This window comes from Salvelinus alpinus, chromosome 21 (genome assembly GCF_045679555.1).
Source record: "Salvelinus alpinus chromosome 21, SLU_Salpinus.1, whole genome shotgun sequence".
In the NCBI taxonomy this organism is placed as follows: Eukaryota; Metazoa; Chordata; class Actinopteri; order Salmoniformes; family Salmonidae; genus Salvelinus; species Salvelinus alpinus.
This window is the reverse complement of record NC_092106.1, coordinates 45,485,815-45,557,417: the sequence shown is the minus strand read 5'-3', so window position 1 is coordinate 45,557,417 and position 71,603 is coordinate 45,485,815. Positions and strand designations below refer to the sequence as shown.

At 44.2% G+C, this 71,603-nt stretch overlaps 3 protein-coding genes and 1 pseudogene across 3 annotated transcripts; all 4 read left to right on the top strand.

Annotated features, from left to right (window-relative positions):
- Positions 1-26,557: 26,557 nt before the first annotated feature.
- LOC139548368 (extracellular calcium-sensing receptor-like) lies at positions 26,558-32,384 on the top strand. The gene is made up of 6 exons (XM_071358003.1): positions 26,558-26,727; positions 27,036-27,324; positions 27,407-28,231; positions 28,656-28,883; positions 29,108-29,231; positions 29,699-32,384. Exons 1-6 carry the CDS (start codon positions 26,615-26,617, stop codon positions 30,607-30,609), a joined length of 2,490 nt encoding a protein of 829 aa, XP_071214104.1. The 5' UTR covers positions 26,558-26,614; the 3' UTR covers positions 30,610-32,384.
- Positions 32,385-45,226: 12,842 nt separating this feature from the next.
- On the top strand, positions 45,227-49,630 carry LOC139548367 (extracellular calcium-sensing receptor-like). The gene is made up of 6 exons (XM_071358002.1): positions 45,227-45,515; positions 45,779-46,067; positions 46,150-46,974; positions 47,399-47,626; positions 47,851-47,974; positions 48,455-49,630. Exons 1-6 carry the CDS (start codon positions 45,304-45,306, stop codon positions 49,363-49,365), a joined length of 2,589 nt encoding a protein of 862 aa, XP_071214103.1. The 5' UTR covers positions 45,227-45,303; the 3' UTR covers positions 49,366-49,630.
- A 1,316-nt stretch (positions 49,631-50,946) lies between these two features.
- On the top strand, positions 50,947-68,037 carry LOC139548362 (extracellular calcium-sensing receptor-like). Its single transcript, XM_071357997.1, has 9 exons — positions 50,947-51,387; positions 51,549-51,711; positions 55,041-55,152; positions 62,713-62,956; positions 63,239-63,539; positions 63,637-64,425; positions 64,786-65,013; positions 65,246-65,369; positions 65,501-68,037. The coding sequence occupies exons 4-9, from the start codon at positions 62,739-62,741 to the stop codon at positions 66,415-66,417; spliced, it is 2,577 nt and encodes an 858-aa protein (XP_071214098.1). The 5' UTR covers positions 50,947-51,387; positions 51,549-51,711; positions 55,041-55,152; positions 62,713-62,738; the 3' UTR covers positions 66,418-68,037.
- On the top strand, positions 55,175-56,252 carry LOC139548365 (extracellular calcium-sensing receptor-like; annotated as a pseudogene).
- Positions 68,038-71,603: the final 3,566 nt, after the last annotated feature.

Below are 71,603 nucleotides of genomic sequence, written 5' to 3'. Positions count from 1 at the left end.
AGGACATTCAGAGACTTGTTCCAAAACCACTCCTGCATTGTCTTGGCTGTGTACTTAGGGTCGTTGTCCTGTTGGAAGGTGAACCTTTGCTCAAGTCTGAGGTCCTGAGCGCTCTGGAGCAGGTTTTCATCAAGGAACTCTCTGTACATTACTCCATTCATCTTTGCCTTGATCCTGACTAGTCTCCCAGTCCCTGCTGCTGAAAAACATACCCACAGCATGATGCTGCTACCACCATGCTTCACTGTAGGGATGGTTGCATGTTTCCTCCAGATGTGACGTTTGGCTTTCAGGCCAAAGAGTTCAATCTTGGTTTCATCAGACCAGAGAATCTTGTTTCTCATGGTCTGAGAGTCATTTCGGTGCCTTTTGGCAAACTCCAAGCGGGCTGTCATGTGCCTTTTACTGAGGCTTCCGTCTGGCCACTCTACCATAAAGGCCTGATTGGTGGAGTGCTGCAGAGATGGTTGTTCTTCTGGAAGGTTCACCCATCTCCACAGAAGAACTCTGGAGCTCTGTCAGCGTGACCATCGGGTTCTTGGTCACCTCCCTGACCAAGGTCCTTCTCCCTCAATTGCTGAGTTTGGCTGGGCGGCCAGCTCTAGGAAGAGTCTTGGTGGTTCCAACCTTCTTCCATTTAAGAATGATATAGGCCACTGTGTTCTCGGTGACCTTCATCGCTGCAGAATTTTTTGTGTACCATTCCACAGATCTGTGCCTCGACGCAACGCTGTCTCAGAGCTCTACGGACAATTCCTTCAACCTCATGGCTTGGTTTTTGCTCTGACATGCACTGTCAACTGTGGGACATTACATAGACAGGTGTGTGCCTTTCCAAATCATGCCCATTCAATTTAATTTACTACAGGTTGACTCGAATCAAGTTGTGGAAACATCTCAAGGATGATCAATGGAAACAGGATGCACCTGAACTCAATGTCGAGTCTCATAGCAAAGGTTCTAAATTCTTATGTAAATAAGGTATTCCTTATTTTATTTTTAATTAGCAAAAATGTCTAAAAACCTGTTTTCGCTTTTGTTAATGAGGGGTATTGTGTGTAGATTGATGCGGACATTTTTTTGTTCAAACCATTTTAGAATAAGGCTGTAACTTAACAAAATGTGGAAAAAGTCAAGGGATCTGAGTACTTTCCTAATGCACTGTACTGTACATGTGTAGCTGATTCATTCAGGACACCGTGTTGCTCTTTTCCCTTCATGCCTGCTCTGAGTCTCTTAGTGCAGTAAAGCATGCGTACATAGTATTTAGAGAGTTGGAACAACTTTTAGAATTTTAAATATTGTTCTAATTCTAGATATTCAGTTACATTGCATTGTTTAAATATTCCCTGTGTCATGTTAATAGGGCGCAAACATGTCTGCCATAGAATGTAGTAGTGTCATGTAAACGCATCATAACGTGAAAAACCTCAATGTCCCAACTCTCTAAATACAAATCTCTGCTGTAAACCTGTGGAGTAATGACTCATTAAGGCCCGCTTTGTGTAATAATGTGCTCTGGTGTTGGGGAACAGATCATTAAGACTAGTGCTGCAGGCTATGTGAGACAGAAAGGAGGGCAGAGAGAGAAAGATGTAAACAGATAGAATGAGTGTTATGTCGCCTCAGGCTATAGTTTGGCTCCTCTTAACTAATAGCCTCCCTTTGTGAGAAAGAGAGGGGAGGATGGAGAGAGAGGAAGGGAGGGAGGGGGAGTGATGGAGAGGTGTGTTGTGGCGCTCGAGGTAACAGTTTCCCCTCCTCTCCACTAATATCTCCCTGAGACTACCTCTGCTTAGTAAGTAGGGTCATAACAAGATGTCCCAGGTTGCACCTCTCTCAGAGGAGGACCTGTTCAGATGATAATGAAAACAACGTGGTGAGAGCGAGAGCAACACTGAGAAAGTTGCTGTATCACTGAGCTCCTCCGGGGAACAGGCAGGAGAAACAGAGCAATGAGATTTAATCAGGCGGTGTACAGATGCGGTCAAATACATGTATATTGGCACTCTTGCATGATTCACTATTTCTTCTGAAATAAGTTACATTTGGAGAAAAAAAAATCTGCTTACACATGCTTTTGTTTGATTTACAACTGTGCAGGACCCCCCCTAATTAAAATAAATAAACAAATAAATAAATACAATAATAATAACTAAACTGAATAAGATATGTTTAACTTCAAAGTAGAAAAAATGACTTGGACTAAATTATTCAACATTTCAATTCATTTGTTTGGAGGTAATGATTCTTGTTTACTGTGTAATTTATCTTACATAATGGTAAATTGCAGGTTCCTACAGGGTAAAAATAGCCATTCAACCAGTTTTGAAAAGAAAAAAACAGAACTTTATGGTCCATTGCACTCCATTGTAAAGTTAAAGGGTGACAATATATTAGCATCTGTAGGCTATGTCTAAATCCAGGACACTAATAAAAGGTTTGGTAGCTAACTCAGAACTTGACTTGATCAGCTGACATTACTGTTGATGACTTCTGTCATATCATCAATTTAACACTGATATGGACTAGGCATATAGAACACATAAAAAACACCTAGAAAAGATGTCTAACTGGTCTCTTGGAAAGAGGCCCTTTATATCCGTATCAGACAGCACCAAATGTTCTGTAAACACCAGCCTGGGAGGCTTGTAGGAAGTCAAGGCAAATGTTCTGTAAACACCAGCCTGAGAGGCTTGTAGGAAGTCAAGGCAAATGTTCTGTAAACACCAGCCTGAGAGGCTTGTAGGAAGTCAAGGCAAATGTTCTGTAAACACCAGCCTGGGAGGCTTGTAGGAAGTCAAGGCAAATGTTCTGTAAACACCAGCCTGAGAGGCTTGTAGGAAGTCAAGGCAAATGTTCTGTAAACACCAGCCTGGGAGGCTTGTAGGAAGTCAAGGCAAATGTTCTGTAAACACCAGCCTGAGAGGCTTGTAGGAAGTCAAGGCAAATGTTCTGTAAACACCAGCCTGGGAGGCTTGTAGGAAGTCAAGGCAAATGTTCTGTAAACACCAGCCTGAGAGGCTTGTAGGAAGTCAAGGCAAATGTTCTGTAAACACCAGCCTGAGAGGCTTGTAGGAAGTCAAGGCAAATGTTCTGTAAACACCAGCCTGAGAGGCTGGTAGGAAGTGAAAACAAATGTTCTGTAAACACCAGCCTGAGTGGCTGGTAGGACGTGAAAACAAATATTATGTGAACACCAGCCTGAGAGGCTTGTAGGAAGTGAAAACAAATATTATGTAAACACCAGCCCGAGAGGCTTGTAGGAAGTCAAAACAAATGTTCTGTAAACACCAGCCCGAGAGGCTTGTAGAAGTCAAAACAAACGTTCTGTAAACACCAGCCTGAGAGGCTTGTAGAAGTCAAAACAAATGTTCTGTAAACACCAGCCCGAGAGGCTTGTAGAAGTCAAAACAAACGTTCTGTAAACACCAGCCCGAGAGGCTTGTAGGAATGTGAAAACAAAAAGAAAGTTACTTTTAGCTGCTACAGAATCCCACAGTATCTAGCGACAGTTTTCTATGGAAATATTCTCAAATCTGCATATACGTATATATATTTTAAATCCCTCCAGATTCATGTTTCCAGCAAACGTACCTGTTGTGGATAAAAGGCTGTGCTTGATGATGTAATGCACATACAAATCACTTTCGTGGTTAAGTTCCCACGTACTGAATAAAATACATAAGGTAAATGGTTTCCCATAGCATTTTCAACTCTGCCAATGGTTTTGTCAGAAAAACTGTTGCGATGGACAGCAAACTTGCCCAATCTGGTTTTGGCCCGTGCTCTCTAGACAAGAGTTCGCTGATAAAGTGTGATGAGATATGGATAAGAGCAAAAGCTCCGATCATCATGTCATCAGCTTTCAAATAATAGCCTACCCTCGATATTTAGCCTATTGGAGATCTGCATGATGTCACGTTCCTGACCTGTTTTCTGTTGTTTTGTATGTGTTTAGTCGGTCAGGGCGTGAGTTGGGGTGGGCATTCTATGTTATGTGTATCTATGTTGGTTAATGGGTTACCTGATATGGTTCTCAATTAGAGGCAGGTGGTTTACGTTTCCTCTGATTGAGAACCATATTAAGGTAGGTTGTTTCACATTGTTTGTTGTGGGTGGTTGTCTTCCGTGTCTGTGTCTGTTTGCACCACACGGGACTGTTTCGTTTGTTCGTTCGGTTTTTGTGTAGTCTATTTTCCTGTTCGTGCGTTCTTCGTGTTATGTAAGTTCGTTTGTTCAGGTCTGTTGACTCCGTTTATTATTTTGTAAATTCTCAAGTGGTTTTCGTGTTCGTCTTTATTCTTTAATAAACATCGTTATGTCAAATTACCACGCTGCATATTGGTCATCTGATCCTTCTCGCCTCTCCTCGTCTGAGGAGGAGGACGAAGTAGACGTTCGTTACAGAACCACCCACCAAACCCGGACAAAGCAGCGTGAGTACGAGCAGTGGCCCACTACACAGGAATCCTGGATATGGGAGGAAATAATGGAGGGAAAAGGACACTGGGCTCACATTGGGGAATATCGCCGCGCTCGTGAGGAGATGGAGGCAGGGAGAGCCCAAGATCGGTGGTATGAGGAGGCAGCACGGAGACGTGGCTGGAAGCCCGTGAAGAAACCCCAAAAATGTCTTGGGGGGGGGCTAAAGGGTAGTGTGGCGAGGGCAGGTAGGAGACCTGCGCCCACTTCCCAGGCTTACCGTGGAGAGCGGGAGTACGGGCAGACACCGTGTTACGCAGTAGAGCGCACGGTGTCTCCTGTACATGTTCTTAGCCCGGTGCGGGTTATTCCACCTCCCCGCACTGGCAGGGCTAGATTGGGCATTGAGCCGGATGTCATGAAGCCGGCCCAACGCATCTGGCCACCAGTGCGTCTCCTCGGGCCGGCTTACATGGCACCAGCCTTACGCATGGTGTCCCCGGTTCGCCTACATAGCCCGGGGACGGGGAGCATACAACCAGGTAAGGTTGGGCAGGCTCAGTGCTCAAGGGAGCCAGTACGCCTGCATGGTCCGGTATATCCGGCGCCACCTTCCCGCCCCAGTCCAGTACCACCAGTGCCTACACCACGCACCAGGCTTCCAGTGCGTCTCCAGAGCCCTGTTCCTCCTCCACGCACTAGCCCTGTGGTGCGTGTCCTCAGCCCGGTACCTCCAGTTCCGGTACCACGCACCAGGCCTCCTGTGCGTCTCCAGAGCCCTGTACGCACTGTTCCTTCTCCCCGCACTCGCCCTGAGGTGCGTGTCCTCAGCCCGGTACCACCAGTTCCGGCACCACACACCAGGCCTATAGTGCGCTTCGAGAGTTCAGTGTGCCCTGTTTCTGCTCCCCGCACTAGCCTGAAGGTGCGTGTCCTTAGCCCGATGCCTCCAGTTCCGGCACCACGCACCAGGCCTACAGTGCGCCTCATCCGGCCAGAGCTGCCCGTCTGCCAAACGCCATCTGAGCCATACGTCCGCCTAGCGCCATCTGAGCCATCCGTCCGCCCAGTGCCATCTGAGCCATCCGTCTGCCCAGTGCCATCTAAGCCATCCGTCTGCCCAGTGCCATCTGAGCCATCCGTCTACCCAGCGCCATCTGAGCCATCCGTCTGCCCAGCACCGTCTGAGCCATCCGTCTGTCCCGAGCCATTAGAGCCGCCCGTCTGTCCCGAGCCGTCAGAGCCGTTCGTCAGTCAGGAGCCGCTAGAGCCATTCGTCAGTCAGGATCTGCCAGAGCCGCCAACCAGACAGGATCTGCCAGAGCCGCCAACCAGACAGGATCTGCCAGAGCCGCCAGTCAGCCAGGATCTGCCAGAGCCGCCAGTCAGCCAGGATCTGCCAGAGCCGCCAGTCAGCCAGGATCTGCCAGAGCCGCCAGTCAGCCAGGATCTGCCAGAGCCGCCAGTCTGCCAGGATCTGCCAGAGCCGCCAGTCAGCCAGGATCTGCCAGAGCCGCCAGTCAGCCAGGATCTGCCAGAGCCGCCAGTCAGCCATGAGCTGCCAGAGCCGTCAGCGAGCCATGAGCAGCCAGAGCCGTCAGCGAGCCATGAGCAGCCAGAGCCGTCAGCGAGCCATGAGCAGCCAGAGCCGTCAGCCAGTCCGGAGCTGCCCCTCAGTCCGGAGCTGCCCCTCAGTCCGGAGCTGCCGTCCTTCAGTCCGGAGCTGCCGTCCTTCAGTCCGGAGCTGCCCCTCAGTCCGGAGCTGCCGTCCTTCAGTCCGGAGCTGCCGTCCTTCAGTCCGGAGCTGCCGTCCTTCAGTCCGGAGCTGCCCCTCAGTCCGGAGCTGCCGTCCTTCAGTCCGGAGCTGCCGTCCTTCAGTCCGGCGCTGCAGTCCTTCAGTCCGGAGCTGCCCCTCAGTCCGGAGCTGCCGTCCCTCAGTCCGGAGCTGCCCCTTATCCCGGTGCTGCCCCTTATCCCGATGCTGCCCCTTATCCCGGTGCTGCCCCTTATCCCGGTGCTGGCCCTTATCCCGATGTTGCCCCTTAAATTAGGTGGGTTTAATTGGAGGGTGGTCATTGGGAGGGGGCTACAAAAGTGGGAATTGACTATGGTGGGGTGGGGACCACGCCCAGAGCCTGAGCCGCCACCGCGGACAGATGCCCACCCAGACCCTCCCCTAGACTTTATGCTGGTGCGTCCGGAGTTCGCACCTTGAGGGGGGGGGTTATGTCACGTTCCTGACCTGTTTTCTGTTGTTTTGTATGTGTTTAGTTGGTCAGGGCGTGAGTTGGGGTGGGCATTCTATGTTATGTGTATCTATGTTGGTTAATGGGTTACCTGATATGGTTCTCAATTAGAGGCAGGTGGTTTACGTTTCCTCTGATTGAGAACCATATTAAGGTAGGTTGTTTCACATTGTTTGTTGTGGGTGGTTGTCTTCCGTGTCTGTGTCTGTTTGCACCACACGGGACTGTTTCGTTTGTTCGTTCGGTTTTTGTGTAGTCTATTTTCCTGTTCGTGCGTTCTTCGTGTTATGTAAGTTCGTTTGTTCAGGTCTGTTGACTCCGTTTATTATTTTGTAAATTCTCAAGTGGTTTTCGTGTTCGTCTTTATTCTTTAATAAACATCGTTATGTCAAATTACCACGCTGCATATTGGTCATCTGATCCTTCTCGCCTCTCCTCGTCTGAGGAGGAGGACGAAGTAGACGTTCGTTACACATGATCACTATGCGCTAACCACCATGTGTTGTTCATCGTAACTTACTTCATCTGCCTATAAACTTTTCATGCTATTCCGAGTCGTGGTGGTAGGCCTACAACGTAACATATCATCGCGTGACTACAACTTCTTTGATCTGATGGCTATTATATCAATACTTGCGCATAAAGGTGTTTCCACCGACATCTCTCGCATACTTAATTTTACTGTCAAAAACAAATCCCACCACGTCGAATGAACAAATTGTCTGTCGACATTTATGAAATTGTAACTGGGAATTCCTGTTTCTTTCAGACATCTCTCGCATACTTAATTTTACTGTCAAAAACAAATCCCACCACGTCGAATGAACAAATTGTCTGTCGACATTTATGAAATTGTAACTGGGAATTCCTGTTTCTTTCAGCCCTGTCATTGCTTTTTTAATGCGTAAGTAAAGTTATTCGCATGAAATGGTTGGATGGAAACCTGGTTACTGTTCACAGAATGTCATCAGTACAATATAACAGTGAATAATCGTTGTGTTGATCTATCACGCCCTGACCTTAGAGATCCTTATTATTCCCTATGTTTGGTTTGGTCAGGGTGTAACTCGGGTGGGATATTCTATGTTGTCTGTTTCTTTGTTTTTGGCCGAGTGTGGTTCCCAATCAGAGGCAGCTGTCTATCGTTGTCTCTGATTGGGGATCATACTTAGGCAGCCCTTTTTCCCACCATTAGGTTGTGGGATCTTGTTTTCTGTTTAGTTACTGTTGCCTGACAGAGCTGTGCGTTTTCATTTTTGATTTTGTTATTTTGTTTGAGTGTTTTTTAAATTAAAATCATGAACACTTTCCAAGCTGCTCCTTGGTCTACTCTTTCTACCACCAACGAGAGCCGTTACAGAAGATCCCACCAAAAACGGACCAAGCAGCGTGGCCAGGAGGAGTAGACATGGGAGTATATCCTGGATGGAGAAGGACCCTGGACGCAGGCCGGAGAGTATCGCCGTCCAAGGGAGCAGATGGAGGCAGTGAGAGAGGAACGGCGATGATACGAGGAGTTAAGTCAACGACGGAAGCCCAAAAGGCAGCTCCCAATTTTTGGGGGGGAGGGGGGTACACGGGGAGATTGGCGGAGTCAGGGTTTAGACCTGAGCCAACTCCCCGTGCTTGGGGGGGGGGGGGTACTGTCACGCCCTGACCTTAGAGATCCTTATTATTCTCTATGTTTGGTTAGGTCAGGGTGTGACTCGGGTGGGAAATTGTATGTTTTCTGTTTCTTTGTTTTTGGCCGAGTGTGGTTCCCAATCAGAGGCAGCTGTCTATTGTTGTCTCTGATTGGGGATTATACTTAGGCAGCCCTTTTTCCCACCATTAGGTTGTGGGATCTTGTTTTCTGTTTAGTTACTGTTGCCTGAAAAAACTGAGTTTTTAAAATTAAAATCACGAACACTTTCCACACTGCGCCTTGGTCTACTCTTTTTACCACCAACGAGAGCCGTTACATGATCACTCTAAAATAAATTAAACAGGGATCTTACATTTCCCTATTACAAATGGAAACATTTTACATTTCTTCTACTCAGTTATTGCAATTGCACTGGGTCCACTGAGAGCGATAGTTGCCCTGTGACATGGATAGGGTTCTGAGAGATATTCATATATTATATGAAAGGTGAGGCCTGGCAGAAACAGAGAGCAAGACCGAGGGGGGAGAATGTTGTAAAACTGTACATTCACTTGGTTTAAAGTATATAGTATATATACAGCTGTATACCACACGTTGGCTCTAGAGTACAGGTAAACAAACAGCCCCCAACTTATTTTAAGGATAAGCTGTTATTCTTTTTGACATTCAAAATCCCCCCTACCCTTTAATGAAAAGCATGTGGGTGGAGACGCCAACCATAAGATTTTCTCTCCCTGAGCTGCCACGGTTTCAGCTGAGGTCCTCTAAGTGGAAAACACTAACTAGCAGACTGGCGAAGAAAAACAATTACAGAGAGGCTTCCCTGGAGAGAGACAGGGAGGGTTGTTGTGAACTTAGAGAACCGGAAAATCACCTGTGTGCCTCTGCAACACCCCAGCCTTGCCTGGAGCGCTGTTTTAACAAGCCGCGTTAGGCCAGATGTAACGAAGCATGACAAAGACTCGATGAAGCGGTTAAACGTGGCGCTTAAGGATGGGCACCGGTGAGAACACCTTGCCCCAGACCTGCCAATTTACGATAAACCCAGGGGGTGCAGGAGGAACGGAGAGGCCGGGCGGGCAGGCGAGGGCAGGTAGGTGTTTCATACACAGGTGATGACATCAGGGCCGGGGGCGATGAAGCGAGGGTTCACCAGGTGTGGCGCAGAACCATAATCAGTCTCCAGGTCTGGCAGAGTAATGGGGGAAGTGATTAGGAGATGCATTAGGAGATGCAACAAGCTGGCAAGAGACATTCAGAGGGGTAACTGTTGCTCTATTCAATGATCAACACACTCATTAGCTATGGGCTGGAGCAGACTTGTTTTATTTATAAAATAAACAATGTTCTATGTGCTATAGAAATGGAGAGATGAAGTAACATTTTCTGAAGACATTGAAATATTCATATCCTTACATGGTGCATGTTAATAGAACAATACTGTGAGGATGACAGTCAGGTGTGTAATGATAGGTCGCAATGACTGTGCTAGGCTGATGTACAGATGGGCCTGTGTAACAGATAGGGTCTTTCCAGGAACCAGGTCATCAATATGGGCTGAGGTAGCCTGCTGTATGAGCACGTATCTCAAAGTTAAGAATACATCTACCATTGACATCACTACACGATTTACTCACTAATTTTTCTAGTTAGGAATTGACCCTCTCTATCTTAAAGGGCCAATCTGCAGGTGACACAATAGCAAAGTGCTTACACCGCCACTGTTTTGGTAAAAAGCTGAGGGATAGGCCTGGAGAAATGTAACCACTCTCAGATTAATAGACAGAGAGATGTAGGCAAAGACTGACCATCCAGGATATTAAAATGATAGTTTTAACCATGTTGTTTCTTTACATTTACATAGTTTACAAATATTGGAAAAAAAATAAGTTTATATTTTTTCTGATGTGGTAAAACTATATTCTTCAAGAATCAATTGGAATATATCAGTACTTTATGACTCCAAAAATGGATGTAGCAATTGCAGATTTCCCCTAACCTTTTACTGCCGTGGGCTAAATCAGGGTCACAAAAGTATACGCCTCACACACATGGTTATGGGCTTAAAGAAAATTAGACACCTGTACCATATCAGATATAGAGTTGAAATGTATTACATTTTGAGTTTGCATCCCAATATTACACTTTATATACATCAAAGAAGACTGAAATATAACAAAACTGTTTGACATAGAAAAACCACATTTCTGCAGTTTCTGTTTAATAATAATGTTTATTAATGATGAAATGATGAAAAATATTAATACTTTTCCACCCATGAGGCCACTAGAGGGAGATTTGGTCAGTTGACTGCAGGAAAGGGTTTTAACCGAGACTTGGCAAATAATGTTGAGAATGTTAATGCACCAAAGATAGTCCATCCAGAGTAGACTTAGATACAATACTGGGAGAACATCATCATTTGTTGTAATAATCAAGTTAATAATAGTGATTAAAAAAACATTTATTTCCCACCCGATTAGGAAACTACAAGCCCTGCTAAATTACATGCCAGATAGTATAACCTGCAGTCAACGTCAGATTGATGGAGAGGATGCTTCTGCATGTTGTCATTGACTAATAGTGATCTATAGAGGCTGCTCCCAGTCAACACAGTCAGTGGAGGGAGACAGAGTCCATGATAAGGCCCTCTATGCCTCTCTGTCACACTGAGATAGTAGTCCACACCTGTGTCTAGGCAGAGAGGCTCATACATACTCTGAAACCAACACCTAACCCCTAGTCCATGCCAGAATGGACATATGAAAGGATTGGATGGGTTCGGTTTAAGTAATATGGTGGAAACTCCATCTGGCCTGCTGAGGTGTATTTCATGTTGCTTACATTTAATCTATTTTCCTTTTATAGAGTCTAGGGATGGTGGTAAGAAGTATGACTGTCCCATTGTCTTCCAGCAATCCAATACTGCCCCATTGTCTTCCAGCAATCCAAGACTGTCCCATTGTCTTACAACAGTCCAATACTGTCCCATTGTAATACAACAGTTCAAGACTGTCCCATTGTCTTAAAACAGTCCAAGACTGTCCCATTGTCTTACAACAGTCCAAGACTGTCCCATTGTCTTACAACAGTCCAAGACTGTCCCATTGTATTAGAACAGTCCAAGACTGTCCCATTGTCTTACAACAGTCCAAGACTGTCCCATTGTATTACAACAGTCCAAGACTGTCCATTGTCTTCCAACAGTCCAATACTGTCCCATTGTCTTACAACAGTCCAAGACTGTCCCATTGTATTAGAACAGTCCAAGACTGTCCCATTGTCTTACAAGAGTCCAAGACTGTCCCATTGTATTAGAACAGTCCAATACTGTCCCATTGTCTTACAACAGTCCAATACTGTCCCATTGTATTAGAACAGTCCAAGACTGTCCCATTGTCTTACAAGAGTCCAAGACTGTCCCATTGTCTTACAACAGTCCAAGACTGTCCCATTGTATTAGAACAGTCCAAGACTGTCCCATTGTCTTACAAGAGTCCAAGACTGTCCCATTGTATTAGAACAGTCCAAGACTGTCCCATTGTCTTACAACAGTCCAAGACTGTCCCAATGTCTTACAACAGTCCAAGACTGTCCCATTGTATTAGAACAGTCCAAGACTGTCCAAATGTCTTACAACGGTCCAAGACTGTGTCATTGGCATATCTGTTCACTATCCCACGTGAACCATAATGTAATCAATCACATAGCTACAGCACCTGATGTCACAGGAAGGCCAAAAAAATCATCAAGAACATCAACCACCTGAGCCACTGACTCCACTATCATCCAGAAGGGGAGGTCAGTACAGGTGCACCAAAGCTGGGACCGAGAGACTGAAAAACAGCTTCTATCTCAAGGCTATCAGACTGTTAAATAGCCATCACTAGCCGGCTACCACCCGGTTACTCAACCCTGCACCTTAGAGGCTGCTGCCCTATATACATAGACATGGAATCACTGGCCACTGTAATAATGGAACACTGGACACTTTAATAATGTTTACCACTGCTTTACTCATTTCATAATACAGTATATGCTGTATTCTATTCTACTGTATTTTAGTCAATGCCACTCCGACATTGCTCATCCTAATATTTATATATTTCTTAATTCCATTATTTTACTTTTAGATGTGTGTGTATTGTTGTAAATTGTTAGATACTACTGCACTGTTGGATCTAGGAACACAAGCATTTCGCTACACTCGCAATAACATCTGCTAAATATGTGTATGTGACCAATACAAATCGATTTGATTTGATTTGATTTAGCCACATTGTTGATGATAGCATTCTGGAAAATGTTCATTACTTGAATAGGTATTGCAACTCTTTGTATTGCAACTCTATGTGTTACAACTCTATGTATTGCAGCTCTATGTATTGCAACTCTATGTATTCCAACTTTATGTATTCCAACTCTATGTATTGCAAATCCATGTATTCCAACTCTATGTATTCCAACTCTATGTATTGCAACTCTATGTATTGCAACTCTATGTTTTGCAACTCTATGTATTGCAACTCTATGTATTCAAACTCTATGTATTCCAAATCTATGTATTGCATCTATGCATTGCATCTCTATGCATTGCAACTCTATGTATTCCAACTGTATGCATTGCAACTCTATGTATTCCAACTATATGTATCCAACTCTATGTATTCCAATTCTTTGTATTGCAACTCTATGTATTACAACTCTATGTATTGAAACTCTATGTATTGCAATTCTGTGTATTGCAACTCTATGTATTGCAACTCTATGTATTCCAACTCTATGTATTGAAACTCTATGTATTGCAATTCTGTGTATTGCAACTCTATGTATTGAAACTCTATGTGAGCCTTACAATGGGCTCAGTGTTATTTAGCAGAGATGCTGAAAGCTCCGTGTTATTTAGCAGGGAGGCTGAAAGCTCTGTGTTATTTAGTAGGGAGGCTGAAAGCTCTGTGTTATTTAGCAGGGAGGCTGAAAGCTCTGTGTTATTTAGTAGGGAGGCTGAAAGCGCTGTGTTATTTAGTAGGGAGGCTGAAAGCTCTGTGTTATTTAGTAGGGAGGCTGAAAGCTCTGTGTTATTTAGTAGGGAGGCTGAAAGCTCCGTGTTATTTAGCAGGGAGGCTGAAAGCTCTGTGTTATTTAGCAGGGAGGCTGAAAGCTCTGTGTTATTTAGCAGGGAGGCTGAAAGCTCTGTGTTATTTAGCAGGGAGGCTGAAAGCTCTGTGTTATTTAGCAGGGAGGCTGAAAGCTCTGTGTTATTTAGTAGGGAGGCTGAAAGCTCTGTGTTATTTAGTAGGGAGGCTGAAAGCTCTGTGTTATTTAGCAGGGAGGCTGAAAGCTCTGTGTTATTTAGTAGGGAGGCTGAAAGCTCTGTGTTATTTAGTAGGGAGGCTGAATGTTTGAAAGTTAGTATTGCGTTTGTGATTAGAAAGTGCTGTTTCTCTGTCCAGTCTGTATTGGCCACATAGTGTTGACCACTGTCAATGCCACAATGGTCCAGGAACAGGCCATGACTTCCTCTGATGGAGCCAGGTGGGAGGCAGTGAAGGGGAACTCAGAGTCAAGGGGGAGTTCTGTCAGTAAGTCAGGAGGCTTGTCAGAAGGCGACGCCTACCTGGGGTCTGAGGGGAACCAGAAGGAACTACGGAGGGGGTGGGGGGGGCATGGGGCAGGCCTCAGGCTTCTCCATCTCAACACATGTGTTCTTGAGCTCAGATCTAACTCCCCGACGGACGGCCCTCAGAAGAGCACTCGCCTGGAAAACGATCTGACAGGCATCTGCACAAGTACACAACACAAACAACCCAGGTTTTTAATTGAACCTGGCCTCAGAGCCATATCATAAGATCATTAAACAACCACAGGGCTGGAAAAAATCATTACAACAAATTGAACAGAGCACACTTCAATGCCTCGGTAAATCACGCTGAATTAACTGTTAATTTAGTGTGACTGTCAAAAGTATTATTTTAATATCCTTATCTAGATGATTATGATGGGCCTAAATTGCGAAGGAATGAGGTGATGTGAAGATTAATAATGGAAGTGAATACATCAAATAAAATTACTGCAATCTGCCAAAATTACACAAACATAAACAAATATGCTGTCTGCCAGACATGTGTACACACATGCAATGACTCACTCACGGATGCAGTGGCTCTGTTCGAGAGCATCAAAACTGTGATGTATCATGGGTAAATTGTGACTGCCTGACTGATCTACAAATAATATTCAATACATGTACTGTACTGTTTATAAGAATATGAAAATATACTGTACTGTATATAAGAATATGACATTGTACTGCACTGTATATGTGAATAGTGATGTGAATAGTATTTCTGTTGTCTCTTGCTGTCTTTCCTTTATATAACTCTTATTTTATATTTATGTCCATTTAATGTCATATCTTATGTTGTTCTTGTCTAGTACTATTGTGTACTTTGTCATGTATTTGTTTGTTTTATGTGAAACCCAGGAAGAGGATCTGCCGCATGTGCAGTAGCTAATGCAGAGGATACTTAACTGAACTCCTGAGCAGCACATTAGTACAGACAGCATTCTAATCAGGAATCTCATCAGGAATCGTTAACGAGGACACCATCTCAACAGTCACAGGTACAGACAAATGTTAATGAAATACTGCCCCTGAACTTCACATCAAATTTGACAGCAAAACAAAATGTATAGCCCAAAGCTATCTAACATCACAGTTACTCAACCATCAGCTCTGACAATCAGCTTTGAGACTCTGACCTGGCCCATCCCGAGCCTCGGGGCCTAAGGTCCCATGAGCCCTGACCCCACACTCTAGGCCTAAGGCAGACCACCCACTCAGCTCTACAACTGACCCCACAGACTCTAGGCTTAGGACAGACCACCCACTCAGCTCTACAGCTGACCCCACAGACTCTAGGCTTAGGACAGACCACCCACTCAGCTTCACAGCTGACCCCACCGACTCTAGGCTTAGGACAGACCACCCAATCAGCTCCACAGCTGACCCCACAGACTCTAGGCTTAGGGTAGACCACCAACTCAGCTCCACAGCTGACCCCACAGACTCTAGGCTTAGGGTAGACCACCAACTCAGCTCCACAGCTGACCCCGCAGATTCTAGGCTTAGGACAGACCACCCACTCAGCTCCACAGCTCCACCCACACAGCTCCACAACTGACCCTACCCTATAGTCACTAGATGCATCTCCTTGCCTTATCCGTTCCCTCTTCTGCACTGATATAAAAAAAAACAAGATAAATGAAAGCAAATTGCCTTCTTTCATTCATCAGCGCTGTGTTTTTTTAATCAGTGCAGATGAAAGAGGAGTAGACGAAGAGACACGGTCATGTCAGAGTATTGAGATGTATTAATTCCGTCCTGAAGCCCTGGAGCTCTAAAACACAGCTGAATCCCTGGAGCTCTACCACACAGCTAAAGCCTTGGAGCTCTAGCACACAGCTGAAGCCCTGGAGCTCTACCTCAGAGCTGAAGCCCTGGAGCTCTACAACACAGCTGAAGTCCTGGAGCTCTACAACACAGCTGAATCCCTGGAGCTCTACCACACAGCTAAAGCCTTGGAGCTCTAGCACACAGCTGAAGCCCTGGAGCTCTACCTCAGAGCTGAAGCCCTGGAGCTCTACAACACAGCTGAAGTCCTGGAGCTCTAGCACACAGCTGAGGCCCTGGAGCTCTACCACACAGCTGAAGCCCTGGAGCTCTACCACACAGCTGAGGCCCTGGAGCTCTACCACACAGCTGAATCCCTGGAGCTCTACCACACAGCTGAATCCCTGGAGCTCTACCACACAGCTGAATCCCTGGAGCTCTACCACACAGCTAAAGCCTTGGAGCTCTAGCACACAGCTGAGGCCCTGGAGCTCTACCACACAGCTGAAGCCCTGGAGCTCTACCACACAGCTAAAGCCTTGGAGCTCTACCACACAGCTGAATCCCTGGAGCTCTACCACACAGCTGAATCCCTGGAGCTCTACCACACAGCTGAAGCCCTGGAGCTCTACCACACAGCTGAAGCCCTGGAGCTCTACCACACAGCTGCATCCCTGGAGCTCTACCACACAGCTGAAGCCCTGGAGCTCTACCACACAGCTGAAGCCCTGGAGCTCTACCACACAGCTGAATCCCTGGAGCTCTACCACACAGCTAAAGCCTTGGAGCTCTACCACACAGCTGAAGCCCTGGAGCTCTACCACACAGCTGAATCCCTGGAGCTCTACCACACAGCTGAAGCCCTGGAGCTCTACCACACAGCTGAAGCCCTGGAGCTCTACCACACAGCTGAGGCCCTGGAGCTCTACCACACAGCTGAATCCCTGGAGCTCTACCACACAGCTAAAGCCCTGGAGCTCTACCACACAGCTGAATCCCTGGAGCTCTACCACACAGCTAAAGCCCTGGAGCTCTACCACACAGCTGAAGCCCTGGAGCTCTACCACACAGCTGAGGCCCTGGAGCTCTACCACACAGCTGAAGCCCTGGAGCTCTAGCACACAGCTAAAGCCTTGGAGCTCTAGCACACAGCTGAAGCCCTGGAGCTCTACCTCAGAGCTGAAGCCCTGGAGCTCTACAACACAGCTAAAGCCTTGGAGCTCTAGCACACAGCTGAAGCCCTGGAGCTCTACCTCAGAGCTGAAGCCCTGGAGCTCTACCACACAGCTAAAGCCTTGGAGCTCTAGCACACAGCTGAAGCCCTGGAGCTCTACCTCAGAGCTGAAGCCCTGGAGCTCTACCACACAGCTAAAGCCTTGGAGCTCTAGCACACAGCTGAAGCCCTGGAGCTCTACCTCAGAGCTGAAGCCCTGGAGCTCTACCACACAGCTAAAGCCTTGGAGCTCTAGCACACAGCTGAAGCCCTGGAGCTCTACCTCAGAGCTGAAGCCCTGGAGCTCTACCACACAGCTAAAGCCTTGGAGCTCTAGCACACAGCTGAAGCCCTGGAGCTCTACCTCAGAGCTATGGCCAAACTGTGAAAGAGGAAATTCCCCTTCAATATGCTATTGACCTACAGGATAGTGTAATAGAATATAGTGGATAGTACCCACCCCCCCACCCCCAGAATATTGATGATCACTGATGATGTCCCTCATGCACTAAAAAGCCATCCTGTTTTCAAAGCAGCACAGTGATGATACATTATTTCAATAGAAGCAATAATATCCACAGTCCCATCACGCCTGTCTCTGATTGGATAACTCTAGTCCACCAAACCCTGCTGCTTTACACCACTCCAGAACGTGTTTCCACTGCTCCAGTCCAATGGCGGTGAGCTTTACACCACTCCAGAACGTGTTTCCACTGCTCCAGTCATATGGCGGTGAGCTTTACACCACTCCAGAACGTGTTTCCACTGCTCCAGTCCAATGGCGGCGAGCTTTACACCACTCCAGAACACATTTCCACTGCTCCAGTCCAATGGCTGTGAGCTTTACACCACTCCAGAACGTGTTTCCACTGCTCCAGTCCAATGGCGGCGAGCTTTACACCACTCCAGAACACATTTCCACTGCTCCAGTCCAATGGCTGTGAGCTTTACACCACTCCAGAACGTGTTTCCACTGCTCCAGTCCAATGTCGGTGAGCTTTACACCACTCCAGAACGTGTTTCCACTGCTCCAGTCCAATGGTGGCGAGCTTTACACCACTCCAGAAAAAGTGTTGACGAACTGACTTGTTGGAAAGGTGGTATCCTGTGACGGTGCCACGTTGAAAGTCACTGAGCTCTTCAGTAAGGCCATTCTACTGCCATTGTTTGTCTATGGATATTGTATGTCTTTTATACACCTGTCAGCAACGGGTGTGGCTGAAATAGCCGAATCCAGTCATTTGAAGGGGTGTCCACATATTTCTTTATATATAGTGTACAACACAGAAAACTGAAGTATAACAAAACTGTTTGACATAGAAACACTGGATTTTTGTCCACCCCAAAAAACTAAAACATTATTATTTATGAAATTATGAAAAATATTTGTAACATTCCACCCATGAGGCCAAAGAGGGTGATTTGGCCATTGATTGCAGGAAAGGGCTACCCCTAATTTGCTCCATGGGCGCTGTACTACCATGGCTGGCCCTGTATAACAACACATTTCACCACACCTTTTTGTTTTTTGTTGTTTATTTATTTCACCTTTATTTAACTTCTTATGGCTGCAGGGCAGTATTAAGTAGCTTGGATGAAAGGTGCACAAAGGTGCCCAGAGTAAACGGCCTGCTCCTCAGTCATAGTTGCTAATATATGCATATTATTAGTATTGGATAGAAAACCCTCTGAAGTTTCTAAAACTGTTTGAATTACGTCTGTGAGTATAACAGAACTCATATGGCAGGCAAAAACCTGAGAAAAATGCCAAACAGGAAGTGGAAATTCTGAGGCTGATAGATTTTCAACCAAGCTCCCATTGAAATCACAGCGAGATATGGATGAGTTTTCACTTCCTACGGCTTCCACTAGATGTCAACAGTCTGTAGAACTTTGTCTGATGCCTCTACTGTGAAGGGGGGCCGGATGAGAGGAGAATTAGTGAGGTCTGCCATGAGGTGACCATTCTTTGACCATGCGCGTTCACATGAGAGGGTGCTCCGTTCCATCGCTCATCTGAAGTCAATGTAATTCTCCGGTTGGAACGTTATTCAAAATTTATGTTAAAAACATTCTAAAGATTGATTCAATACATCGTTTGACATGTTTCTACGGACAGTTACGGAATTTTTGGACATTTCGTCAGGTTTTAGTGAACGCGCTTCCCTGACGTTGGATTTGTATACCAAACACGCGACAAAAATAACTATTTGGACATACATGATGGACATTCCCGAAAAAAACAAAAATTTATTGTGGAAGTGGGAGTCCTGGGAGTGCATTCCGACGAAGATCAGCAAAGGTAAGTGAAGATTTATAATGCTTTTTATGAGTTTTGTTGACTGCACAATTTGGGCGGGTAACTGTATGGCTTGCTTTTGTGGCTGAACACTGTTTTCAGATTATTGAATATTGTGTTTTGCCGTAAAGCTTTTTGAAATCTGACACAGCGGTTGCATTAAGAACAAGTGTATCTTTAATTCTATGGAAAACATGTATCTTTCATCAAAGTTTATGATGAGTTTTTATTTTATTTGACGTGGCTCTGCAATTTCTCTGGATATTTTGGAGGCATTTCTGAACATGGCGCCAATATAAACTGAGTTTTTTGGATATATATATGAACTTAATCGAACAAGACATATATTTATTGTGTAATATGAAGTCCGATGAGTGTCATCTGATGAAGATCATCAAAGATTAGTGATTAATTTTATCTCTATTTCTGCATTTTGTGACTCCTCTCTTTGGCTGGAAAAATGGCTGAATTTTTCTTTGAGTTGGTGGTGACCTAACATAATTGTTCGTGGTGCTTTTGCTGAAAAGCCTATTTGAAATCGGACACTTTGGTGGGATTAATAACAAGATTACCTTTAAAATGGTATGAGATACATGTATGTTTGAGGAATTTTAATTATGAGATTTCTATTGTTTGAATTTGGCGCCCTGCACTTTCACTGGCTGTTGTCATATCGATCCCGTTAACGGGATTGCAGCCATAAGAAGTTTTAACCAGGTAGGCTAGTTGAGAACAAGTTCTCATTTGCAACTGCGACATGGCCAAGATAAAGCATAAAAATTCAACACATACAACAACACAGAGTTACACATGGAATAAACAAAACAGAACAAGTTCTCATTTGCAACTGCGACATGGCCAAGATAAAGCATAAAAATTCAACACATACAACAACACAGAGTTACACATGGAATAAACAAAACATACAGTCAATAATACAGTAGAAAAATAAGTCTATATACAATGTGAGCAAATGAGGTGAGATAAGGGAGGTAAAGGCAAAAAAAGGCCATGGTGGCGAGTTAAATACAATATAGCAAGTAAAACACTGGAATGGTAGATTTGCAGTGGAAGAATGTGCAAAGTAGAAATATAAATAATGGGGTGCAAAGGACCAAAATAAAAAATAAAAATACAGTAGGGGAAGAGGTAGTTGTTTGGGCTAAATTATAGATGGACTATGTCCAGGTGCAGTAATCTGTGAGCTGCTCTGACAGCTGGTGCTTAAAGCTAGTGAGGGAGATAAGTGTTTCCAGCTTCAGAGATTTTTGCAGTTCGTCCCAGTCATTGGCAGCAGAGAACTGGAAGGAAAGACGACCAAAGGAGGAATTGGCTTTGGGGGTGACCAGTGTGATATACTTGCTGGAGCGCGTGCTACGAGTGGGTGCTGCTATGGTGACCATTGAGCTGAGATAAGGCGGGGCTTTACCTAGCAGAGACTTGTAGATAACCTGTAGCCAGTGGGTTTGGCGATGAGTATGAAGCGATGGCCAACCAACGAGAGCGTACAGGTCACAATGGTGGGTAGTGTAATGGGCTTTGGTGACAAAATGGATGGCACTGTGATAGAGTGCATCCAGTTTGTTGAGTAGAGTGTTGGAGGCAATTTTATAGATGACATCACCGAAGTCGAGGATCGGTAGGATGGTCAGTTTTATAAGGGTATGTTTGGCAGCATGAGTGAAGGATGCTTTGTTGCGATATAGGAAGCCGATTCTAGATTTAATTTTGGTTTGGAGATGCTTAATGTGAGTCTGGAAGGAGAGTTTACAGTCTAACCACAAACCTAGGTATTTGTAGTTGTCCACGTATTCTAAGTCAGAGACGTCCAGAGTAGTGATGCTGGACGGGCAAGCCGGTGCGGGCAGTGATCGTTTGAATAGCATGCATTTAGTTTTACTTGCGTTTAAGAGCAGTTGGAGAACACAGAAGGAGAGTTGTATGGCATTGAAGCTCGTCTGGAGGTTAGTTAACACAGTGTCCAAAGAAGGGCCAGAAGTATACAGAATGGTGTCGTCTGCGTAGAGGTGTATCAGAGAATCACCAGCAGCAAGAGCAACATCATTGATGTACACAGAGAAGAGAGTCGGCCCGAGGATTGAACCCTGTGGCACCCCCATAGAGACTGCCAGAGGTCCGGACAACAGGCCCTCCGATTTGACACACTGAACTCTATCAGAGAAGTAGTTGGTAAACCGGGCGAGGCAATCATTTGAGAAACCAAGGCTGTCGAGTCTGCCAATAAGAATGTGGTGATTGACAGAGTCGAAAGCCTTGGCCAGGTCGATGAATACGGCTGTGCGGTAATATCTCTTATCGATGGTGGTTATGATGTCATTTAGGACTTTGAGCGTGGCTGAGGTGCACCCATGACCAGCTCTGAAACCAGATTGCATAGCGGAGAAGGTACGGTGGGATTCGAAATGGTCGGTAATCTGTTTGTTAAGTTGGCTTTCGAAGACCTTAGAAAGACAGAGTAGGATAGATTTAGGTATGTAGCAGTTTGGGTCTAGAGTGTCACCCCCTTTGAAGAGGGGGATAACCGCGGCAGCGTTCCAATCTTTAGGAATCTCAGACGACACAAAAGAGAGGTTGAACAGGCCAGTAATAGGGGTTGCAACAATTTCGGCAGATCATTTTAGAAAGAGAGGGTCCTGATTGTCTAGCCCGGCTGATTTGTAGGGGTCCAGATTTTGCAGCTCTTTCAGAACATCTGCTATCTGGATTTAGGTGAAGGAGAAATGGTAGAGGCTTTGGTGGGTTTCTGTGGAGGGTGCCGGGCAGTTGACCGGGGTAGGGGTAGCCAGGTGGAAAGCATGGCCAGCCGTAGAGAAATGCTTATTGAAATTCTCAATTATAGTGGATTTATCGGTGGTGACAGTGTTTCGTAGCCTCAATGCAGTGGGCAGCTGGGAGGAGGTGCTCTTATTCTCCATGGACTTTACAGTGTCCCAGAACTTTTTTGAGTTAGTACTACAGGATGCAAATTTCTGTTTGAAAAAGCTAGCCTTAGCTTTTCTAACTGCCTGTGTATATTTGTTCCTAACTTCCCTTAAAAGTTGCATATCACGGGGGCTATTCGATGCTAATGCAGAACGGCACAGGATGTTTTTGTGCTGGTCAAGGGCAGACAGGTCTGGAGTGAACCAAGGACTATATCTATTCCTAGTACTACATTTTTTGAATGGGGCATGCTTATTTAAGATGGTGTAGAAGGCACTTTTGAAGAATAGGCAGGCATCATCTACTGACGGGATGAAGTCAATGTCATTCCAGGATACCCCGGCCAGGTGGATTAGAAAGGCCTGCTGGCAGAAGTGTTTTAGGGAGCGTTTGACAGTGATGAGGGGTGATCGTTTGGTCGCAGACCCATTTCGGATGCAGGCAATGAGGCAGTGATCGCTGAGATCCCGATTGAAAACAGCAGATGTCTATTTGGAGGGCGAGTTAGTTAGGATGACATCTATGAGGGTGCCCGTCTTTACGGATTTGGAGTTGTACCTGGTAGGTTCATTGATAATTTGTCTGAGATTGAGGGCATCAACCTTAGATTGTAGGATGGCCGGGGTGTTAAGCATGTCCCAGTTTAGGTCACCAAGTAGCACGAGCTCAGAAACAGATGGGGGGCAATCAATTCACATATGGTATCGAGGGCACAGCTGGGGGCAGAGGGAGGTCTATAGCAAGTGGCAACGGTGAGAGACTTGTTTCTGGAAAGGTGCATTTTTAGAAGTAGAAGCTCGAATTGTTTGGGTACAGACTTGGATAGTAATACAGAACTCTGCAAGCTATTTTTGCAGTAGATTGCAACACCACCCCCTTTGGCAGTTCTATCTTGGCGGAAAATGTTATAGTTAGCGATGGAGATTTCAGTGTTTTTGGTGATATTCCTAAGCCAGGATTCAGACACGGCTAAGACATCCGGGTTGGCAGAGTGTGCTAAAGCAGTGAGTAAAACAAACTTAGGGAGGAGGCTTCTAATGTTAACATGCATGAAACCAAGGCTTTTACTGTTACAGAAGTCAACAAATGACAGCACCTGGGGAGTGGGAATGGAGTTAGGCACTGCAGGACCTGGATTCACCTCTACATCACCAGAGGAACAGAGGAGAAGTAGGATAAGGGTACGGCTAAATGCTATACGAACTGGCCGTCTAGCACGTTCGTAACAGAGATTAAAAGGAGCAGGTTTCTGGGCACGATAGCATAGATTCAAAGCATAGTGTACAGACAAAGGTAAGGTAGGATGTGAGTACTTTGGAGGTTAAACCTAGGCATTGAGTAATGATGAGAGAGATATAGTCTCTAGAGACGTTTAAACCAGGTGATGTCATCGCGTATGTAAGAGGTGGAACAACATGGTTGGTTAAGGCATATTGAGCAGGGCTAGAGGCTTTACAGTGAAATAAGACAGTAATCACTAACCAGGACAGTAATGGACGAGGCATATTGATATCAGAGAGAGGCATGCGTAGCCAAGTAAACATATGGGTCCAGTGAGTGGTTGGGCTGAGTGGGGACACGGCGATTCAGACAGTTAGCAAGCCGATGCTAACAAGCTAACAGTTAGTAGGCCGGGGCTAAACAAGCTAGCAGTTAGCAGACCGGTGCTGGCAAGCTAACAGTTAGCAGACCGGGTTAGCAAGCAAGCAGTTAGCAGGGGCTAGCAGTTAGCAGACCGGGGAAGGCAAGCTAGCAGTTAGCAAACCGTGGCAGGCAAGCTATCAGTTAGCAGACCGGGGCTAGCAAGTTAGCCTTTGGGGGACATCGCGATGGGGGTAAGTCTGTTTTTGTCTCTTCGTGCGGTGACGTCGATAGACCAGTCGTGAAATCAGTAGGGTTCCAGGTAGCTCTAGGTAGTTAGCAGGCCTAGCAGGTTAGCATAATGGGCCTTCAGCGGGCGTCGTGCCTGAGGGGCCAGTTGGAATCCTCGGGCAGATTATGTCGGTATTCCAGTCGTAGAGGATCGGCGGGGTTCCGTGCCCCATACCGTTAGTAGAAGGGGTCCGGATATTGTAGCCCAGGAGTGGGCTTCGGGGGTAGCACAGGAGCCCTGGCCGGGCTAGCTTCAGGCTAATTGGTGCTTGCTCTGGGATGGAAACTCTAGCCAGGAGTGGTCACCCGGGATTGCGGTTAGCTAGTTGCGAAGATCCAGATTAAAATGTTCAGATTTTGCGGTAGGAATCCGGGGATATGGAAAAAAATAGGTCCGTTATGCTCTGGTTTGAGTCACGTTGTTCGAACTGGCGAGAGCTTTCCGAGCTAAAGGTTAGCTGATGGCCGCTAGCAATGGTTTGCTAACTGATAGCTGGTAGGTAGTTAGCTGGATAGCTTCAGTTGAGGGATTCCAGATCCGAAGTAAATAGAAAAACATTGGGTGAGGCGGGTTGCAGGAGAGTATTTAGAAGTTGAGGTTTAGGAAAATATTTTAAAATGATATGCGAAGACAGGACAAAGACAAAGACGTCTGACTGCTACGCCATTTTGGATCAAACAGCATGTATGTGTCAATACAACTTCCTTTCCTTCCCTAATGTGTGGCTCAATATTGCAATTGAAAACATTTATGTAACAAACCCTGCTGAAGTAAAACATGTAACATTTAGGGTAAACCATGTCTACTCTCTGTCCCCTAAAGATAACTGTGTCAGTGTGCAGTGAGAGAGGCTGTACATAACGGAAAGCCTGTATGCTGTTATGACTATGTCCCATGTGCAGAGGGAAAGATTAGCAACGCTACAGGTACCACAAGCCCAACAACCAACAAACACAGAACTACAATTGCTCTCTGTGTGTCCTAATCCATTTTTTTTTAGGATTCAATTCCTGATTAATGTAATGTCTAGATTATGACATCATGTCTTCTACTACTAATCATAGTAATCATGATTTCCGATTGAGCTGACAAATAAAGTGTTTACCATGAATGCAGTCTCCGCAAACACAGGAATATTGCCCTTAAATTTCAATTGCTTTATAATGCAGATCTTCCACGATACTTCTGCGATACAGATTGAATCCAGCCCTAAGAATTCTAGCTTTATTTGCCAAAAAAAGTTACATGTTTGACCGTAAATGATGACTTCATCTTAAATCAGCCATGAGTCCCCTTCTGACAGGGCGAATGGAAGCTTATAGTGTACAACAGGGAGGGGCAATTGAATGCAAACTTCACAAAATAAATGCAGTTGTTAAAACATTTATAGCCTATCTATCTATGGGTAATAGGGTCGATGTGTAATGATTTACCCACTCAGTTTTTCACCACAAAACAGCAGAAAATTGCCAAAAAACTATAGTTTCCCCATATTTAAACGAGAGTCCAGTTCATGTAACAGGGTTGACCTTACAATGAGGAAGTTTTATTTTTCCTTAAAATAAAAATTCACTAATCACATGAAATAAATAATAATTATCAACAAAATAACAGGGGCTTGAAAATTATGGTGAACACTAGGAGACATTTGGTTAAGTTGGTTGAAATCTGCCGAGAAGCCACAGAGTGCACAGAGGGACATGTGAAAATGTTGAATTTTTACACTTTAACAAGTCTTACACATATAATAAAACATATTAATAAAAAAATATCATGTTCATTTAATACACCACGCTTTTAAAATGCAATATTGGTGCACAATTTCTACTTAAAATATTAAAGGGATGCAAAAGGGACTCATTTCGTGGAACGACCCTACTGCTCATCAGAGACACAGCCTAAATTAAACTAGTAAGTCAACATCAGACATATTTCAGTTTTAAGTTTGTTAGGAATGCACTCCCATATCCCATAAAAACTTGTGAGCAAGGTGTGTGATCATCTGTTTTCTAATAAGGTTTGGTGATTAGGGTGTACACTGAGAGATTACATCTGGAGGTCAAGGTGTAAGGGAAACATGCAGGGTTGAGAGGGAAGCACAACTATACACACAAAGGAGTTGAATCTGACACCTTCATCGAACCGGTATACTGTGTGCTGGCATTAGCAGTCCTAAAACACACACAACCTGTATTCATTATGACTCACTAGGAAAATGTGTATAACAACATTGGTCAAACTTAAATATGCAGGAGTTTAAATATGTAATACAGGGTATTTGTTATAAAACAGTTGTGTTGTGTATTTTGGCAGTAGCACAGCCAAAATACAGCCCTTATGACCTCATCCTTCTCTGATTTGCTTAGAAGAAAGCGTCACAGTCTCCAGCATGTATAAACCCAGACATTTTAGGGGGTGGGGGTCAGGTCTTCCCTGATTCAGTTAGGAGGCCTCTTACAGAGTGTGTGAGAGAGTGTGATGCAGCTGCTGTGGGTGGTAGTGATGGGGGTGTTAGGAGCCTTTTGGGCAGAGGGAGAGGAGGCTCTCTGTCGGATACTGGGGAGCCCAGAGTTCCCTATGCTGTCCAAGGAAGGAGACGTGACTATCGGAGGAGCCTTCTCTATCCACACCAAAATCTCAGAGCCCCGGCTCTCCTTCACAGACACACCACCTCCTCTCACCTGCTACAGGTAAGCTCTCCTTCACAGACACACCACCTCCTCTCACCTGCTCCAGGTAAATTCTCCTTCACAGGCACACCACCTCCTCTCACCTGCTCCAGGTAAGCTCTTTCACAGTCACCCAGTCTCTGTGATGGATTTGTGTGTCATTGACTTGACCATTTTCTTTTGACAAATAGAAAATAAGATTGGAATCTTAAGATTCAAAGAAGAACTAAACCTGACAATGAAATCAGACCATGGTCATTTCGGCAGTTTCACATCTTCAACCAGACGAACCTAATGCAATGCTATTTTTTCCCATTTTGTTTCCGCAGCATGAACCTCATAGATTTTCATTTGGCTCAGACCATGATCTTCGCCATCGAAGAGATCAATAACAGGAGTTCTCTGCTCCCCAACATCTCTATTGGCTACAGGATATATGATAGTTGTGGCTCGACTCTTTCCTCCATGCGTGCGGTTATGGCTCTGATGAACGGTCAGGAGAGGACGGTGGGAAAGACCTGCTCTGGCCAATCAGCAGTCCACGCCATCATCGGTGCCTCTGATTCTTCATCCACTATTGTGATGTCACGATCCACAGGAGCTTTTCAAATACCAGTGGTAATGAAGTCACACATAAAGTTGAACAATACTGGCTGAGGAAAAATGATTACTATTGTCTTATTCCTCCTGTTCTATCTAGATCAGTCACTTCGCCACCTGTGCGTGTCTGAGTAACAGAAAGGAGTTCCCCTCCTTCTTCAGAACCATCCCCAGTGACTTCTACCAGAGTAGAGCCCTGGCCCAACTGGTCAAATACTTTGGCTGGACCTGGGTGGGGGCTGTTAGAAGTGACAACGCCTACGGCAACAACGGCATGGCGACCTTCGTGGAGGCTGCCGGTCTGGAGGGTGTGTGTATAGAGTACTCTGAGGCTATCTTATGGAACAACCCCAGGGAGCAGATAGCCAGAGTGGTTGAGGTGATCAGCAGGGCCAGCTCCAAGGTTGTGGTGGCCTTTCTGTCCCAGTGGGAGATGGATGTTCTGCTGGAAGAGGCACTGGCCCAGAACCTGACCGGGCTGCAGTGGGTGGGCAGTGAGTCCTGGATAACTATTGATCGCCTGGCCACTAGGAGAAGCTCTGCTGTCCTCAGCGGCACTCTGGGATTCACCATCAGTAAGTCTAAGATCCCAGGCCTCAGAGAGTTCCTGCTCCGGGTCGGTCCAGCCCAGGATCCAAACAACACCCTGCTCAGAGAGTTCTGGGAGATCACGTTCAGTTGCAGGTTTTCCCCTCAGCAGGAGAAAGATGGTGGGCCTAGGCAGAGTCAGTGCTCTGGGTCTGAGAGACTGGAGGAAATCAGTAACCCCTTTACTGACACTTCCGAGCTGAGGTTCTCTAATAATGTGTATAAGGCAGTGTATGCTGTGGCCCACTCCATACATGACCTGCTGACCTGCAGGCACGGTGAAGGCCAAGGTGGGAATAGGAACTGTTTACACAGAGAAAGCATTGAGCCAGGACAGGTGAGCGGCTACCTCTATCGGCCACCAAAAGTTAATTTCGTTAAACTGATTTGATAATTGACTGACAGGTTTTATGAAAATGCCAAATAACTACAATCACACAATGTTATTTCTAAAGTACTTGAATTCTACAGTCTTCGAAAAAAGGTGCTATGTAGAACCTAAAGGGTTCTTCAGCTGTCCTCATAGGAGAACCCTTTGAGGAACCCTTTTTGTTTCCAAGTAGAACACTTTGGGTTCCAGGTAGAACCAGTTTGGGTTCCATATAAAACATTTTCCATAGAGGGTTCTACATGGAACACAAAGGGTTCTACCTGGAACCAAAAATGATTCTACCTTGAACCAAAAAGCGTTCTCCTATGGGGACAGTGTTGTGTATGTATTTTACTCTATAAGTACATGTTGATTATTTTAACTCATGCAGGTGCTGAGATACCTGCGAGACGTAAACTTCACCATGAAGTCTGGGGAGAGAGTTTATTTTGATGAGAACGGAGACCCCACAGCCATCTATGAGCTGGTGAACTGGCAGAGAGACCAGGCAGGAGAGACTGTGTTTGTCACCGTGGGGAATTACAATGCCTCTCTCCCTAAAGGAGACCAGTTTGCCATGAATGGGATACAGATAGTATGGGCTGGCAATCCCTTAAAGGTACACAGTTACACAGAAAACACATGGTAGCAGGTACAGGTACTTTAAAAAAAATACAGATAATTACATTAAATATATTTTAATTGATGGGAGAAATCTCTTGACACAAAATGTAAGAATGAATTGAATGATTGTGTAACCAATGGGTTTAATAATGTGAGTGAAGGATTAAAGAGAGAGAGAGACAGGGAGAGGGAGTGAGCAGGTGTTGTATTGTGTTTCAGAGGCCTCGGTCTGTGTGTAGTGACAGCTGCCTCCCAGGGTTCCGCCAAGCAGAGATCAAAGGAATGCCAGTCTGCTGTTTTTCCTGTATTCCCTGTGCTGCTGGAGAGATCAGCAACCTAACAGGTGAGACAACTGATACCACCGCCAGCCCTATACTCTTAGAAAAAAGGGTTCCAAAAGGGTTCTTCGGGTGTCCCTTTTTGGATCCAGGTAGAACCCTTTTTGGTTCCAGGTAGAACTATTTTGTGTTCCATGTAGAACCCTATATGGAAAAGGTTTTATATGGAACCCAAAATGGTTATACCTGGAACCAAAAAGGGTTCTTGAAAGGGTTCTCCTATGGGGACCGCCGATGAATCCCTTTAGGATCTAGGTAGCATGTTTTTTCTAAGAGTGTAGCCTTCTGGGAGCCCTAAGCAACATTTAATTTTGTTCTGGGGGCCACTAGCGGCCTCTGATGTTGCTCTGACTGATACTAACCAAATCCACTGACCAAAAAGATACATCAAATGTAGAATGTGTTAACTTCTAGAATATAATACACGACTTGACTATAGATCAGGGTTCTGACATTAGCGTTTTCCTTGTAGATTCAGCTAAATGCACACAGTGTTCCCTGGAATACTGGTCCAACGGAGACAAGAGTCGCTGTGTCCCAAAGGTGGTGGAATTTCTCTCATTTGACGAAACCATGGGAATCCTCCTGGCTGCAATCTCATTGGTCGGAGCGTGTTTAACCATAGTGGTGTCATTGATCTTCTTTTGCTTCCGAGAGACTCCGATCGTCAAGGCCAGCAACTCTGAGCTGAGCTTCCTGCTGCTCTTCTCCTTGACTCTGTGTTTTATGTGTTCTCTTACTTTCATTGGCCGGCCTTCTGAGTGGTCCTGTATGCTGCGCCACACAGCGTTTGGGATAACCTTTGCTCTGTGTATGTCCTGCGTCCTGGCGAAGACCATAGCGGTGGTGATAGCTTTCCAGGCCACAATGCCAGGTAATACAGTTCCCCAGTGCTCTATTCCTCTCCAGAGAATCAGTGTGTTCAGCTGTACCCTCCTACAGGTGGTTATATGTGTTCTCTGGTTAGCTCTCGCCCCTTCAGTCCCAGTCAAAAACACAGCCCACGCCACTGAAAAGGTCATTCTAGAGTGTGATGTGGGTTCAGCTATTGGTTTCTGGGCTGTGTTGGGGTATATAGGACTCCTGGCTCTCTTGTGCTTTGTGCTGGCTTTTCTGGCTCGAAAGCTGCCTGATAACTTCAGTGAGGCCAAATTCATCACCTTCAGCATGCTCATATTCTGTGCAGTCTGGATCACCTTTATCCCAGCTTATGTCAGCTCTCCTGGGAAGTTCACTGTAGCTGTGGAGATATTTGCCATTTTGGCCTCCAGTTTTGGGTTGCTTTTCTGTATATTTGGTCCAAAGTGTTATATCATATTACTTAAACCAGAGAAAAATACAAAAAAACACATATTGGGGAAAAGTCACGCAAAATCACAATAATGTAATTTACGGAACGGGGACTTGGAGGAAAAAGGTTTCAATTTAATTCAGGGGGAGGTTTTAGTATTATTTTTTATCTAGTCCAGAAGAGGGTCATGTAATTTGTAATTGTTGACATTTCAATATTTTTATTTGTTTTAGAATGAGTTGCTTTTTAGGCTATATCTCCATGTGTGCCCGATGCCTAATCCTCATCTCTGATTCTCCACACTGCGCGCAAAATCAAGTCCGTCTATAGGCTGTTTAGTGTGGTCTCAATCAAATGATCCACACCGTAGGCTATAGTCCTAGGCTATACAAAGTGCATGCTCGGAGAAGCACAGTTATTTATTTTTATATAGAAGCACCGTGGCTAGGAAAAACTCCCTAGAAAGGCCAGAACCAAGTCAACCTAGAGAGGAACCAGGCTCTGAGGGGTGGACAGTCCTCTTCTGGCTGTGCCGGATTGAGATTATAAGAGTACATGGCCATATAGGGCAGATGGTTCTTCAAGATGTTCAAATGTTCATAGATGACCAGCAGGGTCAAATAATAATCAGTGGTTGTAGAGGGTGAAACAGTCAGCACCTCAGGAGTAAATGTCAGATTGCTTTTCATAGCCGAGCTTTCAGAGGTTGAGACAGCAGGTGCGTTAGAGAAAGAGAGAGAGAAGAGAGAGAGAGAGAGAGAGTCCAAAACAGCAGGTCCGGGACAAGGTAGAACGTCCGGTGAACAGGTCAGGGTTCCATAGCCGCAGGCAGAACAGTTGAAACTGGAGCAGCAGCACGACCAGGTGGACTAGGAACAGCCAGGAGTCATCAGGTCATCAGGTAGTCCTGAGGCATGGTCCAAGGGCTCAGGTCTTCCGGGAGGGGAGGTGAGAGATAGAGAGATGGGAAAATTAGACACCAGATAAGACAGGAGAATTTCACCAGATAGGACAGACTGAACCTAGCCTCCCAGCACATAGATTATTGCAGCATAGATATTGGAAGCTGAGACAGGCCGGGTGAGGGAAACACTGTGGCCCTGTCCTACGATACCCCCGGACAGGGCCAACCAAGCAGAATTTAACCTGTGGACATTTTGTATGATGCCCCTGAATGTTTTAAAAGAGTTTTGGATATGAGTGATGGACATATGGCTTAAATATTACAACCTGACGAATCAACTGTGATTTTCAGGTCTACCACTGCCTGTTGACATCTAGTGGAAGGCGTATGAAGTGCATGTATACTAATAAATATCAAGCACATTTATAGGCAGGCCCTAGAACAGAGCATCGATTTCAGATTTTCCACTTCCTGTCAGGAAGTTTGCTGCAAAATGAGTTCTGTTTTACTCACAGATATAATTCAAACGGGTTTAGAAACTAGAGAGTGTTTTCTATCCAATAGTAATAATAATATGCATATTGTACGAGCAAGAATTGAGTACGAGGCCATTTGAAATGGGCACCTTTTATCCAGGCTGCTCAATACTGCCCCTGCAGCCCAAAGAGGTTAAAAGGGTATTAATGCTTTATCTCATCCCTTAACGAACGGGAATCTCTCGTTTTCTCTCTCGCCCCGGTCTGTCGCTGAGAAATGCAATGAGTTAAAAAAAAAAAATGTCTTATTTTATACGAATACAGACTGTCCTACAACAGCATGTTATAAACATTTAAAGGTTATTAAAAGTTTAGTACTGTGTCTGGTAATGATGTATAACTGTTGTACATCCAATGTTTATACATAAAACATACGTGCATGTTTCAATATTGCGCAGTAAAATTGTTTAACGAATTATAACATGTTTTAAAAAGGTCTGTACTAAATATTATGAATTAAATAAATGGTTTTAAAGCGGTATCTCACCTTTAACGAAGGGGCTCTGTGTAACGATCATCCTGGGAAGAGGGTGACCAAAACGCAGCTTGGTAAGTGTTCATATTATAATTTAATTCAAAACTGAACACTAAACAAAATACCAACGAGGAAGAACGAAAATGAAACAGTTCTGTTAGGTGAAGACACACAAAACAGAAAACAACTACCCACAAACACAGGTGGGAACAAGCTACCTAAGTATGGTTCTCAATCAGAGACAACGATAGACAGCTGCCTCTGATTGAGAACCACACCCGGCCAAACACATAGAAAAGGACAACATAGAACAAATCATAGAATGCCCACCCCAAATCACGCCCTGACCAAACCAAAATAGAGACATAAAAAGGAACTAAGGTCTGGGCGTGACAGTACCCCCCCCCCCAAAGGTGTTGACTCCGGCCGCAAAACCTGAACCTATAGGGGACGGTCTGGGTGGGCATTTCACCGCGGTGGCGGCTCTGGTGCGGGACGTAGACCCCGCTCCACCTCTGGTTTGGCCCACTTAGGTGGCGCCTCTAGAGCGGGGACCCTCGCCGCTGACCCCGGACTAGGGACCCTTGCAGTGGGCCCCGGACAGGAGGGCGACTCTGGCAGCTCCGGACAGGAGGGCGACTCTGGCAGCTCCGGACAGGATTTTTAATAAATCGAAACTCACTGATCAAAACAACAAACAACCAAACGAAACGTGAAGCTACTGATGTGCACTAAGGCAACAATACACAGACAAGATCCCACAACACAAATGAGGAAAATGGCTACCTTAATTTGATCCCCAATCAGAGACAACGATAAACAGCTGTCTCTGATTGGGGAACCATATCAAGCCAACATAGACATACAAAACCCCTAGACATACAAAACCCCTAGACATACAAAACCCCTAGACATACAAAAACCCTAGACATACAAAACACTAGACATACATAACTAGCGTACCCACCCTAGTCACACCCTGACCTAACCAAAATATATAGAAAAACAGAGATATCTAAGGTCAGGGCGTGACAACTCAGCTTTTGTAGGGTATCCATCCTTTAGTTGCTCCAGGGAATAAACGATTTGGAACAGTCTTCGTTAGAAGGGGATTCAGCGGGGCAAAACGCGTGCAGCCAATCCCCATCACAATATTGTCGACGTAAGTCCAATAATAAAATCCATAACAATATTTATAAATTAAAAACAAAAAGTGTGCACCCTATATTAAAAGCTATTTTTGTGTTTACAGCTGACAGACCGCAAAGAAGAATCCCGCCGGCAATATGGACTTCGAACGACTACAGCGGAGACGATGACATAGATGCTATTCTCCAGTTATGGACAAACTTGTTTTCAAACAAACTGAGAACCGAGGCTATAACCGTCACATCAACTCCCCCGGGAACCTCCACTCACACGCTCCATATTCCAGACCCAAACAAGCAACGCACAACTTATGCGCAAGTACATTGCGCAGATTCACCCAAGCCCGAAAAGTGTTACTGGGCCGGAAACTTACTGCTTAAGAAACGGCGCTACATGGACACGGTATGAAGCCATTATATATATATATATTATTAGTTATCTTCTTATGGCTGCAGGGGCAGTATTGAGTAACTTGGAAAAAGGTGCCCATTTCAAACGGCCTCGTACTCAATTCTTGCTCGTACAATATGCATATTATTATTACTATTGGATAGAAAACACTCTTTAGTTTCTAAAACCGTTTGAATTATTTCTCTGAGTGAAACAGAACTCATTCTGCAGCCCACTTCCTGACAGGAAGTGAGATTTCTGAAATCGAGGTCTCTGTTCTAGGGCTTGCCTATAAATGGGCATGATACGTATTAGTATACATGCACGTCATACACCTTCCCCTAGATGTCAAGAGGAAGTGAGAGAAGAAATTAAGTGATTATCTTGGTCTGAGGTGGAATAAATCCTCTTGGAATGACGTGTCCGCCATTTCCTGTTTTCTGAAGAGCGCGAAGTTGGACCTGGAATTGCCTTCTGGAAAGCTGTCGTTATAGGCGAATACTATCTCCGGCTTTGATTTTATTTGATACATGTTACAATATAAGTATGTTTTTTCAATATAGTTTTATTAGATTATTGAATTTTTTTCAGGACGTTAGGCGTGTTGCGTTGTCTGTGTTTGTTGACGATAGAGAGCTTCGCGCCACTTGGCCAGTGTGCTTGCTAATTAAAGAGGGAAAAACGATGTTCTAAATCCAAACAACGACTGTTCTGGACAAAGGACCCCTTGTACAACATTCTGATGGAAGATCACCAAAAGTAGGACCCATTTTATGATGCTATTTCATATATCTGTCGAACTGTGCTATCGCTACCGTTTGCCTTGAATCAATGCTGTTGTGTGTTAGCTATTGTAGTAAGCTAATATAACGCTATATTGTGTTTTCGCTGTAAAACACTTAAAAAACCGGAAATATTGCCTGTATTCACAAGATCTTTGTCTTTCATTTGCTATACAGCATATATTTTTCAGAAATGTTTTATGATGAATATTTAGTTATTTGACGTTGATGTCTGTAATTACTCTGGCCGCTTCGGTGCTATTTCTGACGGTAGCTGTGATGGTAGCAGCAATGTAAAACTGATTTATACCTCAAATATGCACATTTTTCGAACAAAACATAGATTTATTGTGTAACATGTTATAGGACTGTCATCTGATGAAGTTGTTTCTTGGTTAGTTTGGTTGGATCTTGGTTAGTTAGGTTGGCTTTGTGCATGCTACCTGTGCTGTGAAAAATGTCTGTCCTTTTTTGTATTTGGTGGTGAGCTAACATAAATATACGTGGTGTTTTCGCTATAAAACATTTAAAAAATCGGACATGTTGGCTGGATTCACAAGATGTTTATCTTTCAAATGCTGTATTGGACTTGTTAATGTGTGAAAGTTAAATATTTCAAAAAATATATTTTGAATTTCGCGCCCTGCACTTGAGCTGGCTGTTGTCATAAGTGTACCGGCGTCGGGCTTGCAGCCTGAAGAAGTTAATAACTTCTTGCAACTATAGGGGGTGCTGTTCTGCATTAGCATATTTGGGTCTCCAAATTAAACTGCCTCGTGCTAAATTCTTGATCGTACAATATGCATATTATTGTTATTATTGGATAGAAAACACCTTCTAGTTTCTATAGAAGTTGGAACTTTGTCTCTGAGTGGTACAGAACAATATCTACAGCACTTTTCATGACAGGTGTCAGATTTCAGAATTTTTTACCCCTGATCTGGAGTCTGTTTTTAAGGCGACAGTGAATGCTATGAAGAAACCGACACTGCCTACGTCTTCCTCTGGGTGTCTGTACGTCCTCACGTTTTGAATGGAGTCTATTGCACAATCCCAGCCCATATAAAACCACAAAACGTGGGACTACCTTTCTCTCTCTCCGCGCGCCACAAGCAAGATAGGCATCGGACCTGCCTCATTCCAAATCGTTGATTAACTAGTTAGATTTCTCCGGTCATGTTTTCAGTCGTTATAGTTGTTAAAAACATCATAATGTAGTTAATTTGAACCGTTTTATAGCAATTTATATCCGTTTAGTGCGATTTTGAGGAATTTCTTTGTCGTGCCCTTTTTAGCTTTGGAAACGTTTCGGGGTGTCGGTCGTTGGTGGTGGACATTTCGAAGGACAGAGGACATCTATCGACCAAAAGACGTTTATAACATAGAAAGGATACATTGCCCAAGAATATGATGGAAGAACAGCTCAAAGTAAGCAATATTTAATATGATAAATTGTTGTTCTGTCGAAATATTTTAAACGCATATTTCGCCATTTTGTTTGTTATCGCGTCACTTGGCGAACCCTGTATTGAAAAGTAAGGATAATTTTAAAAATGTAAGTCAGCGGTTGCATTAAGAACTAATTTGTCTTTCGATTCCTGTCAACCCTGTATTTTTTAGTCAAGTATATGATTAGCTTTCAATTAAACTAGATCACTCTGATAGATGACGTCAGACATATTGAGGCTTGATTTCCTAGTATTTTTATTGTGTAACCACGGTTTTGTATGGCTAAATATGCACCTTTTCGAACAAACTGTATATGTATGTTGTAAAATGATGTTACAGGAGTGTCATCTGAAGAATTCTGAGAAGGTTAGTGAAAAAATTTATATATTTTGGCGGTGATTACGTTATAGCGCTCTTTGGCTGGAATCGATGCTCTGGTAACGTTTGCACATGTGGTATGCTAACTTATCGATTTATTGTGTTTTCGCTGAAAAACGCTTAGAAAATCTGAAATATGGTCTGAAATCACAAGAACTGGGTCTTTCCATTGCTATGCTTTGTCTATTTTTATGAAATGTTTTATGATGAGTAAATTGGTCATACACGTTGCTCTATCTAGTAATTCTAGTCGATTTGTGATGGTCGGTGCAATTGTAAACTGTGATTTCTACCTGAAATATGCACTTTTTTCTAACAACACCTATCCTATACCATAAATATGTTATCAGACTGTCATCTGAAGAGGTTTTTTATAGGTTATTGGCTATCAATATCTTAGTTTAGCCGAATTGGTGATAGCACCTGAAGGAGTAAGAAACTGATGGAGTTAGAAAAGTGGTGTATTTTGCTAACGTGTTTAGCTAATAGATTTACATATTGTGTCTTCCCTGTAAAACATTTGAAAAATCTGAAATGGTGGCTTTATTCACAAGATCTGTATCTTTCATCTGGTGTCTTGGACTTGTGATTTAATGATATTTAGATGCTACTATCTACTTGTGAAGCTATGCTAGCTATGCTAATCAGTGTGTGGGGGGGGTGGGGGGTGATCCCGGACCCGGGGTAGAGGCTCGTGAAAGGTTAATCATGTATTGTTAATATATAGTATTATACCTGAAATGTATTTGACATTTTTTATCTAATATATTTATGTTTAAAAGGCTAACCCCCCTCCTTTTTTCAATTTCCGCCTGAAGACATACCCAAATCTAACTGCCTGTAGCTCAGGCCCAGAAGCAAGGATATGCATATTTTTGCTATCATTTGAAAGAAAACAATCTGAAGTTTGTGTAAATGTGTATTGAATGTAGGAGAATATAACACAATAGATCTGGTTTAGATAATACAATGAATAAACCATACGTTTTTTTATTTTTTAAATAAACCATACGTTTTTTTATTGTTGCATCATCATCTTTAAAATAAACAAGAAAAAACAAACATTCAGATAGGATGATGGGGACAATTTCAGTGAAAAACATAAGAGGGCAACAGTACTTGTGCAAAGTTTCAGAATGATCACTCCCGGAATGAGTGTGCTACATAACATTTATCATGAAGTCACCCATGTGTCCCACACAAGTAGCCCAAATGTACCCAAGTGGCCAAATTGGTGAAGTTATACATTTTGAAACAAATAACTATATACAAAATACCAAAATGGTATTCTAACACACCCCCCCACAAAAAATGGTTGAAAAAATTAAAAAAATATATATATAAATTTACAAAATAACAAGGGTAACTCTTCATACACTTTCAATATTTGGAAGACCCTCAGTCCTCTACACGATATTGTGCTGCTGATGCCAGGTGCCATAGCAGTCTCTTTCTGCTGTAAAGCAGAGGGTCACCAAGCATGTGGTGCAGGTGATGGGGGACTTCATTTTGCAAAGAACACAACGACGCCTCCATGCTGTGCCCTTTTAGCCCAGAGGCACATCCATGCCTGCAGAAATAAATTTGGGCAGATGAACACCACTTGTGGCAGGAGCAGAAGGGACAGAGGTAGAGGGGCCAGAACGTGGCGCAATGGTGCTATAGCCAGCAAGCTCCCTGATGAGCAGCTCTCTGAAGTTTAGCTGTGAGATGAAGGGCTTTCCACAGCTCTTAGCCATTTCCTTGTGTAGGATGAATGCATTCACCACAGCAATGTCGATGAAATGATAGAAGAATGTCTTGTACCATTTCATTGTCTTATGGAGAACATTGTAATAGCCTATCAGCGCATCTGACAGGTCCACACCTCCCATGCTCTTGTTGTAGTCCTTCACTGCAGCTGGAATGGGGACATTTTTTGTGGTCTATGCCCCAGTAGTGCCCTTCACACACCTGACAATGTGATCGCCACTGAAGCATTTGTGGATTGTTGTGCACATCACCACCTCTCTGGTATCCATCCACTTTACAAACAGCAGGCCATCTTCACGGATCCATCGCATGGTCCCCCGCTCAGCCCGCTCAGGCATGTCGCTCACCTTCGTCTTCGGAAAGCCCATCATGTTGGTACGAATGGTGCCACAAGCCCACACATCCCGCTTCCTAAGGTCTGCAAACAGGGTAGGGCGTGTGTAGAAGTTATCCACAAACAGTTTGTAGCCCTTCCCTAGCAGTTGAAAATCCAATAACTCCATTACAGAGTCATAGCTAAGTCCCTTACCGGTAGCAAGACTGTTCTTCCCCTCATAGACAAAAAAATTGCATGTTTAGGCACACACAGAATCAGCCAACACAAACAGCTTGTCACCCCACTTGGTTGGTTTGTTTCTCATGTATTGTTTAATAACCTCTACCGCTTCTCCCTCCCGGATCCGGGATCTTCCTCATCAAAAAAGCTGACTAGCATAGCCTAGCCTAGCGCCACAGGGATATCATATAATATAATTTCATGAAATCACAAGTCCAATACAGCAAATGAAAGATAAACATCTTGTGAATCCAGCCATCATTTCCGATTTTTTAATTGTTTTACAGCAAAAACACAATATATATTTATATTAGCTCACCACAATAGCCAAACACACAACGCCATGTTTTCACCATGTTTTCACCGCCAACATAGCTTTCACAAAACTCACAAATAGAGATAAAATTAATCACTAACCTTGAACAACTTCATCAGATGACAGTCTTATAACATCATGTTATACAATACATTTATGTTTTGTTCGAAAATTTGCATATTTAGAGGTATAAATCGTAGTTTTACATTGCAGCCACCGTCACAAATAGCACCAAAACAGCCAGAATAATTACAGAGAGCAACGTGAAATACATAAATACTCATCATAAAACATTTATGAAAAATACATGTTGTACAGCAAATGAAAGATAAACATCTTGTGAATACAGCCAATATTTCCGATTTTTTATGTGTTTTACAGCGAAAACACAATAAATATTTATATTAGCTCACCACAATAGCCAAACACACAAAGCCATTTATTCACCGCCAACATAGCTTTCACAAAAACCACAAATAGAGATAAAATTAATCACTAACCTTTGAACAACTTCATCAGATGACAGTCTTATAACATCATGTTATACAATACATTTATGTTTTGTTCGAACATTTGCATATTTAGAGCTACAAATCATGGTTTTACATTGTGAATACGTAGCCATAATGCACCAAATTGTCCGGAGAAATTTTGGACAGTCACGTAATCTAACCAAAAAACTCATCATAAACTTTATGGTATTCTAACACACCCCCCCCCAAAAAATGGTTGAAAAAATGAAAAAAATATATATATAAATTTACAAAATAACAAGGGTAACTCTTCATACACTTTCAATATTTGGAAGACCCTCAGTCCTCTACACGATATTGTGCTGCTGATGCCAGGTGCCATAGCAGTCTCTAAAAAAACTCATCATAAACTTTACTAAAAAATACATGTTGTACAGCAAATGAAAGATACACTGGTTCTTAACTTCTTGTCAAAATGGGGGCGCTGTTTCCACTTTGGAAAAAATCGTACCCAATTTAAACGGCCTCGTACTCTTTTCTAGATCGTACAATATGCATATTATTATTACTATTGGATAGAAAACACTCTCAAGTTTCTAAAACTGTTTGAATTATATCTGTGAGTAAAACAGAACTAATTTGGCAGCAAACTTCCAGATAGGAAGTGAAAAATCTGAAAACGATGCTCTGTTCCAGGGACTGCCTATTCAATTGCCTAATTTCTATGGATTTGCATGCACTGCATACGCATTTGCATGCACTGCATAGGCCACTAGATGTCAACAGGCAGTGGAAGGTGGAATGGGGTGTCTAGCTTGATCTGAGGTCGAACAAGAGCTCTTGGAATGACATGACCACAATTTCCTTTCTCTACCTAGGCGCGGGAAGGACATCAGCATTGGCTTCTGAAAAGCGTTCGGTATAGACGGTGGATGTCTCCGGCTCTGATTTTACTTGATAGATGTGATAAAGTCGTTTTTTTCAACCAAATTGTATCAGTTTATTCAACGTTTATTGCGAGTTTTGGAATTTTCCTTTCTTTGCTCAGGAGAATTTGGGCATGTTTGCGCCACATGGCTAGCTAATGTTGCTAATTCGACAGGAGAAGAGGACATTCTAAAACCAAACAACGATTTATTCTGGAAAAAGGACTCCTTGTACAAGATTCTGATGGAAGCTCAGCAAAAGTAAGAACCATTTATGATGTTATTTCGTATTTCTGTGGAAAATGTTAGTCCTATTTTCCTTCCTTTTTGCGGGCGCTGTCTCGCTATAACGTAAGCTGTTTGTTATGGTAAAGTTATTTTTAAAAATCTAACACGGCGATTGCATTAAGAACTTGTGTATCTTTATTTGCTGTCCAACATGTATTTTTTAGTAAAGTTTATGATGAGATCTTTGATTAGATTAGGTGACTGTCCAAAATATCTCCGGAGAATTTTGTGCATTTTGGCTACGTATTCACAATGTAAAACCACGATTTGTACCTCTAAATATGCACATTTTCGAACAAAACATATATGTATTGTGTAACATATAATGTTATAAGACTGTCATCTGATGAAGTTGGTCAAGGTTAGTGATTAATTTTATATCTTTTGCTGGTTTTTGCGAATGCTATCTATGCGGTGAATAAATGCGGTGGTGTGTTTGGCTATTGTGGTAAGCTAATATAATGCTATATTGTGTTTTCGCTGTAAAACACTTAAAAATCTGAAATATTGGCTGAATTCACAAGATGTTTATCTTTCATTTGCTGTACACCATCGTCGCATTTGTACTATCAAATTGTTCACGTGCTAAAATTGTCACTTTGGAGTCGGGGCTATATGCCATTGAAGAGATCCTTATGGGCCTTATTTATAATGCGTCTGCCGCCAACACAATCCCCCCCCGGACATTCCTGATTCATAGACAACAACCCTAAGGGCAATAAAATAGGGTGGGTGTGGGGCCATCCTCTTTGAAACGTTCAAACACATACCCCCCCAGTTCAACGAGGTCTCTACACATCAATCATCATGACAACTTCAAAGGAATAGATGCAATATAGCCATAAAATAACTCACACACTCTAACACGTGATAACAAGAACAGGATGCACTTATATTGGCATAACCACGTGACACCTTCCCGCCAGGATGTCCTGACCGGATGCCCATATTTGAGCATGTACGGGTCATCCGGACATAGGGTCATAAATCAGATGTTTGACGCGCGATGTCTACTTTATTCTCTCTCCCAGTCAGTGTGAATCCAACTCTGCAGGTCAACCCAGGAAACATCCAGTGTGAAGGGTAAGAAAGTGTTGAAAAACAATCATTGCTTTTATGTCTCTTTTTCACATATACAAACATGTATGATCACAGAGTAAGACTAATCATATTTTAAAAAGTGTTGAAAACCATCTGTATCTGCCTGGGATTTCATTGCCTAAAACTGAAGTGACAGTACTAGATCTCCTCTTTGCAGGCTGAACCCAGGTGAGCTCCAGTACAACCAGAGCATGATCTTTGCCATAGTGGAGATCAATAACAGCTCTGAGCTGCTGCCAGGGTTGTCTCTGGCCTACAGGATCATTTTAACTCGTGCCTCGCCCTCTATGCGGGCGTCCCTGGCTCTGATAAACGGATATGAGGAGGGGCCACAGAGCTGAACCAAGCCCGACCACCGTACACGCTGTCATAGGGGAGACCACCACCTCCACTATAGGCATGGCACGCACCGTGGAGCCCTTCCAAATACTAGTGGTGAGTCAGGGAGTGTCTGGCATGGCATGTACCATGGAGCCCTTTCACATACCAATGGCGGTGAGCTTTACACCACTCCAGAACGTGTTTCCACTGCTCCATTCCAATGGCTGTGAGCTTTACACCACTCCAGAACCTGTTTCCACTGCTCCAGTCCAATGGCTGTGAGCTTTACACCACTCCAAAACGTGTTTCCACTGCTCCAGTCCAATGGCTGTGAGCTTTACACCACTCCAAAACGTGTTTCCACTGCTCCAGTCCAATGGCTGTGAGCTTTACACCACTCCAGCTGACACTTGGCATTGCACATGGTGAACTTAGGCTTGTGTGACACTGCTCAGCCATAGCAGCATTTCATGAAGCTCCCGACGAACAGTTATTGTGCTGACGTTGCTTCCAGAGGCAGTTTGGAACTAGGTAGTGAGTGTTGTAACTAAGGACAGACAATTTTTACGTGCTACTCTCTTCAGCACTGGGCGGTACCGTTCTGTGAGCTTGTGTGGCCTACCACTTCGTGGCTGAGCTGTTATTACTACCAGATGTTTCCACCTCACAATAATAGCATTTACAGTTGACTGGGGTAGCTCTAGCAGGGCAGAAATTTGACAAACTGACTTGTTGGAAAGGTGGTATCCTGTGACGGTACCACATTGAAAGTCACTGAGCTCTTCAGTAAGGCCATTCTACAGCCAATGTTTGTCTATGGAGATTGTATGTCTTTTATACACCTCAGCAACGGGTGTGGTCAGCCACGGGTGTGGCTGAAATAGCCGAATCCAGTCATTTGAAGGGGTGTCCACATATTTTTTTATATATAGTGTACAACACAGAAAACTGAAGTATAACACAACTGTTTGACGTAGAAACACTGGATTTTTGTCCACCCCAAAACACAAAAACATTATTAATTATAAAATTATGAAAAAGATTTGTAACATTCCACCCATGAGGCCAAAGAGGGTGATTTGGCCATTGACTGCAGGAAAGGGCTACCCCTAATTTCCTCCATGGGCGCTGTACTACCATGGATGGCCCTGTATAACAACACATTTCACCACACCTATTTGGTGTGTGTGCCAATAAAACATCCTTTCCTTCCTTAATGTGTTGCTCAATATTGCAATTGAAAACATTTATGTAACAAACCCTGCTGAAGTAAAACATGTAACATTTAGGGTAAACCATGTCTACTCTCTGTCCCCTAAAGATAACTGTGTCAGTGTGCAGTGAGAGAGGCTGTACATAATGGAAAGCCTGTATGCTGTTATGACTATGTCCCATGTGCAGAGGGAAAGATTAGCAACGCTACAGGTACCACAAGCCCAACAACCAACAAACACAGAATTGCTCTCTGTGTGTCCTAATCCAGTTTTTTTTAGGATTCAATTCCTGATTAATGTAATGTCTAGATTATGACATCATGCTTTCTACTTCAACTACTAATCATAGTAATGATTTCCGATTGAGCTGACAAATAAAGTGTTTACCATGAATGCAGTCTCCACGAACACAGGAATATTGCCCTTAAATTTCAATTGCTTTATAATGCAGATCTTCCACGATACTTCTGCGATACAGATTGAATCCAGCCCTAAGAATTCTAGCTTTATTTGCCCAAAAAAGTAACATGTTTGACCGTAACAGGAATGATGACTTCATCTTAAATCAGCCATGAGTCCCCTTCTGACAGGGCGAATGGAAGCTTATAGTGTACAACAGGGAGGGGCAATTGAATGCAATCTTCACAAAATAAATGCAGTTGTTAAAACATTTATAGCCTATCTATCTATGGGTAATAGGGTCGATGTGTAATGATTTACCCACTCAGTTTTTCACCACAAAACAGCAGAAAATTGCCAAAAAACGATAGTTTCCCATATTAAAACGAGAGTCCAGTTCATGTAACAGGGTTGGCCTTACAATGAGGAAGTTTTATTTTTCCTTAAAATAAAAATTCACTAATCACATGAAATAAGTAATAATTATCAACAAAATAACAGGGGCTTTAAAATTATGGTGAACACTTGAAGACATTTCGGGGTTAAGTTGGTTGAAATCTGCCGAGAAGCAACAGTGTGCACAGAGGGACATGTGAAAATGCAGAATTTTTACACTTTAACAAGTCTTACACATATAATAAAACATATTCATAAAAAATGATCATGTTCATTTAATACACCACGCTTTTAAAATGCAATATTGATGCACAATTTCTACTTAAAATATTAAAGGGATGCAAAAGGTACTCATTTCGTGGAACGACCCTACTGCTCATCAGAGACACAGCCTAAATTAAACTAGTAAGTCAACATCAGACATATTTCAGTTTTAAGTTTGTTAGGAATGCACTCCCATATCCCATAAAAACTTATGAGCAAGGTGTGTGAATATCTGTTTTCAAATAAGGTTTGGTGATTAGGGTGTACACTGAGAGATTACATCTGGAGGCTAAGGTTTAGGGAAACATGCAGGGTTGAGAGGGAAGCACAACTAAACACACAAAGGACTTGAATCTGACACCTTCATCCACCTGTATATGCTTGCATTAGCAGTCCTCAAACACACAAAAAAAAACACAACAATAATCTGTATTCGTTATGACTCACTAGGAAAATGTGTATAACAACATTGGTCAAACTTAAATATGCAGGAGTTTAAATATGTAATACAGGGTATTTGTTATAAAACAGTTGTGTTGTGTATTTTGGCAGTAGCACAGCCAAAACACAGCCCTTATGACCTCATCCTTCTCTGATTTGCTTAGAAGAAAGCGTCACAGTCTCCAGCATGTATAAACCCAGACATTTTAGGGGGTGGGGGTCAGGTCTTCCCTGATTCAGTTAGGAGGCCTCTTACAGAGTGTGTGAGAGAGTGTGATGCAGCTGCTGTGGGTGGTAGTGATGGGGGTGTTAGGAGTCTTTTGGGCAGAGGGAGAGGAGGCTCTCTGTCGGATACTGGGAAGACCAGAGGACCCTATGCTGTCCAAGGAAGGAGACGTGACTATAGGAGGAGCCTTTACCATCCACACCGAAATCTCAGAGCCCCCGCTCTCCTTCACAGACACACCACCTCCTCTCACCTGCTACAGGTAAGCTCTCCTTCACAGACACACCACCTCCTCTCACCTGCTCCAGGTAAGCTCTTTCACAGTCACCCAGTCTCTGTGATGGATTTGTGTGTCATTGACTTGACCATTTTTTTTTTTACAAATAGAAAAGAAGATTGGAATCTTAAGATTCAAAGAAGAACTAAACCTGACAATGAAATCAGACCATGGTCATTTCTGCAGTTTCACATCTTCTACCAGACGAACCTAATGCAATGCTATTTTTCCCCATTTTGTTTCCGCAGCATGAACCTCATAGATTTTCATTTAGCTCAGACCATGATCTTCGCCATCGAAGAGATCAATAACAGCAGTTCTCTGCTCCCCAACATCTCTATTGGCTACAGGATATATGATAGTTGTGGCTCGACTCTGTCCTCCATGCGTGCGGTTATGGCTCTGATGAACGGTCAGGAGAGGACGGTGGGAAAGACCTGCTCTGGCCAATCAGCAGTCCACGCCATCATCGGTGCCTCTGATTCTTCATCCACTATTGTGATGTCACGATCCACAGGAGCTTTTCAAATACCAGTGGTAATGAAGTCACACATAAAGTTGAACAATACTGGCAGATGAAAAATGATTACTATTGTCTTATTCCTCCTGTTCTATCTAGATCAGTCACTTAGCCACCTGTGCGTGTCTGAGTAACAGAAAGGAGTTCCCCTCCTTCTTCAGAACCATCCCCAGTGACTTCTACCAGAGTAGAGCCCTGGCCCAACTGGTCAAATACTTTGGCTGGACCTGGGTGGGGGCTGTTAGAAGTGACAACGCCTACGGCAACAACGGCATGGCGACCTTCGTGGAGGCTGCCGGTCTGGAGGGTGTGTGTATAGAGTACTCTGAGGCTATCTTATGGAACAACCCCAGGGAGCAGATAGCCAGGGTGGTTGAGGTGATCAGCAGGGCCAGCTCCAAGGTTGTGGTGGCTTTTCTGTCCCAGTTGGACATGGATTTTCTGCTGGAGGAGGCACTGGCCCAGAACCTGACCGGGCTGCAGTGGGTGGGCAGTGAGTCCTGGATAAGTATTGATCGCCTGGCCACTAGGAGGAGCTCTGCTGTCCTCAGCGGCACTCTGGGATTCACCATCAGTAAGTCTAAGATCCCAGGCCTCAGAGAGTTCCTGCTCCGGGTCGGTCCAGCCCAGGATCCAAACAACACCCTGCTCAGAGAGTTCTGGGAGACCACGTTCAGTTGCAGGTTTTCCCCTCAGCAGGAGAAAGACGGTGGGCCTAGGCAGAGTCAGTGCTCTGGGTCTGAGAGACTGGAGGAAATCAGTAACCCCTTTACTGACACTTCCGAGCTGAGGTTCTCTAATAATGTGTATAAGGCAGTGTATGCTGTGGCCCACTCCATACATGACCTGCTGACCTGCAGGCACGGTGAAGGCCAAGGTGGGAATAGGAACTGTGCACACAGAGACAGCATTGAGCCAGGACAGGTGAGCGGCTACCTCTATCGGCCACCAAAAGTTAATTTTGTTAAACTGATTTGATAATTGACTGACAGGTTTTATGAAAATGCCAAATAAATACAATCACACAATGTTATTTCTAAAGTACTTGAATTCTACAGTCTTAGAAAAAAGGTGCTATCTAGAACCTAAAGGGTTCTTCAGCTGTCCCCATAGGAGAACCCTTTGAGGAACCCTTTTTGTTTCCAAGTAGAACACTTTGGGTTCCAGGTAGAACCAGTTTGGGTTCCATATAAAACATTTTCCATAGAGGGTTCTACATGGAACACAAAGGGTTCTACCTGGAACCAAAAATGATTCTACCTTGAACCAAAAAGCGTTCTCCTATGGGGACAGTGTTGTGTATGTATTTTACTCTATAAGTACATGTTGATTATTTTAACTCATGCAGGTGCTGAGATACCTGCGAGACGTAAACTTCACCATGAAGTCTGGGGAGAGAGTTTATTTTGATGAGAACGGAGACCCCACAGCCATCTATGAGCTGGTGAACTGGCAGAGAGACCAGGCAGGAGAGATTGTGTTTGTCACCGTGGGGAATTACAATGCTTCTCTCCCTAAAGGAAACCAGTTTGCCATGAATGGGATACAGATAGTATGGGCTGGCAATCCCTTAAAGGTACACAGTTACACAGAAAACACATGGTAGCAAGTACAGGTACTTAAAAAAAAATACAGATATTGACATTAAATATATTTTAATTGATGGGAGAAATCTGTTGACACAAACTGTGAGAATGCATTGAATGATTGTGTAACCAATGGTTTTAATAATGTGAGTGAAGGATTAAAGAGAGAGAGAGACAGGGAGAGGGAGTGAGCAGGTGTTGTATTGTGTTTCAGAGGCCTCGGTCTGTGTGTAGTGACAGCTGCCTCCCAGGGTTCCGCCAAGCAGAGATCAAAGGAATGCCAGTCTGCTGTTTTTCCTGTATTCCCTGTGCTGCTGGAGAGATCAGCAACCTAACAGGTGAGACAACTGATACCACCGCCAGCCCTATACTCTTAGAAAAAAGGGTTCCAAAAGGGTTCTTCGGGTGTCCCCATAGGATAACCCTTTTTGGATCCAGGTAGAACCCTTTTTGGTTCCAGGTAGAACTATTTTGTGTTCCATGTAGAACCCTATATGGAAAAGGTTTTATATGGAACCCAAAATGGTTCTACCTGGAACCAAAAAGGGTTCTTGAAAGGGTTCTCCTATGGGGACTGCCGAAGAATCCCTTTAGGATCTAGGTAGCATGTTTTTTCTAAGAGTGTAGCCTTCTGGGAGCCCTAAGCAACATTTATTTTTGTTCTGGGGGCCACTAGCGGCCTCTGATGTCGCTCTGACTGATACTAACCAAATCCACTGACCAAAAACATACATCAAATGTAGAATGTGTTAACTTCTAGAATATAATACACGACTTGACTATAGATCAGGGTTCTGACATTAGCGTTTTCCTTGTAGATTCAGCTAAATGCACACAGTGTTCCCTGGAATACTGGTCCAACGGAGACAAGAGTCGCTGTGTCCCAAAGGTGGTGGAATTTCTCTCATTTGACGAAACCATGGGAATCCTTCTGGCTGCAATCTCATTGGTTGGAGCGTGTTTAACCATAGTGGTGTCATTGATCTTCTTTTGCTTCCGAGAGACTCCGATCGTCAAGGCCAGCAACTCTGAGCTGAGCTTCCTGCTGCTCTTCTCCTTGACTCTGTGTTTTCTTTGTTCTCTTACTTTCATTGGCCGGCCCTCTGAGTGGTCCTGTATGCTGCGCCACACAGCGTTTGGGATAACCTTTGCTCTGTGTATGTCCTGCGTCCTGGCGAAGACCATAGCGGTGGTGATAGCTTTCCAGGCCACAATGCCAGGTAATACAGTTCCCCAGTGCTCTATTCCTCTCCAGAGAATCAGTGTGTTCAGCTGTACCCTCCTACAGGTGGTTATATGTGTTCTCTGGTTAGCTCTCGACCCTTCAGTCCCAGTCAAAAACACAGCCCACGCCACTGAAAAGATCATTCTAGAGTGTGATGTGGGTTCAGCTATTGGTTTCTGGGCTGTGTTGGGGTATATAGGACTCCTGGCTCTCTTGTGCTTTGTGCTGGCTTTTCTGGCTCGAAAGCTGCCTGATAACTTCAATGAGGCCAAATTCATCACCTTCAGCATGCTCATATTCTGTGCAGTCTGGATCACCTTTATCCCAGCTTATGTCAGCTCTCCTGGGAAGTTCACTGTAGCTGTGGAGATCTTTGCTATTCTGGCCTCCAGTTTTGCTTTACTTTTCTGTATATTTGGTCCAAAGTGTTATATTATATTACTTAAACCAGAGAAAAATACAAAAAAACACATAATGGGGAAAAGTCATGCAAAATCACAATAATGTAATTTATGGAACAGGGATCTGGTGGAAAAAGGTTTCAATTTAATTCAGGGGGAGGTTTTAGTAATTTTTTTATCTAGTCCAGAAGAGGGTCATGTAATTGGTAATTGTTAACAATATTTGTAATTGTTTTAGAATTAGTTGCTTATTAGGCTATATCTCCATGTGTGCCCGATGCCGCCCCTCATCTCTGATTCTCCGCACTGCGCGCAACATCAAGTGCGTCTATAGGCTGTTTAGTGTGGTCTCAATCAAATGATCCATACCGTAGGCTATAATCCTAGGCTATACGAAGTGCATGCTTGGAGAAGCACAGTTATTTATTTTTTATATAGAAGCACCGTGGCTAGGAAAAACTCCCTAGCAAGGCAAAACCCTAGTAAACCTAGAGAGGAACCAGGCTCTGAGGGGTGGATAGTGCTCTTCTGGCTGTGCCGGATTGAGATTAATAGAGTACATGGCCATTAAGGCCAGATGGTTCTTCAAGATGTTCAAATGTTCATAGATGACCAGCAGGTCAAATAATAATCAGTGTTTGTAGAGGGTGAAACAGTCAGCACCTCAGGAGTAAATGTCAGATTGCTTTTCATAGCCGAGCTTTCAGAGGTTGAGACAGCAGGTGCGGTAGAGAAAGAGAAAGAGAGAAAGAGAGAGAGAGAGAGAGAGAGAGAGAGAGAGAGAGAGAGAGAGAGAGAGAGAGAGAGAGAGAGAGAGAGAGAGAGAGAGAGAGAGAGAGAGAGAGAGAGAGAGAGAGAGAGAGAGAGAGAGAGAGAGAGAGAGAGAGAGAGAGAGAGAGAGAGAGAGAGAGAGAGAGAGAGAGAGAGAGAGAGAGAGAGAGAGAGAGAGAGAGAGTCCAAAACAGCAGGTCCGGGACAAGGTAGAACGTTCGGTGAACAGGTCAGGGTTTCATAGCCGCAGGCAGAACAGTTGAAACTGGAGCAGCAGCACGACCAGGTGGACTAGGGACAGCCAGGAGTCATCGGGCCAGGTAGTTCTGAGGCATGGTCCAAGGGCTCAGGTCCTCCGGGAGGGGAGTGAAGAGAGAGAGAGATGGGAGAATTAGACACCAGATAAGACAGGAGAATTTCACCAGATAGGACAGACTGAACCTAGCCCCCCAGCACATAGACTGTTGCAGCATAGATACTGGAGGCTGAGACAGGCCGGGTGATGGGAACACTGTGGCCCTGTCCTACGATACCCCCGGACAGGGCCAACCAAGCAGAATTTAACCTCACCTGTTTGCCAAAGCACAGCCCCCACACCACGAGAGGGATAATCTCCTATAGCATCACACCCATCATTAACGGTAACATAGAGAGAGGTCCAGATGGAGGGCTGTCAGGACCCTGACATGTGAGACACCGCAGCTGGAAGACCTCCTGGTGATCACTCCGCTAACAGTCACAGCTAAGGCTGGGGAGCCTGTGTGCAGACCTTATGGAACAATATAACTGTCATAGTTCTCAAAGGAGGGAGACATCAACTTAGGAGACATTTTCTCCTTTCACCAAAACCCAGTCAGTGTGAACCCAACTCTGCAGGTCAACCCAGGAAACAACCAGTGTGAAGGGTAAGAAAGTGTTGAAAAACAGTTATTGCTTTAACGTCTCTTTTTCACATATACAAACATGTATGATCACAGAGTAAGACTAATCATATTTTAAAAAGTGTTGAAAACCATCTGTATCTGCCTGGGATTTCACTGCCTAAAACTGAAGTGACAGTACTAGATCTCCTCTTTGCAGGCTGGACCCAGGTGAGCTCCAAAGATCAGAACATGATCTTTGCCATAGTGGAGATCAATAACAGCTCTGAGCTGCTGCCAGGGTTGTCTCTGGCCTGCAGGATCCTTTTAACTCGTGCCTCACCCTCTGTGCGGGCGTCCCTGGCTCTGATAAACGGATGAGGAGGGGTCACAGAGCTGAACCAAGCCCGACCACCGTACACGCTGTCATAGGGGAGAGCACCACCTCCACTATAGGCATGGCACGCACCATGGAGCCCTTCCACATACCAGTGGTGAGTCAGGGAGTGTCTGTCTATATGCATTACTACGAGAGAAAGGCAGAGATGATACTATGTGAAAATACTGTCTTGCCTATGTACTACTTTTAACGGAATGGCAACATTGGAGCCGTGTGTTAAAATGAACTGTCTTGTGTTTTTTTTTTGTCTTCCAGCTCAGTCATTCAGCCAGCTGTGCTTGTCTGAGTAACAGAAGGCAATACCCTTCATACTTAAGAACCACTTCTAGTGACCTCTACATTAGCAGAGCCGTGGCCCAGCTGGTCAAACACTTTGGCTGGACTTGGGTGGGGGCCATCAGAACCAACAGTGACTATGGTAACAAAGCCAAAAAATTACACCTTTAGCCTGAAACTCTGTGGCTGTCACACCCTGATCTGTTTCACCTGTCTTTGTGATTGTCTCCACCCCCCTCCAGGTGTCGTCCATCTTCCCCATTATCCCCTGTGTATTTATACCTGTGTTCTCTGTTTGTATCTTGCCAGTTTGTCTTGTTTGTCAAGTCAACCAGCATTTTAGGTCTCATCTCCTGCTTTTCCCAGTCTCTCTTTTTCTCGCCCTCCTGGTTTTGACCCTTGCCTACCCTGACTCTGAGCCCTCCTGCCTGACCACTCTGCCTGCCCCTGAGCCTGCCTGTTGACCTGTACCTTTGCCCCACCTCTGGATTATTGACCTCTGCCTACCCTGACCCTGAGCCTGCCTGCTGTCCAGTACCGTTGCCCCACTGTATGATTGACCTCTGCCTACCCTGACCCTGAGTCTGCCTGCCGTCCGGTACCGTTGCCCCACCTCTGGTTTACTGACCCCTGCCTGACTTTACCAGCCTATTGCCTACCCCTGTGGATTAATAAACCATTGTTAATTCGGCGTGTCTGCATCTGGGTCTTACCTTCATACCTGAGAGTCGATTTACTAAACCAACAAATAACACCTGTAGCCTGTAAATCTGTGGCTTTACTAAGCCAACAAATAATGTCTGTAGCCTGTGAAACTGTGGCTTTACTTAGCCAACAAATAACGTCTTTAGCCTGTGACACTGTGGCTTTACTAAACCAACGAATAATGTCTGTAGCCTGTGACACTGTGGCTTTACTAAACCAACCAACAACGTCTGTAGCCTGTGACACTGTGGCTTTACTAAACCAACCAACAACGTCTGTAGCCTGTGACACTGTGGCTTTACTAAACCAATCAACAACGTCTGTAGCCTGTGACACTGTGGCTTTACTAAACCAACCAACAACGTCTGTAGCCTGTGACACTGTGGCTTTACTAAACCACTCAACAACGTCTTAGCCTGTGACACTGTGGCTTTACTAAACCAACCAACAACGTCTGTAGCCTGTGACACTGTGGCTTTACTAAACCAATCAACAACGTCTGTAGCCTGTGACACTGTGGCTTTACTAAACCAATCAACAACGTCTGTAGCCTGTGACACTGTGGCTTTACTAAGACAATAAATAACACCTGTAGCCTGTGACACTGTGGCTTTACTAAGACAATAAATAACACCTGTAGCCTGTGTCGCGAGGTCAGTGGAAAAAGCAAGATTGTGTTAAAAAGACCTCCAGGTGTTGCATTACCTCACCCAGGTGAATTTCACCACTAAGCATGGTGAGAGGGTGTTATTTGATGTCTACACCCTGGTCAGCAAGGTGAGAGGGTGTTATTGATGTCACACCCTGGTCAGCAAGGTGAGAGGGTGTTATTGACGGATACGGCCTTGGCAGCATGGTGAGAGGGTGTTATTGATGTCTACACCCTGGTCAGCAAGGTGAGAGGGTGTTATTGATGTCACACCCTGGTCAGCATGGTGAGAGGGTGTTATTGACGGATACGGCCTTGGCAGCATGGTGAGAGGGTGTTATTGATGGCTACACCCTGGTCAGCAAGGTGAGAGGGTGTTATTGATGTCTACACCCTGGTCAGCAAGGTGAGAGGGTGTTATTGATGTCTACACCCTGGTCAGCATGGTGAGAGGGTGTTATTGATGGATACGGCCTTGGCAGCATGGTGAGAGGGTGTTATTGATGGCTACACCCTGGTCAGCAAGGTGAGAGGGTGTTATTGATGTCTACACCCTGGTCAGCAAGGTGAGAGGGTGTTATTGATGGCTACACCCTGGTCAGCAAGGTGAGAGGGTGTTATTTGATGGCTAAGGCCTGGTCAGCAAGGTGAGAGGGTGTTCTTTGATGGCTACACCCTGGTCAGCAAGGTGAGAGGGTGTTATTTGATGGCTACATCCTGGGCAGCATGGTGAGAGGGTGTTATTGATGTCTACACCCTGGTCAGCAAGGAGAGAGGGTGTTAATGACGGCTACGGCCTGGGCAGCATGGTGAGAGGGTGTTATTTGATGTCTACACCCTGGTCAGCAAGGAGAGAGGGTGTTAATGACGGCTACGGCCTGGGCAGCATGGTGAGAGGGTGTTATTTGATGGCTACACCCTGGTCAGCAAGGTGAGAGGGTGTTATTGACGGATACGGCCTTGGCAGCATGGTGAGAGGGTGTTATTTGATGGCTAAGGCCTGGTCAGCAAGGTGAGAGGGTGTTATTGATGGCTACGGCCTGGTCAGCATGGTGAGCGGGGTTTATTTGATGGCTAAGGCCTGGTCAGGAAGGTGAGAGTGTGTTATTTGATGGCTACGTCCTGGTCAGCAAGGTGAGAGGGTGTTATTTGATGGCTAAGGCCTGGTCAGCAAGGTGAGAGGGGGTTATTTGATGGCTAAAGCCTGGTCAGCAAGGCGAGAGGGTGTTATTTGATCGCTACACCCTGGTCAGCAAGGTGAGAGGGTGTTATTGACGGATACGGCCTTGGCAGCATGGTGAGAGGGTGTTATTTGATGGCTAAGGCCTGGTCAGCAAGGTGAGAGGGTGTTATTTGATGGCTACGCCCTGTTCAGCAAGGTGAGAGGGTGAGATGGTGTTATTTGATTGCTAAGGCCTGGTCAGCAAGGTGAGAGGGTGTTATTTGATGGCTACACCCTGGTCAGCAAGGTGAGAGGGTGTTATTTGATGGCTAAGGCCTGGTCAGCAAGGTGAGAGGGTGTTCTTTGATGGCTACAGCCTGGTCAGCATGGTGAGCGGGGTTTATTTGATGGCTAAGGCCTGGTCAGCAAGGTGAGAGGGTGTTATTTGATGGCTAAGGCCTGGTCAGCAAGGTGAGAGGGTGTTATTTGATGGCTACACCCTGGTCAGCAAGGTGAGAGGGTGTTATTTGATGGCTAAGGCCTGGTCAGCAAGGTGAGAGGGTGTTCTTTGATGGCTATACCCTGGTCAGCAAGGTGAGAGGGTGTTATTTGATGGGCAGGGGGACCCATCGGAGGTCTACGGCCTGGTCAACTGGCAGATGGATAACATAGGGTACATCTTGTTTGAGACCATTGGCTACTATGACACCTCACAGCCAGAGAGCCAGCAGTTTGAGTGCTGTCTGGGCAGGCCATTGGCCTGAGGTAAGGACCTGTTAGGGAGATGGTCTGTGTAACTGTTCTGAATGGCTTTGTGTGTGACTGTGCTCCTTTAGGCCAAGTCTATTTACAGTGAACGTTTTGTATTCAAGAATAATGTATGTTTGTGTGTGATTGTGACTAAATATGAGGGATCCCTTGGTTTAAAGTGTGTCTGTGTGTTCCATTTACCCAGGTCTATCTGCAGGGAGAGCTGTCTGCCAGGGACCAGCAGGGCCTTCGTTAAGAAGAAACCTGTCTGCTGCATCAACTGCATCGCCTGTGCAGACTGGTCAGCAACACCACAAGTGAGACCTCAGGACTCATAGTTTTTATGCTAGCCTTCATCATGTTTATGTTGGGAAAAATCTCAGTCAGCACTTTACTGGTCTATCTAAAGATGTACTCGCTGTACATAATACAATTGTTAATGCGTTCAGATGCAGTGACATGTGCAAAAAGTCAAACGAAGAGGGGGATAACTGCAATTTGAAAGGGATGGAATACATCACCATCAGCGAACTCAAGGTTATACTTTGGTAACCTCCTCTGTGTTTGGTGGTTGTCTGACAATGACAATAGCACTGATATTCTTCCACTACAGACATACTCGCATCGTCAGACCCAAACACCTCTGAGCTGAGCTTCGTGCTGCTCTTCTCCTTGACTCTGTGTTTTATGTGTTCTCTTACTTTCATTGGCCGGCCCTCTGAGTGGTCCTGTGTGCTGCGTCACACAGCGTTTGGGATCACCTTCGTCCTCTGCATCTCTTGTGTTCTGGGGAAAACAATAGTGGTGTTGATGGCCTTCAGGGCTACACTTCCAGCCAGTAATGTCATGAAATGGTTTGGTCCTCCACAGCAGAGACTCAGTGTTCTGGCTTTCACTCTCATACAGGTCCTGATCTGTGTTCTTTGGTTAACAGTCTCCCCTCCTTTCCCCTACAAGAACATGAAGACAGATAAGGAAAAGGTCATTCTAGAGTGTGGTGTGGGTTCAGCTATTGGTTTGTGGGCTGTGTTGGGGTATATAGGACTCCTGGCTCGCTTGTGCTTTATGCTGGCTTTTCTGGCTCGAAAGCTGCCTCATAACTTCAATGAGGCCAAATTCATCACCTTCAGCATGCTCATATTCTATGCAGTCTGGATCACCTTTATCCCAGCTTATGTCAGGTGAATTTAATAACTTCCGGTTGCTCCAGGAAGCTTAGAATCGACACAGATAGACCTCATAGTGGCCTGATGGATTGTCAACGAAGACAGGTTCATAAGGCATTATTAACCTACATAGGCTTCATGTTGAATTTAGAGGAGAAGGCAATGTATTCCTATCGGGAGAGATGTCAATGTTAACTGTGAGATGATAAAAACCTGTTTTCACTGTTAAGGGTTAACCTTTTCTCAATATGGGGGCGCTGTTTTCACTTTGTAAAAATTAGTTCCCAAATTAAACTGCCTCGTACTCAATTCTTGCTCGTACAATATGCATATTATTATTACTATTGGATAGAAAACACTCTCTAGTTTCTAAAACCGTTTGAATTATATCTGTGAGTAAAACAGAACTCATTTTGCAGCAAACTTCCTGTCAGGAACTGAAAAATCTCAAATCGGGGGCTCTGTTCCAGGGTCAGTTTATAAATTTGCATGTAATCTATGGGTCGACATGCACTGCATACGCCTTCCCCTAGATGTCAGTAGGCAGTGAGAATTGGAATGGGGTGTCTGGGTAGATCTGAGGCCATATAAGAGCTCTTGGAACCGGGGGTGCAATCTTTTCTACGTTCGTCATAACGCGAGACAGACCTCAGGATAGCGTTCTGAAAAGCTGTTGTTATAGGCGCTAGATATATCCGGCTCTGATTTTATTCGATATACGTGTTAAAAACATCATAATGTAGTTATTTTAAACCGAGTTATATCAGTTTATATCAGTTTAATGCGATTTTCGGGATTTTCTTTGTTCTGCGTTATGGAGGGTTGGCCACTTATGCGCCACATGGCTAACGTTTGCTGCTAATTACACAGTTGAAGACGACATTCTACAACCGAGCAACGATTCTTCTGGACAAAGGACAACTTGTACAAGATTCTGATGGAAGCTCATCAAATAGTAAGAACTATTTATGATGTTAATTCGTAATTTCTGTCGAAAAAGTTAAACTATTATTCCGCCATTAATTTCGGTGCGGTCTCGCTTTAACGCACGCTGTATGTCGTAGTAACGTTATTTTAAAAAATCTAACACAGCGGTTGCATTAAGAACTAATGTATCTTTCATTTGCTGTCCAACCTGTATTTTTTTGTCAAGTTTATGATTAGTTATTGATTAGATTAGGTGCCTCTCCCAAGATTTCTCCCGACATTTTGTTTGCAGTTTGGCCACTATTCTCACTGTATAACCACGATTTGTGCCGCTAAATATGCACATTTTTTTCGAACAAACAATATATGTATTGTGTAATATGATGTTATAGGACTGTCATCTGATGAAGTTTTGAGACGGTTAGTGAAAAAATTTATATATTTTGCTGGTTTATTCGCTATCGCTAACGTGCATGAATCAATGCTGCTGTGTGGTTGGCTATTGTAGTAAGCTACTATAATGCTATATTGTGTTTTTGCTGTAAAACACTTAAAAAATCTGAAATATTGGCTGGATTCACAAGATGTTTGTCTTTCATTTGCTGTACGCTGTGTATTTTTCATAAATGTTTTATGATGAGTATTTGGGTAATTCACGTTGGTCTCTGTAGTTATTCTAGCCGCTTTGGTGAGATTTTGTGATGGTGGCTGCAATGTCAAACTATGATTTATACCTGCAATATGCACATTTTTCGAACAAAACATATGCTATACAATAAATATGTTATCAGACTGTCATCTGATGAAGTTGTTTCTTGGTTAGTGACTATTCATATCTTTATTTGGTCGAATTTGTGATAGCTACCTATGCAGTAAAAAAATGGTGGAGAAAAAAAAGTTGAGTCTTTTGCTATCGTGGTTAGCTAATAGAAATACATATTGTGTCTTCCCTGTAAAACATTTTAAAAATCAGAAATGATGGCTGGTCTTTCATCTGGTGTCTTGGACTTGTGATTTCATGATATTTAGATGCTAGTATTTACTTGTGGCGCTATGCTAGGCTATGCTAGTCAGCTTTTTTACTGATGAGGGTGCTCCCGGATCCGGGATGAGTACTAAGTAGAAGTTAATGCCACATGGTCAAGGTTAGGCTTGCACAGATTGGGAGGATCTCAGGAACGTTCCTGTGGTTGAAATGTCCTTCTAACCTTAACGGTTCTCCCGCTGTCACCAGAAAGCACCTGCAATTTAGGGCCAGGCTTCATTATGGGCCTACTTTTTTCATGGTTGCTGAGCTCAGACCGAGCAAGCTACGGTCTAACTCGGCAAAGCCTAGAGATTATGGTAATGCCATTGCAGGCTCTGAGTGTCTTTAAACACCGCACTTTGTCACTCCATCCTTGCTGTGTGTGTGTGTGTGTGTGTGTGTGTGTGTGTGTGTGTGTGTGTGTGTGTGTGTGTGTGTGTGTGTGTGTGTGTGTGTGTGTGTGTGTGTGTGTGTGTGTGTGTGTGTGTGTGTGTGTGTGTGTGTGTGTGTGTGTGTGTGTGTGTGTGTGTGTGTGTGAGAGCTTTTCTTTGACATCTGTTGGGAGAAATGACTGATTTACAGTTCATGAGGGTTGCCTAATCACACATATGAACTTTTAAAAAGATCTGACCTTTTTAACCCTTCAAAACAGCAACTATGACACCATTTTAAGGCACTTCCGGTTGACACAGGAAGCTGAAAGTGAACACATATCCTCCTTGGGGTATGCTCTTATAGAATTGTAAGTTTTAAGTCTTTATGTTAAGAACTTACTTATTTACAGAGGGTTGAATGAGTGTGTGTTATTTCAGAAAATCACAGAAAATCACAGAAATCTCGCTGAGCTCCGAAACACTTAAAAAAGATTAGTCAGAACACGCTGCAACTGGATCTGTAACTTTTTTGAAAAACAACACACCTTTTTTTGAACACCAATTGTACAATGTACGATTTCTCTTAAATTACGATAGATAAATGGCTGGTTCTTTTTTTCCTGACACCGTAGGTTCATGTACTTTGACGTGAAGGGGTCAAATTAGCGTTCTATTTTCGTTTTTGACCTTTAATCCCAGAAAAATGGCCATAACTCAAAAAGCGTTGAGGCCTCGACGCCATCTTGTTTGGGGCCAACTGCCCATTATGCCAAACCTATGCTCACAAAGTTTCGTCTTCAAAGTATTTTCTGTGTAGGAGAAAAGGCCACGTTGTGATTGGTGATGTTTTATACATTTGCAATATGATTTCATTCGCCCTCTGGTGGGATTTACCGGGACAGCGAAAAAATGACCAAAATTTGAAAATTTTATAAAACGGAAACCGAATGTCCGAGAGACTTCGTTCGATGACTTCCCGGAAGATCTTGCCACCATGCACGGCCCGCCGCCGTCCTCAAATTTTACAAACGTTCGCGGACGTCTAGTAAGGGACCGTACATTTGCAATATGGAGTTTCTCATCAACCATACGGCAAATGTCAAAATGTTCCCTTCATGTATGTAAGACACTCATATGTTCGTTAATGTTAAATTTTACGAATATTATTTGAATTGCGCGCCCTCCATTTTCACCGGAAGTTGTCGGCTAATTAACCTTTTGTCAATAGGGGGTGCTGTTAGCACTTTTTTTTTTTTGACATTGCCAAATTAAACTGCCTAGTAGTCAATTCTTGCTCGTACAATATGCATATTATTGTTATTATTGGATAGAAAACACTCTCTAGTTTCTATAACTGTTGGAATTATGTCTCTGAGTGGAACAGAACTCTATCTACAGCACTTTTCCTGACAGGGAGTGAGATTTCAGAAATCTTGGCCTCTGGTCCCAGGTCAGTTTTAATGTCCCTGTGAATGCTATGAGGATACAAACACTGCCTACACCTTCCTCTAGATGTCAGTAAGTGGTGACAATTTGAATGGAGTCGATTGCGCAATCAGGGCCTGTATAAAACACCAAAGACCGGAAGTAGCTTTCCTTTGGACCCTGCGCTCGACCACGATGGACGTTGGACCGACCTCTTTCCAAGCCTTGGTTTAGCCAGTAATATATCGCCGGTCATGTTTTTACTTGTTATAGGTGTTAAAAACATCATAAGGTAGTTAATTTAAACCGTTTTATAGCAATTTATATCCGTTTAGTGCGATTTTGAGGCATTTATTTGTGACGCCCTTCCATGAGCTGGGCACGTTTCCTGTACATACCGAACGTTAGTGGCCATTTCGACGGGACAAGAGGACATCTTTCGACCAAAAGACGATTAGACCGGAGAAAGGATACATTGCCCAAGATTCTGATGGAAGAACAGCTCATAGTAAGAACTATTTATGATGATAAATCGCTGTTCTGTTGAAAAATTTTAAACGCATATATCGCCATTTTGTTTTGTGTAGCTTCGCTTTGGCGGACCCGGTATTGCACAGTAAGGATAATTTTAGAAATGTAAGTCAGCGATTGCATTAAGAACTAATTTGTCTTTCGATTCCTGTCAACCCTGTATTTTTTTGTCAAGTTTATGATTAGTTATCGATTAGACTAGATCACTCTCAAAGATGGCGCCCGACATTTTCATGCCAGTTTTGCTACTATTCTCATTGTATAACCACGTTTTTTTGTGGCTAAATATGCACATTTTCGAACAAACTCTATATGTATGTTGTAATATGATGTTACAGGAGTGTCATCGGAAGAATTCTGAGAAGGTTAGTGAAAAAATTAATATATTTTGGTGATCATAACGTTATCGCTCCCGTTGCCTTGAATTCATGCTGGGGTAACGTTTGCACATGTGGTATGCTAATATAACGATTTATTGTGTTTTCGCTGTAAAACGCTTAGAAAATCTGAAATATTGTCTGAATTCACAAGATCTGTGTCTTTCCATTGCTATGCTTTGTCTATTTTTATGAAATGTTTTATGATGAGTAAATTGGTAATACACGTTGCTCTCTGTATTTATTCTAGTCGAGTTGTGATGGTGGGTGCAATTGTAAACTATGATTTCTACCTGAAATATGCACATTTTTCTAACAAAACCTATCCTATACAATAAATATGTTATCAGACTGTCATCTGATGAGGTTTTTTCTTGGTTAGTGGCTATCAATATCTTTATTTGGCCAAATTGGTGATAGCTACTGGTGGAGAGAAAAAATGGTGGACAAAGAAAAATGGTGTCTTTTGCTAACGTGGTTAGCTAATAGATTTACATATTGTGTCTTCCCTGTAAAACATTTTAAAAATCAGAAATGATTGCTGGATTCACAAGAAGTGGATCTTTCATCTGGTATCTTGGACTTGTGATTGAATGATATTTAGATGCTACTATTTACTTGTGACGCTATGCTAGCTATGCTATTCAGCTTTTTTACTGGTGGGGGGGTGGGGGTGCTCCCGGATCCGGGTTTCTGAGGCGGTAGAAGTTAACTCTAGGCCAGTCTGTCACGAATCCCGCCGAAGATGGTGCCTCTTCCTGTTCAGGCGGACTACTAGCTGCCACCGATCCCCTTTTCTGTTTCATTTAGTTGTGTCTGATTTGTTGCACCTGTTTCGTGTTTAGGTTTGGTTGTGGGCTATTTGAACCCAGTTGGCTCGCCGGCTTTTGTGCGGGCTTGTTTTTCTGTTTGTGGTGTTCGTTTATTCTTGTGGTATCAGTTCCTGCTCAGTTTCGTCCTGTTTGAGTGGACTGGGACTTTATGCGCCCTTGTGTGTGTGGCGTGACCGTCTCTCTGGTTGTATTTGGAATATTAAAAATCCACATCTTTTGGAACTACCCTGCTCTCTGCGCCTGACTCCTGCACTCAAACCTTATTGAAGCCTTGACACAGTCATTTAATAATAAAATCTTATTTACAAAGACAGGCTACCTCAGACAACACAGAGACAATTGTGCGCTGCCCTATGGGACGCCCAAAAACAGCCAGATGTGATATAGCCTGGAATCGCACCAGGGACTGTAGTGACACCTCTTGCACTGTTATGCAGTTCATTAGACTGCTGCAACACTCGGGAGCCAAATAAACAACGGCCAGAAGTGGAAACAACTGGCAAATGTTGGCTACTTTGAAGAATCTCAAATAAAATATATTGTTTAACACTTTTTTGTTTACTACATTATTCCATATGTGTTATTTCATAGTTTTGATGTCTTCAATATTATTCAAAAATGTAGAAAATAGTAAAAATAAACAAAAAGCCTTGAATATGTAGTTGTGTCCAAACTTTTGACTGGTACTGTCTGTTGAAGTGTGTCAAATATGTTTGAAAACACTATGTTAAAAGCACTGTGTGGGCTTGTCCCTAGGATTACCAAAGACAAAGAGCTGGATCAGTGGGTCACCAATCAGGGCCTTGCAACAGTAACAAGAGGTGATGTGAATCAGTGGGTCACCAATCAGGGCCTTCTTTGCGACAATCAGGTTACGTACCCGGGACAAACCGTGAGCTAGACAAAAACCTTGTCTATGATGAGAGACGGAGTTGGGATATTAACAGAGGCTGGGCTACATTGCTAATATGAGCAAAGCAGTGGATAGATAAATGCAGACGTCTGAAATGCAATTATCTATCCACTGCTTGCTCATATTAGCAGCATAGCCCAGCCTCTGTCACTATCCCACCTCCCTCTCTCATCCTTTACCCCGGGGAAACAATAAACACTAGAAAAACATCCCACTCGTTGAGAGGGAGTGTATTGGCAGTTCCAGCGTCTTAGGGGGCACTTTCAGCTCTATAAAAGAGGAACCCTTCTGTCTGCCCTCACAGACACAGCTTCCCTGCTGAAGTCTGGCATGGCACTGAGAACAGACATGGTTCTCTGGCTGCTGGTGGTGGTGATGAGGGGTATGGCTGTTCCAGCCCCAATCTGCTCTCTGCTGGGCCAACCCGCTCTGCCTCTCCTGTCTGCCGAGGGGGACATCAACATTGGGGCAGTGTTCGGTCTACATAGGAATGCCCTCTTCAAGGTCCATTCGTTCACCTCCAGACCAGAGAAAACACCCTGTATCAGGTATGTGTTGAAAAACAACTGTCTGTGGGTACTTTTAGCATTTTTGGAATATTTCTCATCAATATTTCTCACTGAAATTAGGCACAGTGCTTAATTACACTATTGTAGATGATCTGTGCATTTATTTTTGGACAAAACAAGTATACAAATTGTTTCTGTTATACTAAACACTACTCAACTCATCTCGACCGAGTATATCAGTTTTGCTGGCATATGTGATTGTGGCAAATAAGATTCCTGGCTTCAACTAACATATCATTTTGGTTTGTTATCGCTGTGCAGTTTCAACCCACGTGAGTTCCAGTTTGCACAGACCCTGATCTTTGCCCTGGAGGAGATCAACAACAGCAGTGATCTTCTCCCAGGTCTGTCTCTGGGTTACCAGGTCTATGACTCCTGCAGCTCTGCCACCCTGGGCATCCACTCAGCCCTGGCCCTGATGAACAGCCCTGGACCTGAGGACAGCCTGGGAGACCCCTCCGCCTGCTCCAGATCTCCAGCCGTGTTGGGCATTGTAGGGGAGTCAAGCTCCACATCCACCATCGGAATATCATCCCTGGTCGGACCATTCAGCATCCCTGTGGTGAGACACCTTCTGGTTTGGGCTCTTTAGAGGTAGTATAATCAATGTCAGCTATGTATGAAAGATCAATTCAAATCTTCCCGTTTCTTCCACACAGATCAGCCACTTTGCCACCTGTGCTTGTCTGAGTAACAGAAAAAAGTTCCCCTCCTTCTTCAGAACCATCCCCAGTGACTTCTACCAGAGCAGAGCCCTGGCAAAGCTGGTCAAACACTTTGGATGGAACTGGGTGGGAGTGGTGAACAGCAACAATGACTATGGAAACAACGGCATGGCCACATTCCTGGAGGCAGCGTGGCATGATGGGGTCTGTGTAGAGTACCAAGAGTCCATACACCGCACAGACTCCCGAGAGAAGCTCCTGGAAGTCGTCAAGGTGATCAGGAGGGCCACAGCCAGGGTGGTGGTACTGTTCTTGACCTTGGGGGAACTCATCCCCCTGCTGAATGAGTTGGCTCTGGAGGGAGACCCAGGGCTGCAGTGGGTGGGCAGCGAGTCCTGGATCACAGCCAGACTGCTGGCGGATAACAAGGCCTACGGCTTTCTGAGTGGGGCGGTGGGCTTTGCCATCAGGAATGCCAGGCTGGATGGTCTGGAGGGGTTCCTAGACAAGGTGCACCCCTCCCAGGCGCCAGAAAACACCCTGCTCAGGGAGTTCTGGGAGTCTGTGTTCCAGTGCTCCTTCGAGGGGGGCAGCAGCACGCTGTGCACAGGAACAGAGAGCTTAGCAAAGCTGAAGAACCAATACACGGACGTGTCAGAGCTGAGAATATCCAATAAAGTGTACACAGCTGTATATGCCATTGCACACGCTCTACACAACCTACTGACAGACTTAAAGAATGACACAGACAGTGGAAACATACCAGTCTACACATCACAGCAGGTGAGCAAGCTCCAGATTCAACAAAACATGAATAACATATCATATGAATCATCCCACTCTAGCTGTCTCTCTATGTGTCTCTGTCTGTCTGTCTGTCTGTCTGTCTGTCTGTCTGTCTGTCTGTCTGTCTGTCTGTCTGTCTGTCTGTCTGTCTGTCTGTCTGTCTGTCTGTCTGTCTGTCTGTCTGTCTGTCTGTCTGTCTGTCTGTCTGTCTGTCTGTCTGTCTCTCTGTCTCTCTGTCTGTCTCTCTCTCTCTATCTCTCTCTCTCTCTCTCTCTCTCTCTCTCTCTCTCTCTCTCTCTCTCTCTCTCTCTCTCTCTCTCTCACTCTCACTCTCTCTCTCTCCATGTTGTTGAGCAGGTGCTACAGTACCTGAAGGAGGTGAGGTTTAGAGTAAAGACAGGAGAGGAGATCTGGTTCGATGCTAACGGAGATGTGGTGGCGTGCTACGACCTAGTGAACTGGCAGCAGGATGAGAATGGGACCCTGCAGTTCCATGCTGTGGGGCTGTATGATTCCTCGATGCCACCTGAACAGCGCATTAGCTTCAACAAGGGAAAACTGGTCTGGGCAGGGGGCCAGGCAGAGGTAGGACTAAATACATGTTGACTATGTTGCAAAAGCATAACACATGCAAACCTCAAACCACTACAAATGTAAAACATGCATTCTATAATGTTTACATAATCTACAAAGTCTATCTCAATTGTCTTGTTTTGTATTGGTAATATAACTTCCACAAGTAGTGACATTAAAATATTTCTGCACGTTTATTTATATAAAATACACCATTATTCAGACGTGTTGTATTTCTCTACAGGCACCTGCAGGGGTGTGCAGTGAGAGCTGTCCCACAGGCACTCGTAAGGCTGTACAGAAAGGAAAGCCTGTATGCTGTTATGACTGTGTACCATGTGCGGAGGGAGAGATCAGTAATATCACAGGTAATATATAATGCATTTAGGGCTACCTGCAATACTTTCAAGCTCTGTCACTGCCCAACAAGACTAATAGATGTGGAAAAACACATGACACACTGATTCATGGAATGAATGACGTTCTAATCTCCTTACAGATTCTAACGGCTGCTATCGATGTGACTTGGAGTATTGGTCAAATGAAAAAAGGGACCGCTGTGTGTTGAAACCAGTTGAATTCCTCTCCTATGAAGAAATGATGGGCATAGTTCTGGTGTTTTTTTCCTTACTGGGGTCTGGTGTTACTACTCTGGTAGCTGTTGTGTTTTCAATTCATAAGGACACCCCCATTGTCAGGGCCAACAACTCTGAGCTGAGCTTCCTGCTGCTCTTCTCCTTGACTCTGTGTTTTCTGTGTTCTCTTACTTTCATTGGCCGGCCCTCTGAGTGGTCCTGTATGCTGCGTCACACAGCGTTTGGGATCACCTTCGTCCTCTGCATCTCTTGTGTTCTGGGGAAAACAATAGTGGTGTTGATGGCCTTCAGTGCTACACTTCCAGCCAGTAATATCATGAAATGGTTTGGTCCTCCACAGCAGAGACTCAGTGTTCTGGCTTTCACTCTCATACAGGTCCTGATCTGTGCTCTTTGGTTAACAGTCTCCCCTCCTTTCCCCTACAAGAACATGAAGACCTATAAGGAAAAGGTCATTCTAGAGTGTGATGTGGGTTCAGCTATTGGTTTCTGGGCTGTGTTGGGGTATATAGGACTCCTGGCTCTCTTGTGCTTTGTGCTGGCTTTTCTGGCTCGAAAGCTGCCTGATAACTTCAATGAGGCCAAATTCATCACCTTCAGCATGCTCATATTCTGTGCAGTCTGGATCACCTTTATCCCAGCTTATGTCAGCTCTCCTGGGAAGTTCACTGTAGCTGTGGAGATCTTTGCTATTCTGGCCTCCAGTTTTGGTTTACTTTTCTGCATATTTGCTCCTAAATGTTTCATTATATTGCTGAGGCCAGAGCAAAACACCAAGAAACATATGATGGGGAAGACGTCCAATGACATACGATATTAAAGAAACATATGATAGGGAAGACATCCAATGACATACGATATTAAAGAAACATACGATAGGGAAGACATCCAATGACATACGATATTAAAGAAACATATGATAAGGAAGACATCCAATGACATACGATATTAAAGAAACATATGATAAGGAAGACATCCAATGACCTACGATATTAAAGAAACATATTTTAGGAAAGGCGTCAACCAAAGCCCTTCAGGATGGATACTGACCATTGACCTATTCAAAGTCTTTCTATAATAAACACAGACACATCATTTCAAAAGTCAGTCATGGGTTAACCTCATCCCCATGCTCAAATGATACCAAAAAATAGAGCCTGGAAACTCTGTGCAATGAAGTGGGACTTGAAAGGGGAAGGGTTCAAATCAAGGCAGGAGAGAGAGATCCTGCTATAGTTTGACTTTGAAAACTGCAGAAAATCTCACAATGATCATATTACTTTTAGGACGTCCCAACTGATTCTGAGTTTGGGCATATTTCATTTTTTATTAATTTCACCTTTATTTAACCAGGTAGCTAGTTGAGATCAAGTTCTCATTTACAACTGCGACCTGGCCAGGATTAAGCAAAGCAGCGCGACACAAACAACAACACAGAGTTACACATGGAATAAACAAACATGGAGTCAATAATACAATAGAAATGGTCTATATACAGTGTGTGCAAATGAGGTAGGATAAGGGAGGTGGGGCAATAAATAGGCCATAGTGGCGAAATAATTACAATATAGCAATTTAACACTGGAGTGATACATGTGCAGATGATGAATGTGCAAGTAGAGATACTGAGGTGCAAAGGAGCAAAATATGAAGTTTACATGTGAGAACTAGGTGCATACTTTCTGATTTCCTGATCTCACTTCCTTGTTTAGCCGAATTCGTTTGTAGAGGGAAGGTTCTAAGGGTTATGTTGGACGGTGATGGACTGAGATATCAGCCAATGTAAATCCGCTCCTGCCATGGACTCCATTCCTGTCTCTTCATGAGACATTGTGAGAGACGGTTCGAAAGAGAAAGAGCCTCCTGGTGGACAAGATCTGTCATGGGTACATCGATGTTCAATAAGTCCAATAAGTCCTGAACAAACATCCAACAGCACATTATGCCAAGCAGCCATATCTACATTGGTGTGGTCGCACATTATGAGAGTCATGACAATAATGAAGCAGAAAGAAAATCAAATTTTTTGACATAGCCGATGTTTCTCACTGCTCTACCCCAGCGGCCACTGACAGCCTGGTGTGCTTCCACAGGCCCCCTCAGTGACCCCCTCAGTGACTGCTGCTGTCCAGTCCAGGTCCAGATCAGGAGCCCACACACAAGCCCCTTACTGAGCCTCTGTCTCACAGGCCTGCTCTGGACAAGCATGGTCTACTATCTCGTCAAAAACGACATTGACTTCTTAAACCTCTCCTCATAGGCCTGTGGGCCACAACCCAATGTGTGTCAATACACCAATGGGCATGTGGCATTCATACCACCATCAATACAAAACAATGTCTCAGTGAAATGTGTTATAATGAATATATGTCTGTACTGCATGTATGGTGTAATGTATTAGCTACCCTTCATGTAATATTAGAGTGGTTGTAATAAACAATTCAGCTGTCTAATATATCTGGATCTCCAGTCTTACTTGAATTATCACAATGCTAGAGAAAGACACAAAAAAAAAAAAAACTAGAATGGTCATTTTCTATGAATTGTGTGACTTGCTTCAGCTGGCCAAATGTATCTGTATGTAGTAGTAGTAACAATAGTAATAGTAAATCAAATCAAATCAAATGTTGTTAGTCACATGAGCTCAATAAAACTGGTCTGGACCTTACAGTGAAATGCTTACGTATGAGCCCCTAACCAAGAATGCAGTTTAAAGAAATACAGATAAGAATAAGAAATAAAATTAACAAGTAAAATTAACAAACAACAAAAAATTTACAAACAACAAAGAGCAGCAGTAAAATAACAATAGTAAGACTATATACAGGGGGGTACCGGTATAGAGTCAATGTGCGGGGGCTCCGGTTAGTTGAGGTAATATGTACATGCAGGTAGAGTTATTAAAGTGTCTATGCATAGATGATGACAACAGACAGTAGCAGCAGTCTAAAATAGGATTATCTTATGGAGACAGTCAAAGAACACTTTGGAACTCTATTTTTTTCCTGGGAGGAGGAGGAGTAGTAGAGGTAGTAGTAGTAGTAGTAGTAGTAGTAGTAGTAGTAGTTGTAGTTGTAGTAGTAGTACTAGTAGAAGTAGTAGTAGTAGTATTAGTAGTTGTTGTTGTTGTTGTTGTAGTAGTAGCAGTAGTGGTAGTAGTAGTAGTAGTGGTAGTAGTAGTTGCAGTAGTAGTAGTAGTAGTAGTGGTAGTAGGCCTTTTTTATATATTTTTATTTAACCTTTATTTAACCAGGTAGGCTAGTTGAGAACAAGTTCTCATTTACAATTGCGACCTGGCCAGGATAAAGCAAAGCAGTTCGACCCATACAACAACACAGAGTTACACATGGAGTAAAACAAACATACAGTCAATACTACAGTAGAAAATAAGTCTATATACAATGAGATAAGGGAGGTAAAGGCAAAAAAAGGCCATGGTAGCGATGTAAATCCAATATAGCAAGTAAAACACTGGAATGGTAGATTTGCAGTGGAAGAATGTGCAAAGTAGAAATATAAATAATGGGGTGCAAAGGAGCAAAATAAATAAATAAATACATTAGGGGAAGAGGTAGTTGGGCTAAATTATAGATGGGCTATGTACAGGTGCAGTAATATGTGAGCTGCTCTGACAGCTGGTGCTTAAAGCTAGTGAGGGAGATAAGTGTTTCCAGTTTCAGAGATTTTTGTAGTTCATTCCAGTCATTGGCAGCAGAGAACTGGAAGGAGAGGCGGCCAAAGAGGAATTGGTTTTGGGGGTGACCAGAGAGATATACCTGCTGGAGCGTGTGCTACAGGTGGGTGATGCTATGGTGACCAGCGAGCTGAGATAAGGGGGGACTTTACCTAGCAGGGTCATGTAGATGACCTGGAGCCAGTGGGTTTGGCGACGAGTATGAAGCGAGGGCCAGCCAACGAGAGTGTACAGGTCGCAGTGGTGGGTAGTATATGGGGCTTTGGTGACAAAACGGATGGCACTGTGATAGACAGCATCCAATTTATTGAGTAGGGTATTGGAGGCTATTTTGTAAATCACCGATTTACCGTAAATCACCGTAAATCATCGCCGAAGTCGAGGATCGGTAGGATGGCCGGACTTCCGGTGGTGACAGAGATTGCCACCTCGCTTCGCGTTCCTAGGAAACTATGCAGTATTTAGTTATTTTACGTGTTATTTATTACATTGGTACCCCAGGTAATCTTAGGTTTTATTACATACAGTCGGGAGGAACTACTGAATATAAGAGCAACGTCAACTCACCATCGCTACGACTAGGAATACGACTTTCCCGAAGCAGATCCTGTGTTTTGCCCACCACCCGGGACAATGGATCGGATACCAGCCGGCGAACCAATACAACGACGTCGAAAAAGGGGCAGAGGAAGCAGTCTTCTGGTCAGGCTCCGGAGACGGGCACATCACGCACCTCTCCCGAGCATACTACTCGCCAATGCCCAGTCTCTTGACAACACGGTTGATGAAATCCGTGCAAGGGTAGCATTCCAGAGAGAAATCAGAGACTGTAACGTTCTTTGCTTCACGGAAACATGGCTCACTCGAGACACGCTATCGGAGTCGGTACACCCAGCTGGTTTCTTCACGCATCGCGCTGACAGAAACAAACATCTATCTGGTCAGAAGAGGGGCGGGGGGGGGGGGGGGGGGGTATGCCTATGATTAACGAGACGTGGTGTGATCATAACAACATACAGGAACTCAAGTCCTTCTGTTCACCTGACTTAGAATTCCTCACAATCAAATGTCGACCGCATTATCTACCAAGAGAATTCTCTTTGATTATAATCACAGCCGCATATATTCCCCCCCAAGCAGACACATCAATGGCTCTGAACTAACTTTATTTGACTCTATGTAAACTGGAAACCACATATCCTGAGGCTGCATTCATTGTAGCTGGGGATTTTAACAAGGCTAATATGAAAATAAGACTCCCTAAATTCTATCAGCATATTGATTGTGCTACCAGGGCTGGTAAAACCCTGGATCATTGTTATTCTAACTTCTGCGACGCATATAAGGCCCTCCCCCGCCCTCCTTTCGGAAAAGCTGACCACGACTCCATTTTGTTGCTTCCAGCCTATAGACAGAAACTAAAACAGGAAGCTCCCACTCTCAGGTCTGTTCAACACTGGTCCGACCAATCTGATTCCACGCTTCAAGATTGCTTCGATCACGTGGATTGGGATATGTTCCGCATTGCGTCGAACAACAACATTGATGAATACGCTGATTCGGTGAGCGAGTTCATTACCAAGTGCATTGGCGATGTCGTACCCACAGCAACTATTAAAACATTCCCCAACCAGAAACCGTGGATTAATGGCAGCATTCGCGCGAAACTGAAAGCGCGAACCACTGCTTTCAACCATGGCAAGGTGACTGGAAACATGACCGAATACAAACAGTGTAGCTATTCCCTCCGCAAGGCAATCAAACAAGCTAAGCTTCAGAATAGAGAAAAAGTAGAGTCGCAATTCAACGGCTCAGACACAAGAGGTATGTGGCAGGGTCTACAGTCAATCACAGATTACAAAAAGAAAACCAGCCCCATCGCGGACCAGGATGTCTTGCTCCCAGACAGACTAAACAACTTCTTTGCTCGCGTTGAGGACAATGCAGTGCCACTGACACGGCCCGCTACCAAAACCTGCACTCTCCTTCACTGCAGCCGATGTGAGTAAAACATTTAAACGTGTTAACCCTCGCAGGGCTGCACACCCAGACGGCATCCCCAGCCGCGTCCTCAGCGCATGCGCAGACCAGCTGGCTGGTGTGTTTACGGACATATTCAATCAATCCTTATCGCAGTCTGCTGTTCCCACATGCTTCAAGAGGGCCACCATTTTTCCTGTTCCCAAGAAAGCTAAGGTAACTGAGCTAAACGACTACCGTCCCGTAGCACTCACTTCCGTCATCATGAAGTGCTTTGAGAGACTAGTCATGGACCATATCACCTACACCCTACCTGACACCCTAGACCCACT

What these genes read in the sequence shown, in the direction of transcription:
- LOC139548368 (XM_071358003.1), top strand. Translation starts at nt 26,615, where the DNA reads ATGCTGTCCAAGGAAGGAGACGTGACTATCGGAGGAGCCTTCTCTATC. An exon ending in CCTCCTCTCACCTGCTACAG is followed by an intron (nt 26,728 to 27,035) that starts GTAAGCTCTCCT and finishes TTGTTTCCGCAG; the next exon opens with CATGAACCTCATAGATTTTC. An exon ending in GGGCTGGCAATCCCTTAAAG is followed by an intron (nt 28,884 to 29,107) that starts GTACACAGTTAC and finishes ATTGTGTTTCAG; the next exon opens with AGGCCTCGGTCTGTGTGTAG.
- LOC139548362 (XM_071357997.1), top strand. Translation starts at nt 62,739, where the DNA reads ATGGCACTGAGAACAGACATGGTTCTCTGGCTGCTGGTGGTGGTGATG. An exon ending in GACCATTCAGCATCCCTGTG is followed by an intron (nt 63,540 to 63,636) that starts GTGAGACACCTT and finishes TCTTCCACACAG; the next exon opens with ATCAGCCACTTTGCCACCTG. An exon ending in AGAGATCAGTAATATCACAG is followed by an intron (nt 65,370 to 65,500) that starts GTAATATATAAT and finishes ATCTCCTTACAG; the next exon opens with ATTCTAACGGCTGCTATCGA.
- LOC139548367 (XM_071358002.1), top strand. Translation starts at nt 45,304, where the DNA reads ATGCAGCTGCTGTGGGTGGTAGTGATGGGGGTGTTAGGAGTCTTTTGG. An exon ending in CCTCCTCTCACCTGCTACAG is followed by an intron (nt 45,516 to 45,778) that starts GTAAGCTCTCCT and finishes TTGTTTCCGCAG; the next exon opens with CATGAACCTCATAGATTTTC. An exon ending in GGGCTGGCAATCCCTTAAAG is followed by an intron (nt 47,627 to 47,850) that starts GTACACAGTTAC and finishes ATTGTGTTTCAG; the next exon opens with AGGCCTCGGTCTGTGTGTAG.